At 40.7% G+C, this 71,174-nt stretch overlaps 3 protein-coding genes and 1 long non-coding RNA gene across 5 annotated transcripts; 3 read left to right on the top strand and 1 right to left on the bottom strand.

Moving 5' to 3' along the window:
* Window positions 1–13,078: 13,078 nt before the first annotated feature.
* Window positions 13,079–17,543, top strand: MMP7 (matrix metallopeptidase 7). Its single transcript, XM_038139942.1, has 6 exons — window positions 13,079–13,316; window positions 13,850–14,073; window positions 14,180–14,328; window positions 15,977–16,102; window positions 16,635–16,796; window positions 17,336–17,543. Exons 1-6 carry the CDS (start codon window positions 13,200–13,202, stop codon window positions 17,356–17,358), a joined length of 801 nt encoding a protein of 266 aa, XP_037995870.1. The 5' UTR covers window positions 13,079–13,199; the 3' UTR covers window positions 17,359–17,543.
* Window positions 17,544–31,858: 14,315 nt separating this feature from the next.
* Window positions 31,859–48,377, top strand: TMEM123 (transmembrane protein 123). The gene is made up of 6 exons (XM_038134266.1): window positions 31,859–32,011; window positions 36,840–36,908; window positions 38,969–39,031; window positions 43,553–43,744; window positions 45,150–45,303; window positions 46,343–48,377. The coding sequence occupies exons 1-6, from the start codon at window positions 31,948–31,950 to the stop codon at window positions 46,365–46,367; spliced, it is 567 nt and encodes a 188-aa protein (XP_037990194.1). The 5' UTR covers window positions 31,859–31,947; the 3' UTR covers window positions 46,368–48,377.
* A 3,074-nt stretch (window positions 48,378–51,451) lies between these two features.
* On the bottom strand, window positions 51,452–61,693 carry LOC119700022 (inhibitor of apoptosis protein-like). Of its 2 annotated transcripts, XM_038134251.1 has the most exons (10): window positions 61,488–61,693; window positions 59,119–60,129; window positions 58,056–59,013; window positions 57,844–57,943; window positions 56,556–56,634; window positions 55,951–55,999; window positions 54,754–54,996; window positions 53,368–53,622; window positions 53,170–53,211; window positions 51,452–52,347 (listed from the first exon to the last, which is right to left on the bottom strand). In XM_038134251.1, exons 3-10 carry the CDS (start codon window positions 58,927–58,929, stop codon window positions 52,154–52,156), a joined length of 1,836 nt encoding a protein of 611 aa, XP_037990179.1. In that variant the 5' UTR covers window positions 58,930–59,013; window positions 59,119–60,129; window positions 61,488–61,693; the 3' UTR covers window positions 51,452–52,153. The 2 variants fall into 2 exon arrangements, with proteins under 2 accessions (XP_037990179.1, XP_037990171.1); XM_038134243.1 differs by lacking the exon at window positions 61,488–61,693 and adding an exon at window positions 60,932–61,360 and having other exon boundaries at window positions 58,056–60,129.
* Window positions 61,694–61,824: 131 nt separating this feature from the next.
* On the top strand, window positions 61,825–65,775 carry LOC119700036. Its single transcript, XR_005256638.1, has 3 exons — window positions 61,825–62,518; window positions 63,731–64,109; window positions 64,841–65,775. It is a non-coding gene; the product is annotated as an uncharacterized LOC119700036 (long non-coding RNA).
* Window positions 65,776–71,174: the final 5,399 nt, after the last annotated feature.

The following is a 71,174-nucleotide window of genomic DNA, read 5'->3' as shown; positions in this document are numbered from 1 at the left end:
CACTACTTTCAGACTAATAAATGCATATTAAAATAAATGTAAATAACACATTTTGTGTCATTCTCTTTAAACAATGTCTAAAGGTACATTACAGTAACTCTTCAGGATGTGATGAGCACCTGTGACTTCTTTATATCAGCTAACAATTTTCCCCACACAAAGGGAAATTGCAGTGACAACAGCTTTGGATGTACTTAGTGCTATTTTTATGAGGCTTTAAGCAAAGCAGAACTTTCTAGACTGGATAATAAAATATTTGTATATCAATATAGATATTTTTTAACTTTCCTTATATACAATGATACAGATGCATCAGGAAGAGGTGACAAAGAGTCAAAAGGAACTCTAAGGAATTCAAGGGATGTGACACCTCTAAACTCCTTATAACTGCAAAGGTAGGACACCAGTATCAAAACACTTTCTGAAGGTATTTGATTTCTCTGTGTTGGTGGTTTGTTTTTGTTGTTTGGTCCTTAGGTTTTGGTTTTGTTTTGTTGGGGTTTTTCTTTTGTGTATCAGCTTTCAAAGAGAATATTTTCTTCTTAGAGAAGTGATGAGAATCTTCCACAATGTTGATGCCTTAAGTTTTAGTTTTCATATTTCCCAGATTCTGTTCTGCATTAGTAGATAACTCTGAACTTCAAATAGAGTGCTAGCAAGTTCTCCTCACAGTTCAGTTAGACAAAACAATCCTTTTCCAGCCTGAGAACCAAGGATACCATTTCAGCTTCAAGCCCAAGAAAGTACTAACATTGAATTGAGGAGAGCAATCTGGGAGCAATCTGGGACTGCATAACCTGAAGCTCTAATTGGACAGTTAACCTCACTATGTAAATGGACCAAAACTTATAAAAGTGGGAAAATTTGTGACTCGGCATCCAACTTGAGTGTCGCCTCAGCCGGGCTCTTGTACTGCCCCAGGTGTATCCTTTGAAAGCCTTTTTAATAAATACATACTTTATTCCTTTAACTCTGTCTAGCCTCTGTTCTAGGTAGCCTCTCAAGGCATCAGTGTCACCTTCTCATGCAAGCACTGCTTGAGGAAGGACAACTTATTTTGGTTCTTAGCACGTACAGGGGATTTGAAAGTAAGTAAAGTTAACAGGGAAGAAAAATACAGGGATTATTATCCTCTAGGTTCAAATTACACTTGTTTCTGGTTAAACTGAGTACAAGAACTGCCAGTAAAATCCAATATGCATTTTGCTACAGCAGCAAGAGAACTTTTTCTTTCCATTTGATGGATGTCCTGTTGTGCTAGCTCATGCATAAGGATCTGAAGGAGAGGAAACAGGAGACCATACTCACTGAGATGAAGACAAACTTTGGAGAACAGACTATGTCCTACAAATTCTGTCATCTACCTCCTACCAGTAAAACCTTTCTGATGATTTCCATGAGCTCTGGATCCTGTCCAGAACAATGAAGTGGCAAACCAGGAAGTGTGAAAATTCTAAGCCACTTGTGTTCAGCAGCTAACAAACCTGTCACTCAGGAGGTAGGTCCACATTGACCTTCAGTCAAAACTGAGGGTTCGTCCCTCAGAAGACCACAGGTCTTCTACTGCAATATGTGCCAAAGGGTTGAAGAGCAATCAGTTCAAAAGAATCAGTGGGTTAAAATAACATATGAATTTGACCATTTCCTTGGTCATGTCCAAAATATTGAAATTTTTCAGCACAGAGGAAATTCTACACTTTCTGTTGTGCCCTTGGGCCAGAATACATGTCTCATATGGCAAGTGTAGGGCTAAACTTATCTTCCCCTTGAACACATAATGGTATATTAGCATTTATTCTAATCTACATATGGATGAATAATTTGCCAAGGCCTGGAGGTAATATAATAATTATAGGTAAATGGAATATGTGAATGTCCTCATTTAAGACCTCATTTAAGAAAAAAAAGTAGTAAGAGTCACTTGCCTAGTGAGAACTTACATATCCTCTGGAAAATTAGCTCAAGAGTACCTTTCACTGCATAACATTCTGGAACAAATCTAAATATTTTGGTACATATGTAACGGATTGAACAAAAATCCAGAATGCAGAATAATTAACAATTTATATACAGTTATTTTTGCTCCAGCAAGAAAAAAAAAATCCTGCTGTTACGACTACTTGCAAAGTGACCTTACTGAAAACCCTTGGATTAAGTTCACATTCCTCTTCACAGTACTATTTTCTTCTGTTTCTCCTACCTCCCCTTTAGGTGAGAATATTTACTATACATTGTTGGGACGGGATAATTCAATAAACTGTTGACAAGCAATGTGTCACCTCTTCAAGCTGGATCCAAAATAATAAATCCCTATTCTGCATTTGGTAAAATTGTCTTAGGCTTACAAAGAGATGTGTGAGCTCTGGCCTATTATTTTTTATTTTAAAGGCATATCAGTGTTTTTTCAGTGTGTTTTCATCATTGTTTCAAAGTTTTTCACACCTCTGGGCCCTCACTCTTCAGGTCATCTGCAAACCAATACTCTCAGCAAGCTCCCAGCAGTTCTTGACTCTCTAACACTGCAGGAACACTTCCAGTAATATGTGAATGAAGGATACAAATGATCTGAAGATCCCTTGGATGATTTGCTAGTGAGAAATACCATGGGAATAGTTACAGACTGCTTATTTGAATCAGCTTTTTCCATCAGGTTTGGATCCAGTTCTCTCAAGCAAAACTACATATAGACATTTTTATTGTTCTGAAATTCACAAAATACTCCAAAGGAATATAGTAAGTTTTCTCTGGGATTAGCAGAAAATTCAGGCTTTGAAAGAGGAGATGGTTGGCAAATGTAATGTTGGGAGAAAAGAAAAGGTGTAAGTGTAGTAGTTTTTTCACGTGTACACTTCACTTTGCAGAATAAACCAACTGGCTCCATCAATCAGCTGTCAGTAACCCCTGTAAATTACTTCCATTGTGCTTGGAACAAAACCATGGCTGTTCTATGATGGCTCTAGAGTCTTAAAACCACAAGCTGAGGCCACTAACATGCTGCAGTCATTGCTACAGAACACAGGGAAGGAAAAGCAGATGTTCCACAGTTATTTGCATTGACATCATGATGATCTGTGGTCCAGAAAATCAATGCTGGCCATGGTCCAGCACACTTTATTTCCTTAACCTCAACAATGTTCATAGTCTAACATAATTCATAGGAACTATGAGCAAGTAAAAATCAATTAAGGTTTGGTCAGGGATTTTTCTAGATTTCTTTTTTTTTTTCCTGATTCTCATGAACATACATACAATTACAAACAGGTAAAAGTCCTACCTGGATGTTAGTGTCCAGAGGCATCAAATGGACATCAAATGCATCAAATGCAGATGTTGACATGAATACAGAGCAGTCCTTCACATGCATGCAACTTCGAGCGCTTGTATAGTTTGCACAGGTTCTTTCAGGATACCATCGCCCCTTGTACTGCAAGGAAATTAAGCATTCAGGGTACATTTGGTCAAGAAAGGTAGTATCTGAAAAAATCACTCATTTTCTTTTGTACTACAGATCTAAAATTCAGACAATGTAGTTCTGGTTATCTTGCTTCTGTTGGCCTTAAACCCAGTTGTCCCTTAGGAATGAAGCTCCAGTTCTCCAGAGAGAGTGCTAGACAAATGTCTGGTGTCTTTTAACCCACATTTCTTAAAAGTAGCCTCATCAAGCAATCTGCTGCAACCTCAATTATCTTGGTGTTAGAGCATTTGTCCTACCTACTAAACTGCATCTATTCACAGCAGACACTTCCTTCCCCTTTGCCAGTATCATCCATGTAGCTGTGGGGTGATTATCACATCTTTCTTCAACCCTTTCTTCTCTAGATCTAGCAAACCCATTGTCTTCATCATTTCCATGGAAGTTATGTTTAAAATAACATTCCTGTGACTCAGCTCTCTGCCCTCTTCAGCTGGTTCCCACCTTTCTAGATACATGGTGCACATAACTGTATGTGAAACTCTCCTCAAAGATGTACCAGCACCTCTTGGGGCAGAACAATGATTTCATTTGTTTCACTTCCGGAATAATGTTTGCTTTTTTCAAAAGAGCAAAAACACTCTTTTCACTCCCATTCAACTTGTGATCAACTATTAACCAGTTACTCATTATGCCTGGTGATGTGCAATATTTAACCACAATCACAGCACATGATTCTAATTCCTTTTAAAACTGCACTGTTTGGCTGGAGCTTGGAGGTCAAAGGATAGGTTTTCAACTAAAATGTGTATCACTGATTTAAAATGCAACAGCAGATTCTTCAAGTCTCCACTGTTTCTAACTATGATGTTCATACTTCACAAGAAATTATTCATTTAAAAATTCATTATTCTTTTAAAAATTCTCTACTTAATTTTGATTCAGAACTTGACAACTTATGATTGTCTTATTTTCTGTTACAATGACTTCATACCAGCTATCTACTACTGTAGGATTCTCTTCCTTCAGTCCCACAGGGATAAATATATTCTATAATCATTAAAAGCTAATGAAGCTGTTGGGAAGATGCTGGAATCTGTGAAGCAGCTGATTAAAGTCTTAGTTCACACCAGACCACTTCTAAGTACATCAGTGCAGCTCTTGCCTATCTAGTCCAGCTGAATTGCATGTCCATCCTCACCCACTCTGCAGCATAGTAAGCATGCTATAACCCTGCTCTGTTTGTAAGGTAAACATAATTTGAGAATAAACTGCTAAGAATCCTAGAAAAACACACCCGTTTTGCTCCTGACTTACCACCAGGCTGCAGCTGTGCTCCCTGTCAAAGTAGAGCAGATACATGGTTTGAGGTCTCTCAAATTCTGCTTCTAGAAATCCACAGACTTTTTCTAATTACCAAGTCATCTCATTCATACATTTGAGATCACCTTTAACTGCCTGAAACATGCATCTGATATCTAGTCACCAGCCTTAGTCTAGAAGCTCTCCCATTCATGACAGTGAAACGAAAGCTGCATTTTATTCTCTTTGGTAATTCAAAAGATGTTCAAAAGATGTCAGTGGCAGAGGTGTACACTTGCCTAGTGCAGATGAAGTAAGTAAACCACTCCTCCCCCCCAACAAAGAAATTGCACTACAATGTCATTGTCTGATTGTGGCTAGAAAACTGCTGGAGAGGATACACACTCATGTTCAAGTGGGCTGCCTTCCTAGTTCACTGAGGAAGTGTGGATAGCTTCCTGATCTCTGCAAGGGTGCTTTACATCCCAGGATAGCTCAACAAGTGAAGCATTCACACAGTTCAGTTGGTAAGTCAGTGAAGTTGCATGAGGTTGCAACCCTATAGTGGAAGCTGGCAGAAACTGTTTCAAGCAGATTCATCATTACAGAAATTTTCTTTTTCACAACTCACAAATTTTTTCTCATTAGGTAGAGGCACATTCAGGTCTTTTCTCTCCACAATTTCTCCTCCTGTGTATCTCCAACCATAAAACCTCACTGTTCAAGTAGGGTAATATCCCCTTAGCTGCTCAGTTTGTTCATTTGCTTCTTGTTCACCATATGAAAAGTGTAATGCCATCCTGAGGTGTATTCATGTCACACTTTCTTCCATTCATAACATTAAAATCTACCCATTTCCTTTGCCTAATGTATAGAGTCCTTAATGACTGAACCTCTTTCTGTATTCTTCTATTACACTTGGCTTGCAAGTTAGGGTTGTGCCACTATAGAATTACATGGCATGAGCAGCCTGCTACCATATATGCACTCCATAAAAAATAAGTAAAGAACCATATCTTCTAATTTCACATGTTTCTCCTCAGTTCAAGCTCCTATTACAAGACAAAGTTGTGAAGAAATAAGGCACATATAAATTCATAAAAATGTTATGTAGAAACAAAAGACTCATGGGAAATGTCTGACTGCAACAGAGCCAAATTTTAGAGGTAAAGAAGACACTGTAAGCCATAGAACAGGCCAACTATACATCAGGTCCAACAGAAAAACTGTCAATAACCATAAAAACAGTTGCTGAAACATTAAACCAAATTTGCATCCTAAAGACCTCTGATACAAGCATGTGAACTTGGTTTTCATGCAACAATGCTCACAGTTTTGGCTTGTTAGCCATCTCTAGAGCTGTTTTATGATCAGCTGCAGGTTTTCATTGGGCACATATGGTTTAGGCGCTTTTTGAAGCCTGGGGGCAGGTGTGGCAAACCGTGGCAGAACTCTCCCACTTCTGCTCTTGCAATTAATGTAACTGCCCTCAGTGTTTTAGGTCAGATGTCCTGAGTGAAATCAGAACAGTAAAAATGTTTATTTCTTCACAAGGAACAATGGTAATAAGGCAAGAAACTAAGTCTATAAATTCTACAAATACTGGTACCACCAAGCACATGATGTGATTGCTCTTTAAAGATCTGTCACTTTTGTCTATATTAAGTGGGGCAAAAGTCACCCTTGCTGGCCAAAAACATTCACATTTTTGAAATTATTACATATTTCTTCTCAGGATTTGGGAAGCTGTCAGAATCCATAGCACAACAGCTACAACAGCCTATACAGTCTAGTGTCCTGCTCTGACCTGGACAGAGAGCACATCCCTAGGGCAACAGTGCTGGTTTCGCTGTACACAAGAGATGAATTTCAACTAACGCTAAACTACAGAAAAACAGCTGTATTGTAACTGTGCAAAGCATACTGGGTTTGCTTTTTCCCCCCTCCTTGTCATGGTACAGCCATGGATCTGTTATTAGTGTGATGGAGTCCAACTCCTTCCACCTTCTGCGGAACAGTAACTGACAACAACCTCCAGAGCAAGGCAGCAGACTGGGGCAAATTAATTCTGCCTGCAAAGGTGCTGTTCATTTCTAGGAAGAAAAAAAGAAAATAAAACAAAAACAAATAAACAAACACACACCCAAAACCATAGGCAAGTAGGGTAGTTTCCTCCTTTCATAAAAATTTAAACTTGCATTATGTAAAAATGCAAACTTGATTACAGTAAACTCCTGAGACATAGAATGAGGACTGGAGTCCTCTTGCAATGTGCAATCTGCTGTTGTTACAGATTAATGTAATGGATAATTAAGGATTAACATCTACAAAAGCCTATTGTTCCTGACCTGTGATCAGCCATAGTCACCTGGCAGTGAAAATTGCCTCTGGAGAAAATGTAATGATGTCAGTTAGATTTTAAAGGGCCAGGGTGCTGGGTGTGCCTCCAGGAGTGTTCCACACTGGACTAGGTGTGTGTTTCCAGCCTCGTAACCACCTGCACTTGTTGCACTTGGGTTCACACCAGGATCAGCTGGGCATGAGCCAACTGTGTCCTTTTTGGATGGTGCTGAGCAATCCACTGAGGATGGACCTGCTGGACCAAACCTGAGCTGGTCTGGGACATTCCCCTCCCACACAGGCACCCAGGCCTCAGCACTCGCTGTTTCACCCTCTATAGCCACTTAACGCCTTGAAACAGACAGAGACTTTGGTTTACTCGAATGGGTTTGGTTAAGCAACCACTCAGGCTAGTGAGCAGCTGCACGAAAAAGTATTCTAAAGTCAGCAAGGCTTCTTTGTGACTCATTCCTCACCATCCCAGTGCTAACAGTCCTTATTTGGTTGTGCACTTTTTAATGGTTGGATTGCTTTTTTAATGGCGCCAAAGTCAAAATCCACCATTTTGGAAAACTCAGCGTAACATGATTTGTGGGACACAGAGGCTGTGAGTCTTTTCAAGGAAGGAAATTTTTGGTTGAAGAGAACCTCAGTGATATAATCAGTTTTACCAACAAAGTGATGTTATTGTCTTTTTACTCAGTTACAGGAAACTAGGCAGGGCAACAGAAAAGGACCCATCCCACACCTTGAGTGGTTAGCAGCAAGCCACTTCCAGACATTAATCAGTGCCGGGAATCAGGAATCATTTGAATAGTGACAATAGCATGATGAAACCAAACAACTTCCAGAGAAATGGTGTACAAATTTTTTCACTTGTGTTCACATACATCTGGTTGTGGTCTTTTGCAATCCTCACGGCTGAATCTCAGTTCTAATACACATGAGATAAATCAAGCTTCTGCACTGATCTTATATTGACTACATTCAAATTCAATCTCACGCCTTCTATGCTAGAGTATGTGGTTTTCTCAGGGCAGCCAGGACTTGGGTGAAGAGAAGGAGAAATCTTGACTCTCTATTTCAGAAGGCTGGTTTATTATATTATGATATATATTATATTAAGAAAACCACACTAAAACTATATTACAAGAACAGAGAGAAAAGATGCATTTGAAAGCAAGATAGGAATAGAAAGGAATGTATGACAAAGGCTTGTGACTCCCAGAGTGTTTGAACCAGCTGCCTTCTGGTTTGAACCTTGATTGGTCACTAAGTAGAAACATCTAACATGGACCAATCAAGAAAGCACCTGTTTCATTCCACAGCTGCAGATAGTAATTTGTTTACATTTGTTCCTGAGGCCCTCTCAGCTTCTCAGTAGAAGCAAATTGTGACAAAAGGATTTTCATAAAAATGTCGTGGTGACAAGAGTATAACACAATGGAGGTAAGCCTGTAATTCCTCTGGAATTGCTTTACTGCAATGAAATCTTGTATCAACTCTTTAGTATTTCAGGGCCATAGAATTTTTGTATAGAAGTAGGATTTTCCAAATCAGGTTAAAAGCAAAATTTTGGTTGATGTCATCTATACTCCCAGCACATTTTCCAAAGACTTATGAGGCTGAGCACATGTCAAGTTCTGCAGTGTCTATCCTGTCTTTCAAACCCTGTTCTCCACAATCATCAAAGCCCAAACTCACCATGCTGTCCCAGCATGTACAGAGCCTTGCTGGTCATCAGGATGAGTCAGGAGGAGCTGCAGACATCAACTGCTCCTCAGTTTGGGTTACAGTCAGTGTGAACAGGCTGAGCCCAGCATGCCTCCCATGTCACAGCTTCTCTGCCTGTCCTTGCAGCACTGCTACAAGCTCAGTCTGTTTAAGGTGGGACTCTGCAGCTCATTCACAGGGTTCTGCTGCAGGATTACAGGCAGTCTGAGGTTGCCTTAGTGCAAATGCTAAGTTAGGGAGCTCCTACACAAAGTAATATGGTTTTGTCAAGCCAAGATGTGTGCAGTGTTCTAGTTTACATCTTGTTTCAGTCATTTAAAGTATTGAGACAGACATACAGATGGATGGGGATAGCCAACTACAAGAAGTGAATTCACGAATGAAAGATGACTATGGGAGGTTATGTAACTTTTCCTGCCCAGGAAGGTTTCAAATCACGCTTCAGTGAAATGCAGCTGACTGACCTCCAGCCCTCTTCCGTTCCCCATGTCTTGTGCATTGCTTCTGGAAGACAGAATGACTGCATATAGCTAAAGGTTATGACTTCTATTTAAATTGAGTAAGTTCAATTATTACGTGGACATTTTTGAAAGTTCCACATCTCTGTTAGCTGGAGGAAAGAGACTTCTTATCATTGACCAAAGGACAAGACAAATCAAAGAACTGAGGGTGTCTGAAGGTCACACAGGTAGGTCACACTTACAGGAAAGCCATTTCCCTTGTGGTTTGTTGCTCAAGATTATTATTGTATAAACTTATCTCTACACTTGCATCTTTTCCCACCAGATGTCCCAATTAAACTGTTGTAAATATAAAGTAATTAGAGAAACAAAGCAAAGCAGTTCTAGACACTGTGAGAAGATGGTAAATCCACAAGTTGAGATGTGTTAAGTTTGATTGCTTAACTATTAGTGACATAGATGTGCTAGTTGTCATCACATTGTTTGTGCTGAATCTGAACATCTAATCCCTTCCTCGGGCCTTTCCTTCCCTAAAGCAGTGGGATCTTGCTGAGAAATATCTCAATGCAGTTTGATCCAGCCAAATAGGAGAGAAGAACTGGCTTGTCTTTCTCCTGAGATGAGCTGACGCAATGCCAAGGGGCCCTGGCACGACCCTGGTGCTCGGGCAGGAATGACTGAAGGGTTTTACCATCACACAGCCTGTAAAAATGATACACAGCCCTGTATCACAGGTGCCAAGGTACTCCTTTGCAGAGAATCCCCTTGGGTAAAATCTATGGAAATGGACTGCAGAAGCCAGGAAGATTCTGAATCAGCCTCGCAGGACTTAGCTTCAGAAATTGCAATGCAAAAAACAAAATATTTTGCTCTGCGAAGATATTTGCTGTGTTTGAATTTTATTTTTAGTTAGTCAAATTGAATAAGTAACAGAACAAAACCAATCATGTGTCCTGCAGATCCTAAGAAAACAGGTCTATCCTGTTTGGTAGAACTTTAAATACAATATTGCATAATTCACAAGTGACCCAAACAAAACATTTCTCAGGAATTTTTGGCAATACTTTTTTGCTTGACATTCAACATAGTGGGTAGAAAACAACCAACATCTAATCACCCATACAGCCACTTGCTCACTCCTCATGCACAGTGGGAGAGATTAGGAAGTACAGACAGTTTAATAAATGAAAGGATGGGATGGAGGTGGAGGGAAGTGTTGCACAGGCTCATCGCCTGCTACAAACAGATTGATGTCCAACCAGCCTCCAGGCAATAATCACCTTGGAAGACAACCTTCACTCCACCTCCTTCTTCTGCTAGCCCAGTTTTATTGATGAATATGACATTATATCATATGGAATATTCCTTTGGAGAACTCAGGTGACTTGTCCTCAATGTGTTCCTTCCCAGCCACTTTTCCACCCAGCCTCTTCCATACAGTGTGAGAGCTAAGTGTGAGCAGAGAGTCTTCACATTGTGGGAACACTCTTCACCAATACCCAGAACATGAGGGTAGAGCACCACACATGCTGCTATGAATAAATTTAATCTATCCCAGATATATCCATAACACTCACAAAGATACTTGAGCAGTTCTTGACTTGTATGAACTCTTGTCTGCATTCAGATTGGGCAGAATTCAGCTGAGCCTTCTTCCCAAATCAAATGACCAAGACAGGGATCACTCACTACTGAATCATTCATTTCTACTTCACTTTTTCATCCTAGTCTTGCTCAAAGGAGACGCTGGTATTACTTTATACTGAAGGATTTTTCCCTTTCAAAAGGTCTAGTGTCTACAATGAGTTCCACACAGGACATAGTTTAATGCAGCATTCTTGATCACAGCAGGGTTACTCTCCTCAAAAATGTGACAGTATAAACTTTTCCATGGCAATGCTGTAAGTCTTCTTAACGGAATTTACAGCATCTTCTATTATTAAATATCTCTACAATGCTACTTTGGATCTTCTTGACCTTTGTTTACACAGGTCATACTCTCCAACACAGACAAAGGTTCTCAGCTGAATACGAGTCACATGACTACGATGTTTTTGTAGGAAATTATTTTTCCTCAACCATAATATTTTTTATTATTCAAGACCAAGACAAAGCAATAAAGTCTGCAAAATTCACACAGCTAAATCTAAAGAAACAGAACCTGTTCCTTTTTGATATTGACCTTATCGGAATTTGATGTATTCATGCTGATTTCGAGCCCAAAGTAATGAAAATTCTTTTCACTGAATTTTTAAAATGTCCATTCAAGCCTACAGTTCTTCAAAATATTCTCACTTTTTTGAAAAATAAATCAGAGATGGCAAGCTTCCAGCAGAAAATGAAATACAGCATAAAGCTTGTCCTTTTTCATCAGGCTCTTGGGTTTATACTCTCCTTTTTAGTTTTGCTCATAGCCCAGTCAAAGAAATATGTAAGTTGCTCAACAGTCCATCAGCTCTGAAGCCTTTAGATTCCTCTTGTGTCTATGAGGAAATAACCAGTCCCACACACTGGAGTCACGGAGTTCAAAGTGTTTTAAACACATCCTCATCTCCTGCAACCCAGAACCTGGTCCAGATCCAACTTTATTACCACAGTCAGACATAAAGGCAGCTGTTGAGGAAGGAGGTGAATCTACTCCTAGCAATAAAATGTTTAGATTTTTTTAAATCAGGCCTTAACATTTGGACATGGATTGATTTTCTGTAAGGTACAAAAACATACTGAAATGATCACATGTCAGTAACTAGGCTGTTTTCAATAGTAGGTGACAGTGTCATTCCTTTAGCAGCTGTTACAGACATTGCTGTGTACTGCAGTCCTCTCCTGCATAATTCAGCTGTGTGAGGTATAGATCATCTTTCTCTGAAATGAAATTCTTTCTGATCACATCAGTCAGAAGTACATTGGATACAAGCTAATAACCCACAAACACTTCCATACATGTTCAGCTATAGCCATAAAGAGCTCTCCTAGTGTGAGAAATATCAACCTTCTTTTCCTATTTATGCACATTTCCTTTCAGATTAGAGGTAATATGGTCCCAAAACTGCACCCTGAGATAAAAATCGTAAACAGGCCGTGGACTGGTGTTTCCAGGCCTCAAAAACTATCCAGTGGAATTTAGCAGAGTGAAGCTGGGACCAGTGCTGGCATCGGGGGGCCAGGGAGGTTACAGCTGCCCTGCTCTATCAGTGCTTCTTGCAGCTTTCTCAGGTTGCACTGGTACAGCAGGACATCTAAGATAGCTCCATATTTGTTAGGGAAAGCTCTTCTCTTTCCCCTGAGAGCTTTCACCTACTCTTGTAAGCTATATTCTATAACAAGTTCTCAAATGTGAAGAGATTCTTCTGATAGGTCATCCCAATTGGAAGTAAAGGGACAAAGGCATCTGATGTCCTCCTAGTTCTATAGGGTGCTTTTAAACAGCTGTCTCCTGAACTGCTGGAACCTCTGAAAGTCTACTGAAGTGAGGAGAGCTGTAATGGCAGTGGTTTCAGTGAGACACTGCTCACACCCATCTCCTGTCTGCCTCTACTTCGACTGATACAGGCAGGCAGCCAAAGGGCTCTTACAAAATGCCTTTGTGTATAAGGAACATGGGAAAAGCACAGTGTGAAGTGATTACACAGTAACTGCACTGATAAAGTTACAGAAAGTGAATTTCCCTATGACCCTGTGGTTTCACTACTGGAATAATATGAAAAGAGAGAGACAAAGCTGGCTGCTAGCTGTGACGTGACATCAACAGGGAAGTTACAGGAAAGATTTGTTTAACGTGATTTCATTTACTTCTTAAAGCATTGATGACATTACACTAACAAAACCAAAAAGTGAGTCACATGGGTAATTGCTGCTTGGAGCTATAAGGATCTATATAAGGGTTTTAGCTCTGGTCTTGGGAGACAGAAAGTCAAACTCTTTCTGCTGCAGCAAGGCTCCTCATCAACATGGGCACCATGCACTACCTCCTGCTTTGTGCTCTCGTCTTCCTGCCTGAGACTCCTGCTTTTCCAGTACAACCAAGACCAGGGTCATGGAGCAGCATAGACCTTGAGAAAGTAAAGGTATGTTACATGGGGAGAAACAAAACTACATTATGAATAATCTGATTTTTGGGTCAGTTTCTACATTCCTTTCCTACCTGTTCATATTATCCTTGTCTCACATTACAACAACAGTTTCTGCAGATGTGATATAAAACAGTATAAACTTGCTGATGAGCTTCAACCTCTTAAGGTTAACTTTAGAAAGAGACCAAGTTCCAACTAGTAAATAAAGGGGAGCGTGCAATTTTAGAAAGAAGTCAAAAATTTTATGTGTATTGTTTTAGAAGGCTGTAGATTGCAATGCTCAGTAAATTGTGGTAACTTGAAAGGATTTCTTACTTACAGTGTTTCACTGCTGTTACAATTCCTTTTATATATGCTGATCTCTACTACTGAGGGAGCAGAATTTGGTAAATTGAAATGGAAAGATACAACTAAAACAAGACATGGATGATGCAGGATGATGAAACAATTCAAACCAATATAAAATGCAATTACCAAAATATCACAGACATACGCAGTAATCTTTATTTTTCGCTCCACTCTTCCAGAAATATCTTGATACATTCTTTCCAATTTTGTCAAAAACACAAAACCTAAGCATAGAAGAAAGGATTAAAGAAATGCAGAAGTTTTTCCACCTGACTGTAACTGGAAAATTAGACACAGAAACAGAAGGAATCATGAAAATGCCCAGATGTGGTATGCCTGATGTAGCAGAATACCAAACATTTCCTGGAACTCCAAGATGGGAAAAGACACATTTAACATACAAGTAAGTGCTGTTTTAGGCTATCTGGGGAAGAGAATTCCTCCGTATTTAACCAGGTGGGTTTCCTTCACAGCCTAAATGAAATTAACCTGTTTTTCTTTATTAACAGGATTCTCAGTTATACATCTGATCTACCCAGAAGGAAAGTGGATGATGCAATCAGAAGGGCCTTGATGGTATGGAGTGATGTGACTCCACTGCGCTTCCGAAGAGTTGACACGGGCCGGGCAGACATTGAGATTAGATTTGCACGTCGTGGTGAGAATACCTGTTCTTTTCACATACAATGGTCCATATGTTACTGAAAGCATGCATTTTTATAGCCATAGCTGTAAGAAAGAACAAAGATTTAGGAATTAAATCAAAGTCTGCATAAATTTCTTCTTCTTTAACTCATGCCACCAACTTTCTATGGCATTACTTGCTTTACTCATATGAAAGAGTAAGAAAAGTCTTTTCAGAGTCACAGCTGTGAAATGAAGGGAGAATTCAGCTCCAAAATGAAACACTTAAACTCAGATATTCAAGATACTCAGATACTCAGATATTCACTTTATGCCTTGAGAAAATGTGCAAACTTCTGGGAAGAGCTCTGCACAGCAAATCTGCAGGTCCTGAAGGTCATGCCACCACAGGCTGCATTCAAGGAGCTTCAATCAGGTTTACTTAGGCCTAGACCTAGCCTGGTTCCCAGAATAAGCACCCTTTGGCAGGTGGGGTGCATTACGTTTGGCCACAGAAGGCGTCTTCTGGTTGATTTGTTTCTAGAAGGAATCCTATGTTGCACCCCAAGAGTGCAGCAAGGTGCAGAAGATGAAGCCGTGGAAAGTGGGGTGAGCAGAAGTCACTTCCATCTGTGATCTGGAGTAGTCTATGGACGTAGGCCTACCTTGAATGTGTGCCTGGCATGTAGACAGACAGCTTAGAGTAACTAAATGCCTACTTTAGGGTTGTCTGGCTTGTTCTCTAGATCCACTGACAATAATCACTGGAGCTCCATTGACTGGTAGTGCAGATCAGACACCTGGCCTGCAAGCAGATGAGCACCAAAGTGTCCAAAGCCTGTGTGTCACTGGTGGGAAGAACATTAGGGTGCCATAAAGAGCCCTGACCTCATGGCCCAGTCAAAGGCAGAAATGATCCTGCAAGCTGGAATGGGTTTTAATCCTCTGTCACACACCAGGATTAGGTCTCTTCTGCCTGTGTTAGTTGTGCCCTAAGGGCCATCCACATGGTCTGGGAGAAAGGACACAGGATGGCACCTCATTTCCCAACTACTCCTCAGTAAAGTCAGAGACTCACTATGAGGGAGAGGGAAATTTTCCCAGTTGGTTCAACTCTGATCCAGCTCTTGCACTCGAGGTAGGAAACAGCAATATTCCACCTATTGCACTATGACAGAAGTAGATAAGAGACCCAACCACAAAGCTGGGAATAAATGAATTTATCTCTACAGAAACAAGGTGATTTATCCAAAATCACCATCCACACTGCAATCAGTGCAAGTGAGAATGTCTACAACTAATATTGCCCAGCACTTTTCCACATGGAACACATTCAGACATTAACAACAGTGTTGTCAAGCATTACGTATTCATTCTGAAATCATCCCTGACTGCTGCCTCAAAACCACACTTCTGACAAAAGCGCAGGGAAAGAATATTCAGCTCTTCATGAAATATGCAGCAGACCAAACCATCAAAGACAAGATTTGAACTTAAGTCATGAATTTGGAGAGTATTTCCCTAAGCCTCACTTCTCATTTTCACAACCGTCTTGCCATTGTAAGATTTTTTTAAGGATTGGCAACCAGCAAAACTAGCAAAACTAGCAGCATGCTTCTACTTGCAGAAGCTAAATATGACAACTGATCTCATCTCATGGCATTGATTTATTTCAAATGCAGAGCATGGTGATGGATCTCCTTTCGATGGAAGAGGTGGCACACTGGCTCATGCGTTTGCACCTGGAGACGGGATTGGTGGAGATGCTCATTTTGATGATGATGAAAAATGGTCAGATGTCGATCAAGGTAAAACTCACATGTGCAGATGAAAGGGAAAGGCAAGTTTTGTACATGTTGGAAAAGTGCAACCACAGGAACTGCTTTCAATTCCTCTTCATCCTTCAGTGTTACTTCTGTACTAACATTTCTATCCTTTTCAACTGCCTTTTTAACTACTAGGGCTTCATTACCATGAACACCTACATAATGCCTGTTCTGTCAATCATTTAAAGCACTTTTTGCAGGCTAAACAAGGACTGTGAGCCCTTGATTCCTACATAAATTATGAACAGGTAAATTGACTGGCTTCTAGGAATGATGTTGACCAAAAGCAGAGTCCAAAAGAGACTCAGGGTCTCCAGATGCATATACAGGGAATCAGTAGATTTTTTATAAAATATTACAGTAATATAAGAAAGCTTAACTATAATGGATCAAAAGTCTGGGATTTCATACCAAGATGGATTGAAATGTACAAATTCTCCTGCACTTTCAATTAATTGCATTTCAAAAATAAATGCCATACCTTTAACATCCATTTATGTGCTTTATGTTGCAGATGTCAATTTGTTCCTCGTTGCTGCCCATGAATTTGGCCATTCTTTGGGACTTGCTCATTCCAATGTCCGTGGAGCTCTGATGTACCCTCTCTACTCATATCAGAACCCAAAAACCTTCAGACTTCCAGCAGATGACAGGAGAGGAATTCAGAAGTTATATGGTAAACTCATGATTAAATTTGATTTCCAAGGCAAAACCTGCTGGGGTACAGCTTTCACTCTCCCTGACTGCAAGGGCCTCATCATGTTACCAAAAAGAAAGAAAGTGAACAAACTTGGGAAAAACCAACTCCTGCTTACTCTGTCCACTCACTATGTTGCCTCTGTAGTCTGTTCCCACTGCAACCAAGAGAGGACAGAGTAGCAGTGCATGGCCTGCTGCTCTCTGCTCCCACACACCTGCATTCTGCCCAGCATTCCTGTGGCCCTTGCGCTGCAAATGAGCTCTTCCAGTGAGTGGTGCTCCTGGCAGGAAAGGAGAGGTACTGTGCCACTCACCAAGTTCAGTAAAGGCAGAAACTCCTCAGAAACAGGGGAACATTAACTAGAATTGACCCCACAGGACAGAATATGTCGGGTTTGCTTTTCTTCAGGCAGCGCCCGACTCAGGGCATGCTAGAGGAACACTAGGAAGAAAAGACAGTTGTCTGCGTTGTCAGTTTTCAGTAGGGTCTCTATGTTTTGTGCTTCTTTTCCACAGGGAAAAAGCCATCAAACTCTTGAAGAAAGTGCTTCACAAAGATCAAAGAATCCACATCTCATGGTTTTGGTCTTCCAAAACAATTTTAATCCTCCGGCTAATTAAGATGGTAAACTCCTGGGCTGCACTTTCTCTCCCTGAAATTTTATGTTGATTTATTTGCACTTTACATTATTTCACCTAACAAAAGTGACAATAAAAAATGTATGCTCTGTTTTCTAAGGTTTTCTTTTTTCTTCTGGCATTTCACTGAGGCATTAAGTTACTCCTGCACGCATGATAGACAGTCAGACAAGTATCTTTGTGAATAGGTTTATAGGCACCTAAAGAGCCTGTGTGCATCGACTGAGGTAAGAACAGAACAGGGTTTGCTCTCACAGCAGTGGCTTGCTTTCAGTTCCCATGCATGTCCTGCCACTTCACAGTATTGACTCCTCAGAATCAGTGTGCTTCCCATATGGCTCACACATAGAGCCGGTCTCCACAGTGCTTCCTTCCTTCAGTATGGGCTGGGATGTTTTCCCAAAGGGAGAAGCTTTTCATCATCATGTCCTCCCTGGCTTTCCAGAGAAGCAGGTTTGAGAAGCACTGGACTGGAATTCTCATTGTCCTCTGTGATACTCAAGCTCCCTTCGGTATTTTATTATTTTTTTTTTAATGAAAAAAATGAAAGAAACAAGGAAAAAAGCCACAGGGATTCTCCCAAGGACATTCAAAATCTTCAAATTTTGCAAGGTAGAAGGTGTATTTATTAATAGTTTCCAACAGATGGCTCCCAGTGCACAGAGATGAGGAGCACAAACACCAGCTCAGTGTCACCACCAGCATCTTCACTGTCTCCTAAACCAGTGTTACCCAGTACAAGGAAGGACCTTAAGCCAGCCCCCAGGGGTGACACAGCATGGCAGGGAACGTGGTGCTTACACAACGTGCAACTCGGACAACACACAACAACTCTAGGGGCAAATATATTAACACTCTGACCAGTGACTATTTAACTAATACTGTGGACACTTGTAACAAATTTGATTTAACATGCTCTGGTCAGACCTGTTTTTATCTCAGTCCTTCCTTCCTCGTGTTGCCTGGTCCAAAAAGGACTGACACTGTTCAACCCGACAGGTAACCAAGCACCACACTCACTATGCACCCTTCAGTGGGATGGGGAGAGAAATGCAGAAAAAATGGTAAAATACATGGGTGGTGACAAAGACAATTCAATAAGAGAGAAAAGGAAGGGAAATAACAATAGGCAGTGAACACAAAAAGAAAAAAGCAAAAGAAAGTAGAAGAAAAGATAAGGAAGAAGAGGAAGAGGAAGATGAAGATGAAGATGAAGATGAAGATGAAGATGAAGATGAAGATGAAGGGGAGGAAGAAGAAGAAGAAGACCAAGAAGAAGACCAAGAAGATGAAGATGAAGAAGATGAAGACAAAGATGAAGATGAAGACAGGGACAAAGATGAATAGGAAGAAGAAGGGGAAGAAGAAGAAGCAGAAGGAGAAACATGGGAAGAGAAATAGGAATAGGAATATACAAAGCAAATGATGCACAATGGAGTTGTTCACCACCCGCAGACCAACACCCAGGCAGTGCCCAAGCAGAAACCTCTGGCCAGCTTTCTCTCTAGTTTATACACTGAATATGACATCCTGTGGTATGGAATATCCGTCTGGCCAATTTGGGTTCCAGCTGTGTCCCCTTCCAGCTTCTTATACCCCCCCAGCCTGCTCATGGCTGGGCTGCTGTGAGAAGCTGAAGAGTCCTCACTTAATGTAAAGGCTGCTGAGCAACAACCAAAGCATCAGTGCGATATCAACGTTAGTTGGAAAACACTCCCATCAGTTACCAGCCATTTCTTCCACACAAAGTTCAAAGATGAAGTAGCTGGTTCTAAGTGTGGATATTATTCTGAGGGCACAGCTGTCTTCGGGTATGAGAAAAAACTTGAAGCCCCAGAATGGAGGGCCAGATCCAATCTGTATTAAAGGCTATGAAGAAAGACTCTCTGGGATATGTGGATGCTCAATCCAAATGGGTTGATCTGAGGGGGTCCTGGAAAGATTCAGTGTTGACAGAAAATACCGTCTGTTCCCTTGTTCAAAGTCCCCACAGGGAACAAGGCACAAAACAGAGACACACCATGCTCTTTATCAAGCTCAAGTCACTTGCTAAAGCTTCATAAAGAGAAAATAGCAATAGAAGACAGGCTTTATCAAAGACTGAGCAGAAAAAAAAATACTCCTAAGGCCACACAGAACAATTCATGTACAGTGCTAGAAGAGGCACTCTATCAAATCAAGCCAGGAGAACAAACACTTGACTGAAAGTAGCAGGTTTGTTTTCTACTGTACAATTAACATCCTTATGAACTGAGACAAATGTGATAGAACCCAGAAGTGTATTCCTAGGAATATGATTCTGAAAATGGGACACATCTGGGAGACAGCTTCCTGTGACCACATGAGGTCACTGAAGTGGCACTGAGGTGCCACACTGAGGTGGCAGTGAGGCACCCTTGTGTCTTGAAGGATCCATCTCAAGAGAGGCAGCAGCACCAAGTTAGCACCACCACAGCAAGTGAAATAAAATAAGGCAAGAAGCCAGGAATTTTGTCCTCAGAGACAGCCACTGATGAGGCTGCCAGCAGAATTTTACTTCCTCTAGAGCTCCTACTCCCTTTCCATCCCCATAAAGGACCTCTCCTTTGGGGAAAAGCGCTGCCATCGGCACACCTATCCCTGCTGAGCAGGTGGGAACTGTGCAGTATTTGCCTCCGCCTAGTGGCACAGCTCGGTACTGCACAGGCTTTGCACCCTGTCGCAAAGTGCGCCTTGTCTGCAAGCACCCAGCTAGGCAGGTACTACCACACATTCCGTCGTTGGGGGAAATCAGAGACAACAGCAAATTTGGCAAACTTGCTGCTACCTCTTCCTTCTTCCCTTTATCCCACTGCATTCTGTGTCAGTTTTTACATACTCTCTCTAATACACATCTAGGCACCTTATGTTACTCAAATAGCAACTTGACCTCCTTTTCCATGCCAAAGAAGAAATGACTAACCACAACATATTTTGGTTTGTTGAGGATTTGTATTTTTACTTGCTTTTACTACTGTTCATTTAAATAAAATTATCTTTAAATGCGTCCTTGCTGTTCCAGATACTACAACAAGCAGCAAATGAATTCTCAAATCTGTTAACATTTCTCATGGGTCCTTTGACCATGCACATTCAAAGAAAAAGCTCTACACCTGCACTATCTAGAAAAGCTATTATGGGGACTTATCCAGTCACTTAGGTACCCTGAGCCCACTCCATCAACACAAATGGATATTCTGAGAGAGCAAAATCAATACCTGCTATACCTGGTATTAACAAAGGAATGGGATCTCAGAAAAATAAATTGATGATAGCAGCAGCCTTAACAATGCATATTAAAACTATTACATATAAATGTTCACAGATATGTGATGGGAATGACCTGAGGAGCTACAAAAAGCATAAGTGATGCCCTAACCCAGTGATGTCCTCTTGAATTTCTCCTCACAGTGTAAACTGCAAATTTAATCCCAAATCTTCAGTCTTCAAATTAAAAGCATTTGAAGATGGCTTTTCAGTTTTTGGATTTTTTTTTAATTATATCTTCAACAAAACCTGCCTCAAACAGGATGCTCTTAATGGCATCATTATGCAGTTTTCAGTTTCAGTGCCTCCATGAAGTAGCTCCATTGACATCAATGGAATTATTTGGGATTCATCTATGAGAGTAAAAACGCTAGCTAAGGACTAGAGAAAATATTATCTGTTTTGGCTATTTTTACAGCAGGAACCACTACAAGCCAGGGAGCTACAGGTAATCACTGTTAGTTGGAACAGGCTGAGGAAAATTATTAGGGAGTGAAAATTGTTACTGTTTTCTGTCAGCCCTAAAAGTAAACTTAACAGACCATAAAACAAAAATCATAGCGAGAAGCAGCAGGCTGCTCAGGTATATAGTAAAATATGGAAGTCCATCCATCCACATGAGGGAAACAGAAAACATTAGAAGTCTTCTACTTGGCCACATGACATGATCTGACAGAGCTGCTGTACTGTGGGCTGTGAGAGAGTCACCATTTCTTGCATCTCAAAAAGCAAGACACTCCCAATTAAACATTGCGGAAGATTTTCAAAGAAGAAGGATGCACATTTTTACATAGCAAGCAATGCAGTTATGGAATTCATTAACACAGAGTATTCAATGAGAGTGATGACCCAAATTCATAAATGGAATTCGGAATGTTTAGATATATTTTTTATCATAACAGCTACTGAGCATGAGGTTGTGGTGGGAAGGAGTGTCTCACTGTTTTGCTGACTAACAAAGGAAGGATCCATCTAAATTGACCCAGTTATGCTATCATTGCAAGACTTTCTATAGGGAAAAGGAAGCACCTTGTCTACAAAGGCTGGTTAAGGAGTGCCTCTAACATTTCAGTGACTGCCTCGCATTAGAAGATCACATGGATCTACTTATCTACCAAGATTTCAAGTTCTTTTCTTGGAAATCACTTGGGACAGAACCACTGTCACAACATTGAGGCACATCACCCTATTCTAAAGGCCACAAGGAGGCTGAAAGGGATCTGTGGTACTACTGTGGGCTTTCTCTAGATGAATTCTTGCCTCAAAGCAGAGATATCTAGGAGCAAAGTAAGGTGGTGCCAAAAAAGCAGTTTGTATTCAACACCAATGGACATAGCTCAGGCATGAGTTACAGAATACAGGATGAGCAAGCATACTCATCAGGAATGCCAAGAGCATGGGAATGCCTTTCCATTAACTGCTGTTTGTGCAAAAATCCTGAAGGTAAAGCTGAATCTCTAATGTTAAATATCTTTTATTTTCAATTACAGGCCAGCATGGTAGTGCTCCTGAATGCATAGTACTTTAGACAATTAATTCACTCCAAGTTCAACCAGTACTCTGAAATGGATCGTTCCCCAATTAAAAATCAATTTGTGCATTACAAAAATGAGATTTGTAAAAGATCAAGAACAATGTTCTTGTCATTTGTGACTGGACATAGGATCAGGAACAGCCTGAATCAGTACTGTCTCATCTTTCCTTAAAGGGTATCACTCTCATTATAATCATAGTATTTATGCCTAACAGAGCCTTTTTTTTCTCAGGATGGTTACAACAACTCACAGCAGTTAAGGATGAAAGGGAAAAGTATTGCAAAATACACTAAAAAGATTTCCTAGTGTTACTTTAATGCTCCAAATGCTGCTCTAATTTTGAATATTTGGGGGAATATACAGTATGAACTGACATTGCTTTGCAGTAGAAAAATATATAATGATAGTGGTGCTGTTGGTAATTTGGCTTAGCAGAGACATTTTTGCCTCAAAATTCTTGTAATATTTTCTAGGGGTTCCAAATATGGATGGAAAGAGTTGTAGAAGAGGCAGGAAAGAATCATAATGCACTGAATTTAACTTTTTCTCTCTGGTTATGTTATTCTCTTCATTCCTACCTTCATTGACAGAAATAGGAATGAGGATTGATTCTTTGCATAAAAATATTAAGGCTTTTACCTCCTGGGAGCAAAAAGTTAGGTAATAATTTGAGAAGAAGTCAAAATGCTGGCACTACTCTAATATTGCCACAATATTCTTTTAAGTGTGCTTTAACTTTGCAAATAAAACAAAACCACTAAGAATTCTCCTTGAGATAATTTTCCAAACCATTAGGTGATCATCCAGTCCTGATTCAAAAATATACAATTTTAATTTAGCAGTGAGTAGAATACTTTATGATAATAACAAATATGATCAAGGAAAAAAATCACTTTTCTTTTTCATGTTTCCTATGGCTATGAAGCAGAATGTTTGTATCGAATCACTATCAGGCTACTTCCATAGTTTCAACAGCTCAGAGTTCATACACATTGCAAATCACCATCAAAAGAGGATGGATAATTAATGGTCAGTATTTTCTACTGAGGTATTTGCTCCCACAATATGATGTCTACAGTGAAGAAATGTCAATGTGGGATGCTTTGTACACACTCCCTGTATGTAAAATGAAGAATAAGACCACCTATTTGGAAGTTTCTGCCAGCTGTGCAGATCTAAGCTGCTTGCTAGGTCAGCTCAATAATTTCTCCATGTCATCTCATACAACATCTTTTAGAAAAACCCATGCAAATTCCACCCCTCATTACACTGCCCATCTTCATATTCTGATTTAACACTGGGTTTCAACTAAAAGGTGCCTAGGAATCCAGCATACCTATCACTTAATGCACTAATCCTAACCTTTACACACTGACATCCTGAAATTTTTATTACCCTGCTATCTCTTAGCTCCAATTTCTGTTGTAAAGCTTTCAGTTGTTATCTGTGCTTTCGTCATGTTTATATGGTACCTAAAATGATTTGCCCTCTCTTTTCTGTTTGTTTGGCCTCCTTATTATTACAGAAGAGGAAGCAGTAAAAAAAAATATTCATCCCTTTCCCACAAATTAATTACATGCTAGAAGTAGTACCTTGGCACTAGTTTATTTAACAATCTAAAAAATCACCTAGCAAGAACTTCAGTGTGAATACCCTGGAAGTGCCTGATCAGACCAAACATATAGATTTTAAAAGGATCCCGTGTCCAGAGTATTTTTGTCAACCTGATTTAGATTTTTCCAAGCACCTGTAGCTTCTGCACTTCACATGTAAAATGCTGGCACTATATCTATTTGAATAAAATATATTGCAGTGCAACCTACTCATCCATTCAGAGAACACCACAATTTTTTCACATCTTCAATCCCATTTATTACTCATGAGATCAAAGTTCTATTTTACCAAGCACACGATGCACTGTACCTACATGAAAGTAACCAGAAGTTTTATAAATCAAGCTTAAGTGCCTTAATGCAATTTTTATATCAAGCGGTAATTTAAAGAGTTGAAAAAGAAACATCACCTGGTAATTTGTGCTATCAGAGAAGTACAAACTGTGAAAGTTACATTATTCCCTGTTGGCACTTAATTTCTAGGTTATAAAACACAGGAAAAAGTACCATCTTTGTAATTACTTCAAATTTAATTTCAGGTATCAGATTATATAAACTGCATTCACAAGCTGATGTGCACCATCCACAGCCGCAGATGCTTTGAAGTGTACCTGCTTCAGCATTGGCTGCAATCCCTTCCATAATCACTGCCATAGATGCTTCGAGATATGTTCTGCTGGGGACTTGGCCATGGTCACAGGTGTGTCCTGCTCTTGAATGAATTCATCCACAAGTCACAGTCCCTTCAATTCGAGTTCCCACTGGAGTTCCAGCCTGTCCAGCACAGCCATACAGACAGCAGCGATGCCCGGGCCATCTGCCAGCCCAGACGTGTTTCCATTGCTATTACCAAACCGTTTCCAGGCACAGCAGAGCCAGATGAAAGCAAGAAAAACACTACAGCAAGCAGGAAAAGTAAAAAGCAGCCATTAATGAGCACTGGGCTCTAATATACAGTCAGGCAAGCAAGCACAGGGGTCTGTCAATCAATAGCTAAATAGCAAGAAGAGCTATTAATTCAATCTTGCATGTTCCAATGAAATCAGTCATTATCTCAAACCCTTTGAGCCCCCCATTAGGTGTCAAAAAGGACTGTTGTCATTTAACCTCCGAGGATTCCCAGGAATTTATGTCAGCAGAAGACTTAAATGAAAAAAGTGAGATTAAGAGAAGATGGATGTACAGGCAACCACAGTGAGAAGTTCAGATATTTGGAAAAGCTGTCTCAAAGTACCAAGAGTTACTGACGGAAAGCAGTTTCTTGTGATACTGGTTTTGCCTTCTTGAGTCCTGCAGCACATTTCTTCAGTTCAGGACCAAAGTCTAATATTTCACCCTGCCTAGTTGAGGAGAATGTGCTTTCCATTGGCCCATGTGTGCCAGTATCATGATGCTCACAATGAGCATCAAACCCCAAATGAGTTTGCAGCTCACAAACTGTTAATTCCCCTAAAGGTGACACCATCTGCCAAAAAAAAAGATGACTGACCAAACTGATTCCAGTACAAATATTTCGTCTTACTATTATGGTAGATTTGAGCAGAAACATAAGTAAATCCTCTGGAATCTAAAACATTTACAAAATGAAGACTCACATTGCAACATATTGCAGCAGTGACCTAGTTCACTTGCATTTTCATAGCAACAACAGACATATCTGCAGTCTGCTTAAAAGACATCAGTCATAATTACTATCTGGAAAAAAGGATCAGTTAAAATGGATGAAAGCATTTAAAGACCATCAATACTGAAAGCAATGAATTTGCTTTTAAAAAGGATCCCATAGCTAGAGTATTTTTGTCAACCTGATTGACATTCCTCCAGGCACCTGCAGCTTCTGCACTTCACATGTAAAATGCTGGCACTATATCTATTTGAATAAAATATAATGCAGTGCAATCTACTCATCCATTCTGAGAACACCATAGTTGCCACTATGAAAGCAAGGAACTCTATGACAGGTATAATTTACAGATTTTTTTTCAGCTGCTAAATCATAAACGGTATTTCTTGCTTTCAGAAAGAGTTTGGTCTGTGTTTTATACACCAGGACTGATTCATTTTCTCGACTGTTTTTCCTCAACAGAAATAAGAACAAACAAGAACATATATGAAACCGACTAGAAATTTCATCTTATTTCAGGATACTCAATAACATTAAAATTAAAAAATTAGGAAAAAAAGGAAAAGGAAAAAAAGGAAAAACTTGGCAGCCCTGTAGTTGAAGTAGACTGCTCAATGCTGCTTTCCTTGCAATGCACTGTCACAGAGTGCTAGGCTCTGAATTAATACAGTCTAAAGTTGAGAATTCTTTGTAGCTGATCTCGAAAGCTTGGCTATTTAAAAATAAAAACAATTACATATTTTACTAATCAGCAGACACCTTTAAAGGAAGCAAGAGGACTGCAAAGCTAGCTTATTATATAAGACTGTGAACAATGTATTAGCCGTACAAAAAGTATATAATGATTTTTTTCAAATAGAAAAAGAGAAATCTGAATGTTAGAGACTGGGATGGTAGTGAAGATCAGATAGAAAAAGTCAGGCTTGGCAGAGAAAACCTCATATTGGGAATTTTTGAGTGCTTTAACTGTGGAGTTTTAATGTAGCTGTTTTTTAAAAGAAATTTTGAAGTTCTCTGGGCCTTCCATCAGCCCTGGCTTCCCCAGTGCTGAGGTGGCTGGGTCACAGTGGGCAGAATGTTGGTAGTGGCTGTAGCAAGGGCCATGAGCTATGTCTTTGGGTCAGTGGGATGAGGCAGGAGGCAGAGCTCAACCTGTGGCTCATGGGTTTCATGCAAACCTCAGTACAGGGTCATTTCATTTCAAGTCTACAGCTGGGATGTTTTCTTCGCTGTCACTGTAGTTTTTCACCTAAGGCTGTTAAAGGAAAACATTTCACAGTTATACTTTTTTTCTCCTAGAAAATATCCACTGGGCATGGAATTCCCTACAGATTCATCTGAAGATGCATATGGCTGCTATTCTGGATTTATTAATTGCAATATTACCATATAGTACGTGAAATCCAGGGCAGACTTTAGTAAACAGTTAAATCATTATATTGATTTTAACCCTCTTTGAATTCTCAGAAACTCATAAATCTAAGTCAATGTCAACAAGACATTGGTATTTTAAAAAAATATATTGGTAACTTCCCAAAGTCATGGTACAATATAAGTTTTGACATGGCATGTAAGACAATTTTTTATGATTCAGGTGTTTCTGCAGTAGATTATGTCATGAGAGCTAGCACAGCACTCTTCTAATTCCTGCTTAGTTGAATCTTATTTACCATCTTTCTATGATTATTTTAATTTTTATTTGAATAAAAAGAATAACAGAAATATTTGAATAAAAGAGACTGCTAATCAGATAACACAATGCACCTAAAGCAAAGAAAGAGAATATTGTCTAAAGGAGACTCACTTACAATCTGTTGTTTTCTTTCCTTGCCCTCTAAGCTATGATTTTTCAAGGCACACCTCTCCCAGGAATGTCACTGCATAGGAAAAAAGTGCATAAAAATCATGTTCTTCAAAGCCAAGTGTGACATCCTCATGTCACTCTAAGTGTTGAGAAAAGAGATAAAACATAGAAGGACTGTTGCAAACATATCTGCCAGATAAATATTAGTCATGTTTCCAAACCACACTCTGAAATTGCTTTTTACCTTTTTAGTTGCAAGGGCATGCCAACCTGTGAGATGACACATACTACAGCTCCTAGTAAGCTTAACAATTGCACCAGACCTAATCAGACTGGGTTCAGGATTTTTGTTATCAGGATCAATGCAAACAGAGGCCAGAAGCAGTAGCAGCAAGACTTCATCATATTGCACTAAGAGCATCCATCCCAAAACAAAGAGTTTACCTGGCCACCCTGTCAGTGCAGTGTACCCACTTACATTATCCAGCTCCTCTGGACTCTGACAAGATCAGCAAAAGCTGCTTGCCCCACTTCTTTTTAAATAATATAATTGTAATTTAATATTACTTTGTTATTAGTTCTTATAATAATAACTGTTACGTTTTCTCATTATATCTACTGTTTCCTCAACCTGTGTGTTTGCTCAAGAAATGAAAAGTAGGAATCCTCCCCAATATCAACACAATACTCAGCTGGGGGAAAAAGGACAAGTATTATTTTCCAGAATATACCAGAAACAGAAATATAAAGGAAGCACAATTTTTATTGAATTGTCTTCTGCAGACTCTTCTAGTCCCTATTTGAAATCACTTTCTGTCTACTATTTTTTTTTTTCTCAGTAAATGGCCTTGATGTCACTAATTTTTTAGTAGGTTTGCAATGAGGTCAGATCAGTGTGTGGAACATTTTTTTTCACAAAAATTAATGCAGCAATATGTTCATAACAGGCAGGAATGAATGAGTAATGGAGAAACAAGGAGAGTGCTAAGATCCTCCTCCTTCTCAAACACAAGAGAAGAAGAAACCAAAAATTAAAAAAAGTCAGCGAACACAAGCACCAGCCTCAGCTCCAGTACAAATACAAGAGAGCTAAATACTCCTTGCAACAGCAGCAGTCATGCATGATCTGCAAACGCCAGAATTAGGGCTCAGGCTCTTTTGAGCTGATGAAATTGTAATAATGCAAAGGCAAACAAACAGATTGGAAGGAAAATCAGGATAGTTTTAGCAATGAACACTGAAAGGTGCTGATGCTTCATGTGGCCACTGCTTCTTAAAACAATATGGCTAATCGTGGTTGTGTCAACATAATTTAGAACTTAATTCCTTACTTAAAAAAAAAAAAAAGAAAGCATGAAGAAACCTAGATTTGCTAATGGTCTTGATTAAGGAGATTGACACTTTGATCAATCTGTGTTCTTATCTCTCCTTCTACAAAGCTCAAGTGTTAACTTTGCGTTGCAAAGAAGCAAGGATTAAAGCTGCCCTTGCTAGTATTTCAGCACAACATATTGCATGTTCCTTCTTTTTCCTGATTGAAATACTTTGCTGTAAGCTAGCTGTGTTGCTCTAACTCCAACATCTGAGAATATAAAAATTACATGGGATGTGAAGCAAAGTGTCATCTATTAAGTTTGGAATAAGGCATGTAGGGGTGGAGAATAAAAACTAATTTAAAAGTGAGATCTGTACAGAGCAGACACCAAGCCAAGTACAGCTTGGGAGTGACTGCTCTGGTTGTAAGTTAAATTAACATTCCTTAAGAGAGCAAGACAGTTCATCAAGTATGTCAGTTAGGAGAGATGACAGATTATAGAAGTGAACTTCCATGGCACAACAATGGCACAACTAGCTGATGGGATGTACAGAAAACTACAGTGCTCATAAAACTTTTACTGATCAAATACTGAGTCCACAGTTTTGAATACTGACTGGAACCGGTATTTTGGGTTCCCAGGTTTGCCTTTGTAGGTCTTTCCTGAGGACTAGGTTTCACCATGTGAATAAAAATAGTTTTCCTTCTTCAAGCTGGGTGTCTGGTTTTTCACTGATCATCCTTAAGGGTGAGTTAACCCTATGCTGGGCCTGTTTTGTTTTACCTTTGCCATCTCCCCAAAACCATTTTAACATCTCATGACTAAAATAGATCTGAGATGTTTATGTTCAGGGTGTTTAGGTTTTTGATAATTCTGTTGTGAGGCTTTAATTTATAACCCTTGTGTGAATGTCCTAAGAGTTACACATCTACCTCAACAACACAAGAACAACTCTCAGCAATCAAGGACATTCCTCTAAGAGGTCAGATTGTACCTCCGAAAAAACTGCCTTCAGGCAGTTCCTGTCAGGGCTCTGAGTGCTCTGGCAAGCCTAAACTGGTAATAACAAGCCCTGATCAACCTCACCTGTGACCTCCATGCACATGTCTATGCTCATTCTCACAGCAGCTCTATTTCAGCTCTTGCCTGAGCCTTCAGTCCCTGCCTGAGCTGCAGTACAGCTGTGCCTGTCCCCAGCTGTCCTGATTTAGAGACTGGTTTTGCTAAAGGGACTCCAGACTGACAAAAGCGGTAGCTTTATATCATGTCCCTTGGAATGACATTACATTTATGACATAAGCTTGTTTCTAAGCCCTCTCCGGCTGTTCCTTCCCAACTGGACTCCCAGGATCAGGCTCATCACCTTGACTGGGTCTGCTATTGGACCCTGTCACTATCACCATCCTGCCCTGCTCAGCTCCTGTGGAAGTGCAGCAGGTGAGCTCCTGTGGTTACCTTCAGCACTCATTCTCACTGCTCCCTGCCACTGGATATCTACAAAACTGGGGGGAGAAAGAGTCCTCTCACCAATCATATCTTCACATGGGAATCTATATGGGAAATCATTATTTACACTATGTACTACAAGTTTATGATTACTCCTACTAAGTCTTCCCGGAATGTTTCCTTCACAGTGTAGGAACAACTTCCAGCTACCCCAACACTTTGAAATTCACCTCCCACAGAACAACAAGCACCAAAATGAAACAAGACTATACAAAGCAATCAACACAAGAACTTCCAGCACCTCTGCCTTTACACAGCAAAGATCCTGTGCAATTGTGCAACTGTGCCTCAGTGCCTGCTAACTCATCACTTCTAGGTTAGCTACACTCCTATCTCCCACAATCCCATGACTGCTCTTTGTTCCATCTATCTTAACTACTCTTTTACTGCAGATACACAAGTTAAGCCATGTTAATTAGGATGTTCCCAAATAAATTGTTTCCAGTCTGGTTAAGCCTAATGTTCAGCGGAGTTGTGCAAGAGCTGAAAGACCTAGATATGTTAAAGATACAGATAAATCTTATATGGAGAGATATATCCTCTAAATGTATGTTAGTTTGATAAATTACTATTGTTTTTCTCACTATAAGTTTTGCCCCTGTAACCAGAGGCCCTTATACTTAGTAACATATGGATTACTAGTATTTCTAAGCTTTTCTGGAATTAAGCTAGCTGGAGATACTAGTCCTACAGCCGTCATAAAGAAAAGCTTTGGAGGATCATCTCAGAAAATCCACAGTAAAAAGGTGCATATTAATCCTTAGGTACCTTAGTCATGAAAACCACACAGGAAGCCCTGCAGAACAAAGGCGTAAGAGAATGCTGGAGGTATAATGCATGCAGCTATTTTCTCTGAATGCAGACTGAGGGACCTAATTAGGCTAGAATTAAAAAGTAATAAAATATCTATTCACCACTTTCTTGCTGAGACTTACAGGGTAAATATATGTCTGCCTGCAGGGAAGTGAGCCAGGTTTCACACAGTACCCCAGTACAGCTTCACCACCTGCCTTCACCCTCTCTGGCTCAGATATGCGGCTTAACATGGGAACACCGTTGTGCTGCAGTGAAAATAAATGTAGTAGTACATGCTAAAGATTCTACTGTGGCTTTGCTGCTGATCCTTAATTATCCACATTAAAAACAGTTCTTTCCTCTGATAAATATTTTTCAAGATGTTTTCACTCTTAAGAACAGTGACAAATTCCCTTTGAAAAATAAATTCCCAATGCCACGTTTATGTTAGAAGTTCTCAGGAAAAATGTGAAAGAACTGAACACGATTGCTCCCCTTCACTTTTCCCTATCGCCTTTGTAGTCGGTTTCACAATTTTCCAAGTATATCGGGAAATTTCAGGCACCTCGGGAAGGCGTGCGCAGTGAATCCAGGTTGGTTAGGTGGATATGATTATGGATATGATAAATCCACGGATTTGAGGCTCTGCTAGCAGATGTTGTATTTGGAACACAGCCCGACATCACCAGCCATGAGCGCTGTTCGCAGCCGGCGCTCCGGGAGCTCGGCCCTGTTTCCACAGGTGCTCACAGACCGCCTCTCGAGTGTCACCTCTGTAGCACCTGCTGAAGCACACACATCTCTCCGCTTCCTAGTCTCCTCTTACGGCTACCGCACCGTTTTGCCGCCCAGCCTACCGGAAAATGCTGGGATAAGAGAGAGAGAGCGAAGAGCCCACCTCGCCGCGCCCATCCCCGGCCCGGCCCCCGCCCCGCGGCCCCGCCCCGGCCCGCCCCTCGCCCGGCACGGCGCAGACCGCGCCCGGCGAGCTCCGGCGGCCCCTCCGCGGCCATGCGGCTCCTCGGCGGCGTGTCCTGCGCTCTGTGGGCGCTGCTGCTGCTCGCCCGCGGCTCCCGTGAGTAGCGCCCGTGGGGGGACGGGCCGGGCCGGGCCGGGCCGGGCCGCTGGCCCTGCGCCCCTCGCAGCCGCTCTGCCTGGCGGGTGCCGCCACAACTCCGCCGGGCCGCCCCAGGCCGCGTCCCGCCGCTGGTGGTCGGAGCGGGGCCGGGGCTGCGCCCTGGCTGCCCCCGAGCGCCCCGGGACGCGGCAGCGGGACGGGACGGGACGGGACGGCGGTCACTGGCGCTCTGCTCCCCAGCGGGAGCCGAGGTGGCCCGGCCGGCGTGTCCGGGAGACGGGGAGGAGGGGGAAACGTTTGGCATGTTTGTTAAGTAGAAACAGCGACAGCAGAGCCCCCCGAGGCGCGCTGGGGTTGGGGGTGCGCAGGGATGCGCGGGCGCGGCTCCGCCCCCGGGAGCCGGAGTGGCCCGGGAGTGTCTGGCCGGGGAGCCCCTGCCGGGCTGGGCTGGATAGGGCCGCTCCCTGCCCCTTCCCGGGCTGTGCTTGGTTCCAGGGGCTTCGGGCTCATGGTGGCCGTGCGGATGGCACAGCCGCCGCGCTTTGTCGAGCTTCTGGCAGGCGGTCGCGGCAGTGCCCCTTTGTAGTGGCCAGTTCTAGCAAATGCACAGCCTTGTGCCCGGGCTCAGAACACCACAGTCAGGGGATCAGCCTTGACAGGCGTGAAATAAACCGAGGTCTGAGCTACCGGAGTTGCCTTTTCGGAAGGCTGAAGTGTCCCATACGGTGCCACACATTTACTTTACTCTCCAAAATAAAGAAGCCAAAAGGTGATGGGTACTGGAATTAACCTGCTGTAAATACTGCCGAGGCGTCTCAGTCCAGCAGTGTTAATATGCTGTTGTTTAATCTGGTGAAGTTGTAATACAAACTGATTTTTTAAAAATAGAATGCACAATGTAAACAGCTTTCTAATTACCCTTCCAAAAAGAAGGGCAAGTTCTTTTTAAAAGGAGTTAACAGGTAACCTGTTCATTGCTTTCCTAAGATCTTATGGCCTCCATTTAACAACAATAGCCTGTCGTTTCTTGTGGTATAAGATTGCTCTGATCTGTCTTCTATCATGCTGCTTCCTGAGTGCATGTGGTGATTTAACTCAAAATACAGTCACTGCTGTCTCCTGGGGCAGGGGTGCTCTTGTGTAACTCCTCAAACTCAGTTGTAGTCCTTCCTCTGTATGTGAGCTTCCTCCGGAGCTCAGTTATGATACGTTGAAAGAAGTTGTGCCCTTTTAAGGCTCAGTTTAATGTATCTGTTGAAATACTTTTTTTTTTTTTTCCCTTTGTCCACTTAGAAACTTCCAGAAAGTACTATTGAGATTTGTGTTGATTTCAGCAGACATTTGTGATTATCTAATCAACACTACAGGAGGAAGTGTGAACCCCATCAAATACTCCAATATGCACAAAGTGAAAGTGGCAGATGTGTCTCACTCCGGTTAATATTTTTGTGCAGACTGGTTATTTCAATATAATGCTGCTCTTTTACTCTTCTGGACAGTTTTATTTCTATGTGTCAGTCAAGTAAGTGGAAGAAGCATTATTTAACCAAAATAATATGGTTTAGAAAAAATCCTTCCCGCTATTATGTAAAATCCATCTGGCTTTCTGGTGCCTGAGTAAGGAGAATCCCCTCTCCCTGTCAGAAATTGGCCCCCCACCCCCTTCCTGTCGTGTTGAGAAAAGATAGCTAGTGACAACTTCCAAGAGCTTACTTGTATACAAAACTACTCACAGTAAAAAAATCAGCAGCAACAGCCTCCAGGCCTGAAAACAGGCATGATATTTTGGTTTTAGTGTATCATCTTTTAGAAGAGGTTATATTCATAGTGTTCTAAGATCTCTGCTTTAACCATTCCAGCACCTCGGCTCTTCCTCATCTGGATTTCTTAGAGATTACTGAGAAAGTGGGTGATCTTTCTGATGGACTGCACATTGTCAGTGCTTCTGTACTTTTGAGGTTTTAAACCAACAGCAGCAGAATCACTTGGGCTTAAAACTCCTCTCTGTGCCTGCTATGCATTAAGCTTGAAAAGAGAAAATGCCCAGAGAGAGTTTTATATAAGACTTTTGCCATGTCCCCAAAATGAATACGTAAAGCTGTGCTTAGTAAAAATGAGTATTCATACACCAACATTTTCTGCAGCATAAAGTTTAGCTACACTAGACATAAAGTGTGTGAGTCCCTAGAAATGAGTTTAAGAAATGAGTTTATCTTTTATGTGACGGTTGGAGTGAACAAATTGACCTTTGTCAGATGCAGGTAGTTGACTGACTAGTTGGCATTTATTTGTGTAGGTTCCTTCTGCCAGGGTTCAGCCATGGAGAATAGTAATTTGGAATGTGTCTAAACTGGGGACTATAGATTCCAAATGGCTGTTAACCACTGTGTTGATTTTTGCAGGACCTGGCAAAATTAAGTCCATTTAACATCCTGTCCTTTTCATTTTTAGCAGGTATCAGAGCTATCCCTGCACTCACCCTGTATGTATTTGTTTAACACGCAAGCACAAATCTTCAGTATCTGCCACTTCAGAAATCCCAATTCCAGCTATGAAACTGGAATAACTGGACTGATTTTACCCTTTCGAAAGTTTGCATATCCAAATTGTCTCCAGTTTGTGACTTCTGACACGCTAGAGCAACAAAACCACAAGAGGCCCTGAAAGCACTCGAAATGCCAGACTCTGACAGGGGCTTTCACAGGAAGCACACTTGCCTTCAGATACACTCCAGCCAGTCACAGTTCTGTGGTTTTTTAGCTCTATTTATACCTGACCTTAAACAGAGCAGAACAGGTTTTTTGGACAAGAATCATGTTGATCCCGCATCTCTGTGCTTTTCTGGTATGTGGTGCTCTGATGCAGTTTTAACTTGGGTATATCCTTGTGTTGGTTCTTTTTTAATCGTGAAAAATGAAAACAAGAGATCCTTTCTTTCTGTCTCCTCTCTTCTGGGTCACAGGAAGCATAGATCTCAGCACAGTTTCTCTGCTTAAGATTTATGGACCCGATGTTGCAGCTGATGCTGCGGCCCCAAGAGCTCTGCTTCTGCTCGAGCACGGGATGCTGCAGCTGGCTGCTGGCTCTCTCCCCTTCCTTCCTGTCCTAGCCCATGTGTGTCTGCACCTGGGTCAGTGTGGATTTCTAGCCCTTGCACTTCTGTTTCCTGGAGAAGGCAAGAACCCCTCCCTGTTTTGCTTTGGGACAGTTGAGCTGTGAAGCCTGTGGTCTGGGATGAGAGGTTCTACTTGTCAGAGTCAACAGTGTATAAAAGCTGTGGTGCTTTTTGCTTTGCTTAACCCAGGAGTCCTTTCTGCCTCCATTTGAAGTCTCCTGCTTGCCACTGCAGTGAGGCATGCAGCTTCAAATTCAACAGCACAGTCAGGATAGAGAACACTTTGTGAATAGTATCATTCTAAGATGTTCTTTTATCTCCCTTGTCCCATTCACTGCCATGTGTTCCAATGTGGAATATGCTTATGCAAAACCCCATTTAAGGAGTATTTGTATTCTGGAGCCAATGCATGTTATTCAAACTAAGAAACTTACCAGTGTTTGGGTTTGTTTAAGAAGGAAAAAAAATAAGCATCTTTTAAACTGGATAAGGTCCTCCATGTCTTTCAAGGTGTACAGTCCAGGCTGATCTGAACTAAACTAACACAGTCCTGCCTTTATTTCCACCTCTATTTCCTGCCCCTCTCTTTCAGCCAATAATATACTGAGCCCTTTCTGCTGGTTAGAAAATTTCTCTGCAGAAAAAATTATTGTGTGCTGTTGAAGAAGGATGTAATGTCAGTTTTGTGGCAGCTTAGATTTCCCAATCAGATCATTGTTTAATGTGGGGAAACTTGCTGTGATGTAGAACAGTTTTTGCAGGATGGGGTCCTCTCTGGGGAAGCTTAGTTTAGCAGTGTGCCATCCTTTGTTTGTTTGTTTTCCCTAATCTCCCTAATTAAACAGTGTACCATATTTTGCAGTGCTGCCCTTGGTCTTGATATTGTAGGGATGAGATACAATGAGTTATTTTGCCATTTGCAAACTTCACCATTTTGAGACCTCGACTAAGGTTTTGTAAGCATGAAGAAAATGCCCTATTTCTGTGATACTCAGTTCAGTTTATTTGCTTGTCTTTTACATGATTCTAGGTGATCAGAACTAAACTGCTTGTCAAAGGCAGAATCCACAACTGATCCTCTTGTATGTGTGTGAATGTCAGTCTGTTCACTCTCTGTGGTATATCTTTAAATTGTATCACTTCTTTGGAGGTGTGATGCTTCTCAGTCCTATTCCCCACCTGCCAAATGCCCAGTGGATGCATTAACGTGCCCTTAGTTCCAAAGTGAATAATGTAACTTCTTAGTGGAGCTTATTGTGTTATCATGTTGTCCATTTAGGGCCAGAGAAGCAGCTATCTGCCTGAAAAGGCCTGGCAAACTCCACAGGAAGAGATATAAGTGAGAAGTTCTTTCTCTTCTGCTGTAGGTGACATAGGTCAGATATTAGTACTGAAGGAAAGTGCCTGATTTTTTGCCTCTTTTGGTCTCATTTCATCTCATGGAAGATGAAAACCTAGGATGGGGATGATGGAAAAGATAAAGGATGGGAGGAGTTTCAGTTCATTTGGTGGTTGGGTGGTATAAATGATGTCACTTTTAATGCGCTCAGAGCAGGCTATTGTGCTAACATGCTTTTATATCATCATTATGACTGACTCCTGTCCATGGTAAATTAGTCATTTATATGCCCAAAGCAAGTGGCAGATGCTATACCTTTTTTTCTTCTTCCACCTAAAACGATCTTATTATTCCTGTGTTTTTTAATGTAGGTAATGAAGAGACGAACAGCACTAAGGACGCGAACAGCTCTATTCCGATTCCAGGCAGTAGGTTGCCAGGTAATACTTTGGACATTTCTGTTGCTGTTCCTCAGTAGATCAAGAAAAGCAATATGTATTATTGTGTGCCTTTAACTGTCTCATAATTTTCCCTTTATTTTATTTTATTTTACTGAATTGTGAGCAGCTGTAGGGCAGAAGGGAGGCACTGTGATTGCCACATCTGTTCTGGGACAACTAAAGATATTTAAGGGGCACGGTAAAACCCAATTCAATTCTCATGTCCTTGGGTTCCCCAGAACAACAGAGAGAGAAGTAAAATGGGAAAATATTGTGTATAGAACTAGAAACACCTGGCAACACCAGTTTACTGTTAAAAGGAGAACTAAGAAATGTGCTAAATTAGAATTCAGTGATCTTCAGATTAAGGCAAGGCATTTTTTCATTTGAGTCATTTTTGCCCTGTACTACTTCAGTCATCTCATTTGCTGTTGGCCAACAATACTCTGCTCATTTACTCACTCTGTCTTGTGTTAATTGCAATACTGACTCACACCCAAATTCCAGGCTGTGGATGTGGCTTCTTTTTACCTGTATGAACATGCAATCCACATCCAGAGCTGTCCCAGGGTTGCCAAAGTAAGCACTTAAAACCTGGGGAAAACTGAAAGATGTGTTCTGGTTACAGTGTTGGGCCTGTGTGGAAAAGATTTAACCCAGGCATATCCATGGCTTATGCTGGGATAAAAGTCAACATAAGCAAGAAAGAATGTGTTTGTAATTGTACAATCATAGACCCTTTCTCAATGGCAATTAAATCTGCAACTTGATGTCCAAGTTATGTCAGTATAAGAGTTGATTGTTCAGTACACAGTGTGGGGGGGCTACTTGGCTGTGATTATACCAAACAAAAAGCAAAGTAATGCCCTCTGTAATTTCCCCCCCCCACCATTTTTTTTTGTATGAAGATGTAAATTTGGTGCATTTGTTCTTAACCTGACCTTGCTCATAATGTAGAGTTTTAGACTAGACTTTCCCAGTGGTAAGAACAGCAGATCCATTCAGAGGAAATAGGTGCAGGTCTGCTTCTTGATTGCAATAGCTCTGTTGCTCTCCTCTTAATATCTCAGGTTATATGCTTTGTTCTTCAGCCATGCTGAAAAGCAGCAGAGCTGCTGCAAGGCACCTGCCAGTGTGGGAGGGTGCCAGTGTGGGAGGGTGCTGTAAAAGATGATTTACTTCAGAGAAAAGAATGATCACAGAATGAGCATTCACAACAGTGCAGAATGAAGGGAGGAAGGTATGGGCAGTGGCACTCCCAGGAACATCCCAGTAGATCTTTGCCAGGAGGAAGGGACACTTAATCCATGAGAAATACCAAAGAGGGATGCAGCAATGTGTAGAGAAGTGAGTGGGAGAGTGCCTGAAGCCTGGAAGTAGGATGGAGGATCTTAAGGAGGAAGGAGGTTCAAGAAAAAGAGAACTGGAAAAGGAGAAGTGAAACAAAGGAGAGAAAGGCAAAACCACTAAGACTGGGTTGGACTTTGTCTAGAAACGGGTCCATTCTTGGGACTTTTCTTGTGTAGAGAACTTAAGTTTGCAGTAAGATGTTTCTCAGAGTATCTGCCTGTCCCTACTTGACTGTAGTACTTTCCCAGTATCATCCCAGTTTGCAACAGAGATACAACAAAATGAAAGAAAAGATCAAGGGACAGAAAATGGAGCTGGAACAGAGGAATAAAAATACAAAGCTGCCTTCCCACATATTGCTAAGTAGGTTAAGAAAGTTAGTGATAGTATGGCCATTTTACAGCAAACGGAATAAAACATGACTTAGAAGTGGAAGACAGCAAACATAGGATGTGTAAAGAATCAGATGCCAGCCATTTGGGCACTCACAGTGTTAACTGTGTTCTTGCTGCACTGAGATCTGGAAGCATTTTGCAGAGGGATGAAAACAATCTGCTTTGGGATGGGCTACTCTCTGCTGTATTCCCAACTGTAGTCTCCAGGCACAGATACCCTGAGGATAGTATTGTGTTGTGGGTACCTTAATTATAGTATGTTAAAATTAAAATGAATAATACTCATTTTCTTGTTGCCTTTTTTTTTCCTTGAAGACAATAGCAGTTCACCCAATGCCACTGCATCACCCACACAATCTACAGCAACATCTTCAGAAGGTATGTGTCTGTTCATCTGTTCATTACTGTGAACCTAGAAATTAGTTCCAAACCTAACCCTGATCATATCTAATTCTAAAGAACAGTGGGTATTTGAGACAGGTGTTACCATTTTAAGGTTGGGAAGCAACATGTAAAACAACTCTGAAAAGAAGCTATATTGTTTCTCAAATTTAGGTACCATAATTCATCAGTAATTACATTTGTGTTGCCATTTAAACAGAGGAATCAAAGTTTAACTTTGAGGAAGAATTGCAAGAAGTTGGGCTTTTTTAATATTTATTATTCATCCTTAAGCAAGCTTCTTACATTTTCATGAAGTAAAGATGAATAGGTTGTTATGCAGACAGTGTATATCTGTTTAATGTTATGTCACCGTAAACAGATTTAGGGTATAATGAAATCCTGGGAGCATGAGTTTCAAGAGTAGGACTCCATTTCCTTTTACATAAGACTCACAGAATCACAGGATCATCAAGGTAGGAGGAGAGCTTCAAGATCATCTGTCCAGCCATCAGTGTAGCACTGCCATAATCACCCCTAAACCATATCCCCATGTGCCGCATCCAGTCTTCTCTTGGACACTTCCAGAGATGGTGACTCCACCAGCTCCCTGGTGATGCCTAACCACTCTTTCAGTGAAAAATTTTTTCTAATATCCCCTGGCACAACTTGAAGCCATTTCCTCTTGTCCTTTCATTTGACACATGGTTGAAGAGACTGACACTCACCTCATTTCAACCTCATGGCACCTAATACCATAGAAAATAATCCTTAGAGAGCTCAGTCAAGTAGAGCAGTTTGTCATGAGTGTGTTTTCATTGTTCTAGCACTACTGTATTTTCTTCACAACCTGCCAAAACAACTGTAAGTTAAAAAGGGAGTTAAAACATTCATCTTCTGGAAGAGCTTGCACAGACAGATTTCACTGCATTAGTAAGGACTGGATAAGAGTTAATGTCATGCAGTTGTTCAGACTGTGATGCACAGATAGAATATTGCATCTGAGAGAAGCTAGAAACTGGGGCTCCTTTGTGCTAAGAGCTATGTGAAAGCAGGGCAGAAATGTTGTGTCTACTTAAGATGCTTTGTGTATTTGTGGAGTTTTATGCTGATCATAAAATCCCATCAATGTCATTTCATTTCTAGTACAACTCTTATGTTTTGTCTCTGTAATTTCCAGATGAGCTCTGAGCTAACACACTCAGAAGTTGCTTGTTTTTTCCATTTAAGTATAAAATACTCACTAGAAGAAAAGAAAAAGAAAAAAAAACACCTTTGCAAAGACCTTCCTTTTGATAGTAAGCAAGTGGTGCAGTGTCTCATTCCATTGCCTGCAGTGTGGCAGTTCAAGCATGTCTGACTTGCAAAGTCCAGAGATTTCTGTAATCTCCTTGTTGCCTTATGGCCATCCCCTAAGTGTGTGAAGCCACAGTGTTTCATCCCCCTGTGCTCCTTCTGACTCCTGCTCCAGCCCTTACAGGTTTCTTGGGGAGGTCTGAGTTTTACTAGTTTTGGATAATAACACTAAAAAGAGGCCTGAGCCCTTTGCTGCTAGGCATAGGATAAACCTAACAGATAGCAGTGCCTTGCTTTGCCGGTTTGGCCATTCCCATTCTTTTGTCTTTTTTTTCTCATTAGAAGTGTAATAGATTTTAGTACAATGTTCATGTATTTTGGTTATCTGTCTCAGCCTCTTCAGAATAAAGACTAGTGGGAATATCTACTTAATTAATTTTGCTTAAAGTCTCTGCTGTTGTTTTTTCAGCGGGGAGGGGAGGAAGGAAGCTCTTCGTAAAGGAAGCAAAAGCCTGTTTCATTCAGTCATTTTCCATGCAAGAGAAAGTATTTATTTTAGGAAGGGCATTCCATAATAATCTTGCACGTTAGCACAGTGCTTACACAATTTGAGTTTTGTGCTCATTCTTGTGGAGTTAGCAGCACATGCTACTACTCCTTTAGTGCTCTAAGGATTCTTATCTACATGCTATGTATATTTTTTTTAATTTATGATTATAGCATAGCTATATAATACTTAAACACAGGCAGCAAACTATGTAAAATACTTGCCTCTTAATAACAAAGCCTCATATACCTGAAATATATTACTGGCATGCATCCTTTTTAAATAATAAAAAATAACTCTGGCAGTTAGGGTTTGTTTAGTGCAGTGTTCAGTGAAGCCAAGCTGGTCTTTTGGGGGAAAAGTAATCAGAGAAATAAAAGATGAAAGGACAGATGTTGCTAGCAGATATTCTTTCATCTTCACTCTGTTTGTAAAATAGTACAGGTAAGATTTTTCAAAGATGGAGAAGAACAGATTTGTGCCTGATTCATGTCAGCTTTCCAGATTCTCCAGCTGCCTCAGATAGCTTCCCAGTGATGTTTTGAAATGACTGATGCTAAATGCATCGTGTAAGATAGGTGTAGAGATTAGACAGATTTTACTGTTAAAGTTACATCACCAAGGGCTGTAATCTTGATTAAGTAAAAAAAAAAAAAAGGATTGCAAATGTGCTGAAATTCCTCATAGATGTTTGGATTTTTTTCATCATGACTCAGGTGTTCTGTAGGGTAATTTAATACCCATGGAATGAGTACCAACTTTGTGTAACATCATTTTGTAATGTTACACATCTAACAGTTATCCATTGTATTGCTCAGAAACAGAAGGCTCTTTGACACTCAGAAATCTCAGCTCAAAAACAACCAACAGAAGACTGCTTGACACTTGCATCCAGATTGGTTATTCTTTGGTATCACTTATGTTAGGAATGTACTTAGCTGGTGTGGTTTCGTGTCATGTAACTGTAGATGGTTTCCATGTAGACATTTCCTTGCGTACTTCCTACAATGAGGAACCATTTGATATTTATGGATCATTGTACCTTTGGGGAGTTTTACCTGTCAGTATTAAAACGTGCCCTGAATTTTATCTGATGTATTTTACGCATGCTTCATAGAGGAACTGAATTTTCATAGTTGTAACAAGGTAAGCAAATGAATATAGTGTTCCAATTGTTCCACCTCAATGAATGCTCATTTCAGAGGGTTTTCTGCGTTTGTGGCACAATACAGTTATAACATTAAAGAACAGGAAAACAAATGACATTTACAAAAGCGTCTCTATTTTGGTATTTCAGTAGTTTTAATGCTAAATGTCTCAGAAGTGTTGTGTAGGCTAGTTCATTTCTGCATGTTTATATTGTTATATGGATGAGTTTTTTTAAGTTTTTATGCTCATATCAGCACTGGAAGCTGTGATACTTAAATCTTAGCAGAGACACAGTTTTGTATCTAGTTATTCATGTTTTGCACAACAAAAATTTTATTCTACGAAAGCATTTTAAATGCTGTATAAAAAAAGGCAGAAATTGAGTATCATGGTTACTCTAGAATTGAGATGAAGCTATCCTCCAATTTTTCTAATTTTAGACAATTTCAAGAAAACATGGATATAATTAGATATTTGAAATTCCATGTTGAAAAGCTTTTGAGGTGTGTAAAATGAGCCCAGCTTGTGTGAAGCTATAGAAACAATAGAGAAGTACACAGCTGCCAAGGAGCTGTTTCTCTCTAGAATTCTTTCATACATAAAAGCTATTTGCATACTACTGTCTGCTTAGAGAAATGTTTAGTTGCATAACAGACTCATGTTTCTTGTTAGTTCCTTCTTAGAAAAATAAGTCATTGTTTTACAATCATTCTATCTGGCTGCCTTCCATGCAAGTTCTAAGGATTTTGCTATAAATAGCAATTTCTATTATTCTTGAGTTTGTATAATGGTATTTTTATTCTGAACAGTTCATTAGTGTTTTCTGAGGAGGGAAGGGGAAGTGTTAGGTAAAAGTAAAGTAAAAGACACTATGTCAATGAAACTTCAGAAAAAGCATTCCAGCCTTTGTTTTAACCTTGGCAAGACTAAGTAAGTTACTTAAGCAGTACATTTACTTTAGTTGAAATTGTATCATGTTTTATCCTTACCACATAAATTCAGAATTCTCTGTGGTATATTTTAATATATATGGAACCCTCGTAATGCTAGTGTTTTGTTCAAAAGCAAATGAAAGATCAAATTATTACTAAAATTGAAGGGTGATGTTTTCATGCAAACCCTTCTTACAAGAAAAGCTTTGTTGTCTGATAATGTAGGCACTTCAAATGAAAAGTAACTCTTGATCCAGAATTTTATTGCATTTTAACATCTTGTAAGTTAGGCATGATTCTATGGAACTGGGTTGTTACAAAAAAAAAAAAAAGCTGACTCACCTAAAAGTCATTGTATATTATCCAGGTTTTCTTTATAGCCTTTCCTTTAAAGAATTCTTAACCTTTAGGCTCAGAAATCAGAAGTTAGATCTTACCAAAGGAAAGTCTATATGCAAGCCTGGGTACCATGCAGTGGCATTTTCATTGTAACTGTGTCGTTCTACTTGGGCATGATAAATGTGGTCTTCCTCAATGAGTGTACTGTTGTTTATTTTGATGAATTTTTCTGAGTGGTATCGCAAAAATTTCCAGGCGTGTCCAACAGTACTACTAATGTGACCAGTACCAGTCAGCCCAACACCACCACCACATCTGTGATCCTGACAACTCAGCCCAACAAAACCAGCCAGACAGTAACACCCACCACAGCCTCACCAGTCACATCGCCACAAGCCAACATTACACTGGTGACCACTTCTAAGACTTCCTCCACTTCTGTAACAGGTGAGTTCGCAGTTCAGCAAGGTCATAAAGGCTTGGCAACGTGTTCACATGGGTTGTAGAACAGTTCGTTTTACAGCAGTTTAAAAAAAAAATAAGAACGAAGGTATTTGCATGCTGAAAAACAAGACTAAAGTCTTGTTTTCATTCATTACTAAGCTGGATACAGTAATGTTGCTCTGAGCACTCCGCTTACTGACAGACCTGACAGATTAGGGAAAAGGAAAAAAGTGCAAGTGGTCTTATACAGCAGCCACCATCAAGAAGATCAGCAGTGTAAAGGAGAAAGCCTCGATTTTGAATAAAACTTCTGTGTTTGTTCAGCTCTCCTTTCTGCAGTTTATTTGAACTTGTCTCTAATACTTCCTTTTTCACAGCTGCCCTGTATCTCAAAATATGTGTACTGGCTTGGTAAAAAGACTGATTTCTCTTAGCAATGTATGGTACCCTAACAGAGAATAGAGCATGACTGTGCATGAGTCACCCCTTATGTAAAAGTTGTCAAATACAGTTTAACTGCACCTGGTAGTACAAAAACAGTGAGTGCAGAATTCAGTATTTTCTTGCACTTAGCTGTGTTCCCATCCCTTCATGCTTGCACTTCTGAACATATCAGGAGTGCTCACATATCCGTGAAGCATCATTGGGTAGTTGAAGATGTCACCAGAAGAACTTGATCATGTAACACTCTGTATGTAGCAAGTACAAATAGAACTGGGCACAGACTGGTCTTTAGGTAGGAGTTTGTAGCAGATATAACCAGTTCTAGCAGTGAAATAGCTATGGCTTATCTGAGGCCATGTTGTCCATGTCAATATTTGTGTCAGGCTGCAGAGCTGATCTCACTTGAGACTGTGAGGGTACAGTTCCATGAGAGAAGGTAAAGCAATCACAACAGCTCATTGCCACCAAGTGTTCTGCTCCCACTATATAACTACAGTGACGAACTTGGAGGCTGTTGGATCCCCTCTTGCAGGATGACTCGGTATGCTCATCTGAACAAAAGCAGCTTCCTTTTATGCTTGGATTCGTTTCATGCCACCTTAGTGAGTTAAATTGGCTCATGGAGGATATGAAAAACACTAGAACTGGCCTAAGAAGGGCAGGAGCTCCGTGTGTAAAAGGAGGGGAGAGCAGGGGAGAGAAAAGGGAGGTGGAGAGAAGGAGCTGTTAGTCTTGCAGAGAGAGCAAGCAGTTGGATCAGCTGTGCCCATGTCACCAGAATGTGGCACTTAAAATCAGAGCCCTACATTTGTGTGCTTGGCTTGTGTCTTGTCAGTTGTTCTTGGTTAGATTTGTCTATGTGGGTCTTCAGGTGATAAATCAATGGTGAGGGCAGGATATAGAGTAGTCCCTCACACAATTTTGTAAGCACCTTAAAATGTGCCTTTTGTTTTCTTCTTTTCAGCCACATCAAAATCAGAGGCTGTCGTAGTCAAAACCTCCAGATTTGATGTGGGCAGTTTTGTAGGTGGCATTGTGCTGACTCTTGGAGTCCTAGTCGTTCTCTACATTGGATGCAAAACTTACCACTCTAGAAGAGGCATTCAGTACAGAACCATGTAAGTTCCCAAGGGGTTGTCCCTTGGCTATTTATTACTTTCTTGAGGAGGAAAAGGAAAACCAAATGGGTAGAATGAACTGTTACATTTGTTTGATGTATATTATATTAATGTCATTAAGAGATTTAACTCTGTCTTTCAATGGTGAAAGACATTCTGCCATTCCTCATATGCCTCTCTTCTGTGTGTTTTTTCTTTCTCTTATCTATTTTATAAAATAATTCTTTTTAAAAGGATCCTTGTCTTTTAGCTAGTCTATGAATAGTTAACATTTCATTGAAACTTTCTGCAGTTTACAAGTATTCTCCTTTCTCCTAGACTTTGTCTCTTCATTCTTTGGTGTTTTCCTCCCCCTTGCCATTAATATATAGTGAATTGTAATCAAAATTTTACCATCTCACTTGCTGTTTATGCTCAGCTCTACTCCAGGCTTCAGGACTTAGCCACATTTAGTTTAAGAACTAGGTTGCTTTACTTTTCCTCTTCAATGTCATCCATCTCAGTCAAGAAGCTTGTTTTAAGTGAGGTGGTGTCATTACAGTGTTGAGATACTGGTGTTCAGGCCTTTTTTCCTCTCCATCTTGACTCCTCCTTACTGGTCATGGAATGAAGCCAGTCCCTGCTGCACCGTTACCCAAAGTGGTGTTTGTGAACGGGTATTGTAAAATTCACATCAACAGCATCTTCAAAACAAAGGGAGCCTGCTGCTGAGCTTGTGCAGTGCCTTTGATTAACTTTACTACTGGTTATAGGTAAGACAGATAGGATAAACAGGCCTGAGCAACAGCTGACATAAGAATACATGAATGACATGTGAAAGACAAGGTGTTAATGAGGCCAGTGAAGCTGGAGGAGCGTTGACAAAACAAATGTGTTCAGCTAACATCAGGCTTGGCTCCCAGATCAATGTGTCCTTACTCCTTCCTAGCAAGGTGTCCTCTGCTCACAAAATAACCTTCTTAGCTGCATCTGGGTGGCTCTTTCTCATGTGGACTGTTGCTTGTAGTGCAGAACATTAATTACTGTGTTTCTGTTACAGTGATGAACACGATGCCATCATTTAAAGGAGACTTCAGAGAAGACAGTTTTGGAAACCCACCCTGTCACAGCTGTCCTAACTTCTGAAAGAGTTTCTTTCATAAAGATTATCACAGTCTCTAAACCTGTCTTGGGTGTTATCCTGCAAAATGTTGAGAAGCTTTTAAACATCCTGATTTTTTACATTGGCTCTTGTTAGAGGAACTCAGCACTATGTAGAGACAGTATTTTCTTTTTCCACTACTTGTAACCAGATTTAGAGAAAATCACATATTGACTATTTCAAGGTACACACATAACTCTCTGAAATAGCTAAATACTAGCACGGGCAATTGCATCCATGCAATTCTAAGTAAGTTCAGGGTTTCTTTCTAAAATGTTTTATTAAATTGTATTTATTTTGAAGTTTGATGTGAACTTTAGTTTAGAAATTTCAGGTTTTAAACAACTCAGTTAATTTTTAATAGGCTTCAAAGGAGGTGTGGTTAGATAACTGTATAGAAGGTGATAATGAGTACTCTAAATGTCAGTCATTACTCGCCAGTGAGCTGCAGACACTTTCCTTAATAGGCTGTGTAAGTATAGTAGCAGCAGGAAACATGGGCAGAATGGAAGTATCCATCCATAACCCTTTTCTCTTAAAGCTTCTTTTTTTTCTAGCATGTTGTAATGAAGCTCGTGCAATTAAAGATTTAATGCAAATGGAGAAAAGTAATTTTGCCATTATAAATATAAAAAAATTCTAAAATTTGCTTTTAAGTTGAAGGTAGCAATCACTTGGCTCTTGGTTTTTATTATTACAAGGCTGTCTGCAGTGTTTTAGCAGCATTTGATAATCATTCAAAGTTATATAGAGAAGGGAAAACCTGTAAGACAGCATTTTAGCAGACTATAAACTGCATTTTTACAGCTGTTTTCAGAACTTGGTCCTGCTGCACAGATGTACAGAGGTCTGGTCAAAAGCCCAGCTGAAGGCACTGGAGCATTTCTGAGCACACCTTTAGCTGAAGGCTCAGATGCTCCAGAGGTCCTGTGCAGGATGGCTGGTGCTGTTCCCATGTCACTTCTGCAGGTCCACTCAGGTAAATCTGCTGACTTCAGCAGATGGGCTCCTGACTTACACTGCTGTAAGGAAAACTAGAACAAGGATCAGGAAACACAGGCCTGCATCTCTTTAAATCACTGAATGATTGTTCAGTCTTGCTCAGGCTTCACTTGTAGACCCGTCCCCATTGAAGAAGGTTGGTGTGTGGGGTTTGACTGTCCTGGTTACTGCTGGCACCAGCGCCTCATGCTGGGCACAGGGGAGATGGTGACAGGTGAGGAACAGTCACATTGGGAACTGCACACAGGTCTGTTGGGGGCTGGATAACAGTTCATCAGGGAAAATGTAACTAATCTGGAACAGATTATTTTCTTAAGCAATAGTTTATTCTGACATGGAATGTTAAAGTTGCTATATGGAGGTTTCTGCTTTTTCACATGGAATAAGTAAAACTGTTTCCAAGGCACAGGCAACTCTAGCAAACCATGACTAATGAGTCATCTTAGTAGCTACTCACCTGAAAAGGGGGTAACAGGGCTGTTTCATTTTTTTACTGCATTTGAGGGTCAGGGGAGAAAGAGTGATGTGAAGTAACTTTCGCATTTTTTCTTAATTGTATTGTTTGCTGGAATATTACTGGATTTGACTTGAAGAGTTATGGAAACAATTCTTTCATAGAACTGTAATTCCTTGCTCTGTAGAAATAAAGATAGTTAAGTGCGACTCGGTTACTGGGATTGTCTCACCTCTGCTGTACAGACAAATAAAATTAAATCTTTGGAGTTACTACATTAAGTTAAATTTTTAGTTTATTAGCTGGTTTTGTAATTTTCTCAGTCCTTTCCAGAGTCATAACCATTTAATAAGAAGCATCCACTGTATATACTTTTAAATGCTAGAATACCAGACCTAGTTCATTTTTGCCTAGTTCAATAATTTCTAATTTATTCTGTAATCCAATTTCTTCAATAAAGCAAAAGTATGTGCTTAATACTTCAGAAATGTCAGTGCAAACATAAAACCAGATCTCCTTTCAGGTGTTTGGAATCTAGACAAAGGGCAGTGCAATTGATGAATTTTACCTTATCTTTGCTTTCCAACAGGAAGTGAAACCCCAGCTGTGTTACTGATTTATAGAGGGAGCTGCTGCTATGGTCATTCAGCCCTTCCTTAACTGAGTTTGCTAATACTTGTAAAGATTATTCAGTTTCTAGTCCATCCACTGTGTGTGTGTTTTCTTTCAGTGCCGGTGGCCGAGCCATGAGTTCCTAATTCCGACTGCCTTAGGAGCCCCTCTGCTGACACATCAAGGAATTGCGTTTGCAGGGTCACGTTTTAAGCCCAGCACCAGTATTCGATTAATTATTGCAGCTCTTTCACACAACTCCCATGCAAACATTTTACCCTTCATATTCATGGGTTTGTGCTTCAAGTTAAAGTGTTTTTATTTAATACTACAGGCTGGGGGAGTCACTGACTAGAGAACATGGCCAGTTTAGGTTAGCTTTCAGAAATGTTACTTTTGCCCTTCAAATACATCAAGATCAAGCTTACAATCACCTCTCAGGGCTGCAGCATTCTGCCTTCATCCCACAGGTCTTTCTTTTTCATGCAGCTCTCCTTTAGCCTGTATTCCAGTACCAAATCACAGCACTTCCACCTTAATTGGTTTGATGGGGCTCTGCATCAAAGGCTTCAAGGCAGTCTGGAAATGCAGTGCTATAGTTGTGTTTTTATTTAAAAAAAAAGAAAAGCCCATACTGTTAAAGCAAGATCATGTTGCTTGATAATATTCAGTAACTTGAACATTATCCTTTAGTAAATATTTCATACTTTCTTTGTTCAGAGCTCTTATGTACTCATGCCACTCCATTTTTGCCCTGAAAAGTTATATAGCATTCTTAACATGCTTTGTTCAAAAAGATGTAAGCAACAGTGTGATAATCTTGCCAAAAGCGAAGTGGAAGGGCATCAGAGACTGAAAATTGCCTAGAGAACTCAAGAGGTTAAGAATTTAGCTGTGATACAGAGGCAGAGGGAATGAGAATGAACCTGTAAATAAATGCATTTTCTAGACAGCGCTGAAAGAGTCCCAATTGGTGGTCCTCACAGCTGCTGTATTATTTCCAAAAATGTTGTTCTCCAGCTGGGAATACTGCTGTGCTCCAGCCACAGGATGTGTGCTATACCCCTTCTATCTGTATCCCACAGTAAGACTGACCACCAAACTCTCAACGATCCTGAAGTTAACATCCTCCACACCCTCTAAGCCTTGCAAACAGACGCTGTCACCTCATGACAAGCCATGGGGCTGAAACACTGATGCCCAAGAACTCGAGCTGCTCAGTCAGCAGAGCTGCACAGGATGCTGGGTGGGGGTGGGGGCTTATTTATTGTTTAACCTGGTCAGAGCTCTGGAAAAAGCTTTCAAAGAAGGAAGTTGATGCAAAATGAAGTGTGAGCATGGTCAGCTGGTTCACAAGTGACAGAAGTCACTTGACCCTCTCCCAGTGAAACACTTGACTGTTACCCGTGGTTTAACCTTTTGCCAGGGTTGTTTGCAATGTGCTACAGATGAGCTGGACTAGAGCTGTCTTGGACTAGTCCTAAGGAGAGCATAAATGCTCACATGTACAGCATTATCAGTCAGGGCACCCAGTCATTATAGTGGGGTGTAGCAGAGAGTCATGACCTACATCAGCCTTCCTGCCAAAACTAGGTCACAGAGTTTTACCCACTAGTTTCTAGATCAAGTTCTTCCACTTCTCAAAGCAATTCAGGTGCCTAGTGCAGAGAGCTGGTGCTGTTTGAAGCTGCTATTTGAAGGGATATTCAAAACATTCAGTGATGGGGTGACTGGTGTGTTGCAGGACCTGAGGGAGATACACACAGGCATCACAAATGACACTGAGCACTTTTTAAAGCCCTGAATATCCTCTCATATGGTTTATATGTAGTTAATTGCTGTGTGTGAAAAACTCTCACCCCACACAGTTCTAAAGAAAAATGCACTGCTTAAAAAGTCTGCCTGCTAGTACATTTATTCCTGTACTCTTCCCTGCTCAGAAACAAGGTGTCCCTGCTAGCAACTCCACATTCTTCAGGTAAGCCTGACCTCCCCTTGCAGGTTCATCTTAATCTGTAGAAAGTACACTTGGTTCTAATATTACTAATTTCTCACCTGGAACAAATTAATGAAATTTCAAGTCCTGAGCTTTCTTACTTAAAACGTTGTCAAAGGTTGTGAAAACTTCTTAAGTTGTTACACAAGACAAAAGAGCTTTTGGAGGCATTTCAAAACCAGGAAAGGAAAAGCATATGAATCAAAGCTGTTTAAAACTACATGCTAGGTTTGAAACATTTACATTTTTAGTAATAAAAATAAACGGAAGATATGTACATGTAATAAGGTTGAACAAAAGTCTGCATTTGAAAAAGCTACATCAAGCCAACCTACAGGTAGAGTCCAGGGCTGGACTGAAGGCTGTGTTATCCCCAGACTCTGTTATCCACACTCAGTGTGGGCAACTATGGATTGAAGATGACCGACTTTAAATGAGAGCCAGACAAACTGACTCCACCACTGCAGGACCTGTTGCCATTAACCTGGCAGTATTCTTCCAGTGACTGACAGGAAATCCTTGCAAACAACCTATGAACACCTCTTTGGAAGTATCCACCATGCAAGTCTAGGGATGCAAAGCTGAAAAAGGTAATGAGTCAACCAGTAAGGCAATAGGAGCTCCCAAAATACCAGCTTACAAAACAAAATCCAAGACTTCAGAGGTGCCTAGGAGATCCTATTATTTACTGCACAATCCCTAAAAAGTTCCAAACACAGAAAAGTAGCTTATACATTTAATCCCTAGTACAGACTGTATAGCTGCCCTCTGTCTCATCTTTAAGGTCACGAGGACTAGGATTTCTGTCATTTGAAAAATCAATTCAGAAGGAAGTAGCAGATGCTGTTGGGGTTTTGAGAGGCTACTGTTTGTTTTTAAATAAAGAGGAAATCACCAAACAGCAGAGAAGTTCACTTCCCTGTTCAAAAATGAAAGAAAGACAAATGGAATGAAGTTTTATTGTACTTTCGCAAGCAAACAACCCCAAACTTTTGTCAGGAAAAGTCAGCTTTCTAATCACTGCAGTCTACAGAGAAAAGTCAACAATGGCAACAGAATAAACAACCCCAAGTTTGAGAAGTAGAAATATTTTAATTCAGTCTTCATAAAAACTATTAGTAATATACATTACACAAGTATCAAGACATGAAAAAACCTTAGAAGTCCTGCTGTTCCTGCAACAGTTAGCCTCTTTTCTCCTTAAGTTGAGAAGAAAGCTAATCCAGAAGTAGCTGAAGTTAATTAACATTAACTATTAATAACAGCAATTTTAGTATATTTCCTCACATCCACATGGAGGAAACTCATAAGAAGAGTTATGCCAAGCTCCATTTTAGGAACTTAACCAAAACCTTCTTTGAATAAAGTGACACTAGTGAAACTACTTTCCCTACTCAGAAAGGAATGCCACAAAAACATCACCCTAGTATTGAGTTAGTTTATGAACAGAGAATCTTTGGCACTGGAGGCCTTCAGTACATAATCATACGCACATCATAATGAGGATACACTTTACTATCACAAAACTTTGTTAGGTAGTTAATTGATCCTCTTCTGTATCACAATTTTCCATTCTCAAGATACTGCTGTGTTAAGCTTCAGCAGCTGGAGGACGGCAGTACAGACATTTTGCAAAGTTCCCTCTTTATGAAAGAAATGTCCGGACTGTACCTTTTATTGTCCCCCTACAAATAGGGCATTTCCTAAGGGATGGTGCACATTCTTTGCACACCACTAAGTGACCACATGGAATAAAAACAATAGAAACTTCTTTGTCCATGCAAACTTTACATGTTCTTTCCTCCTGCAATCTTCTTAATTGTTCTTCCATAGGTAAACCTGGAAAAAATAGTTAAATTTTTGTCAGCCTGAATATATGTTAATAGATCAAAATGTATTTATTTAGCATAGCCATGCCCCTTTTCACCTTTTATTTCCCTACCTGTATTGACTAAATATAGATGGCAGTGAGCATTTTTCAGAGCTCAGAAAGTGGCATGCAAGGAACTAGTCTGTACTTTGCAGTTCTGTGAGATGATAGCCCAGGGGTTGGAGGCCAACCAGTGTTTGCATTTTAGCAAATGTTGTACTTTTCTTGGTTGGATATCAGAAATACATACACAGCCTGACTGGTGGAAGTGGGCTATATTCAGGCTTGTATACTTTTCTGCAGTTTATTAACAAATTAAACTGCAGGAACAGAGCAAACTCAATCTCATGTCTGACAAGTTTTTATCCACACACCTGTTGGTCAAGCTAGATCTCAGGATACCTATACCCACTCTGGGAAAGCAGAGATGATACCTGTTCTGAAATGCTAACCAACTATTCATTCTCCAGTCTTTACCAAATGCCTGAATGCTTGTATCAGGATCAAGTCCAGCATGTGCTTCTTGAATTGTTGAGCTCCAGAAAGCTCTACATCCTGTGATGTTCAAAAGCATGACTAGGGCACAGGATACAGCTTAGAGCTGATGGACTTACTTGCAAGTATGCACATGCACTTAACTTTTGGTTAACTTTTTCAGTCCATATTTCTAAAGCAGAATTAGAGAAAAGATAAAGCACCAAACCTATTTCTTAACCAAAGTAATTTTCTTTTTTATGTTAGCTGTTTGTTGTAGAACAGTCTTTAAGATAAGAAGATAGAATTTAAGGTACCTGAAACATCTTCTGTGGGAACATACTTGATGGTCTTCTCCACTAGAATAAAAGAAAAAAATCCTTATCATTTAACTAATCTATGTTCAAACAGAATCTGCTTATTTCTTTTTTTTTTTTTAGACTGTTGTGAGAGCACTGTTAAGACTTCTATAAAAGGATATCCTTTAAAAACAAAAGGAAACCAGAGAGACATACCAAATAAATCCTTGTAGAGCACAGGATCACAATCTCGTAGACAGTTCCTGAAGATGCTGGCTGCTTCATTTCCTTTCACTAAAACTGTATCTATCAGTTCCCTTGCCTGCAATGGTATCTGAGTCTTCTGCTTAATAACATCATGCTCAAGTTCTGTTATCACTTTAGCCGACAATAAACTCCCGAGGATTGGGAGTACACATGTTAAACGTTGGAATAAAGCCATTCGATTCTTCTGGATCAAGTACAAATCATCTGGAACATAAGGGGGAATTGGGTAAAAGAATTAGGAATACACTACTCCAAGTTGCACTTCTGTTTAACAGTAATTGATACATTCTTTAAACTCTACTTGCAATGTTCGCTTATTACACATCATTAATAAAACACTCAGCAAGTTTTAGCGGTATCCACGTAACAAACAGACTTAAGGAAACCACATACAAGCAGCTTCCGAGCCACAGCCTGTTCAGCAAGGAAACTTCCAGCTCCCATCTCTAGATTAAATGATCAGAGAGGATCTTGTGTAACTCCATATTAGTGAGATTTACACTCTCTGGACAACTGCAAAGGAAAAACTAACACCACAACTCATTGACATGCCAGAAGTTAACTTTTGTCAGTGCTAGGCTCTAAATAAAAGAAAGCTCTTCTATGAAGTGTCCAACACAATTATGTACAAGAAAATCAGAAGTACAGCACAACCAGACTCTGGAGACTATTTTAATACTCTACTACAAACAAGAACAAGAAAATTTCCAGTAGAATTATAATGCTGAATCCATCTATGTTTTTTTGAGATAAATACAACTAGGAAAGAAGCATCCTTAATTTCATTTATAATTGAGAAGTTTCATTATGCTTCACAGACTCAAAATCAGAACGATTTCTTCAGGCTTCAAAACTCACATGGCATTGAAGCAACAGGAAATGTTAGAGACACATCAAATAAACAAATTGCTGACACACATGGGCTGAGTCAGACAGAAAAGCAGATCTTTGGCCATCTTACAGAATCTGAATTTGGAGAAGTTTATGGCCTTCTCTAAGAGGTGGATATGGTGGTTTACTGATTCAAGCAGCTTAAACAGCAGGCAAATTTGGCTAAAAAAATAGTAGTGTACCAAATGTTTAATTAACAGCAATATAAAGGCACACAAATGAAAAAACAGGGCTTTGGAAAGAAAAGGTGATTCTGAACCCTTGGCCTCTGCTATGAAACAATTCTCAGACTGCTGGTTCCATACAGGTATCTTGACAACGCTTTTAGAGAACCTGATCCCAGCAGCAATTAAACTAAATCACTTAGCACATAAAAACAAATACAAAAACTATACATATTACTAACTGCTTCAGATTTCACTTTTATTTATGCCTGATGCCTACCTGATGCCACTTCTTCCAACTGCTTTTCCTTCTCTTCTTCAATCTTCTCATCTTCAGCCGTGAGCAGATCAGACACAAGATCATTAACAGTCTTGTAGTTTTCTCCAGTGGCCAAGATTTTACTTTGCACTGTTTGCTTTATTAGCCTTCTACTGAATCCCATCTCCAAGGCAGCTTTAACCACAGGCGTGTTCATCATGATTGCATCTTCTGAATGGCTCTCTCCAGGTTCAAAACGAATAACTAATCAAAAAGGAAAATCCTCATGTATAATATAAAGAATAAAATATCCATACAACCCCAGAAGTCAGACACATCAACATTACCTACACACATGAACACCGAGCAGTAAAAAGTTTCAAGTGTTTAAGAAGAATTTTTTAAGTGGTTTTAAAAATGGAAGTTAGTGACTCAGTCATGGATTGAATCCAAGATAAACATCAATCCATATCAGGCCTTTGTTAAAACCTATGTTAATCCAGAGAAACCACTGAGAATTCCATTGTGTCCTAGCAGCTTTTTTTACACTCAGTTATTTCTAACTTCAGCCTTGAAAAACGGCCTGGGGGTGTGCCAGGGGTGGGGGAGGGAAGTCAAGAGTTTATAGTACAAACAATTGCTCTATTCCAAGTCTTGATCAGTAATTTGCATTCAGTTTAGTAAACACCAGACACATGGGATTCTGAGTCATTGTCCTCAGTCAGCAGGGACTAGGACAGCTTAAACCCCCAGAGGGTGAGTGAATTTTTCCACCATAAAAAGAGTCTACCAAGAAAGACTTACACTGCATCAGCTTGTCCTACCTTCTTCCTTAACTGATCCTGCTCAGCTCAGAACATTTACCTAGTTACATGCCTAGAGGTAGAATTGCATAATTGCATACCCATGACACCCTCTGCAACTGTCCCACCTAGCTCAACACTCGCTTTGCTTAACCCAACCCTGAAACAAAAAAAAAAAACCAGCAACCAAGTGTGCAACCCCAAAAATTTCAATATGAGCTGCTAGTATGAAAATAAGGAAAATGAAAAACAAGATCTCTTAGAGGCGTTTCCTTGGAGTTTGTCAACACAACATCAAAATTATTAAACTTTTAGGAAACATATCTAAGAATTGGCTATCCAAAGCTGACTCACTTAGCAATCATTAAATTTGCAAAATGCTGAGGGATTTTAAAACATGCTTTAATATACATACTTGGAGGATCAAGGTTTTCATCTACAGGTGGATCAGAGGTTGACAAGAGCTGTAGAACACAAGAGAACTATGTTAGTATTGAAGTATTGCTCTTCCCTCTACGTACCTTTCTAACATATTGTTCATCACCAACCCTGCTAAGCTTCCTATCCATTAAATATTTCACCTGCAGTTACACAAGTCTGCAAATCTGTGCAACTGTACAATCAACACAAAGCTAGTGCTGACCACTTCCATGAAGAAGAATCTGGTTACTCTTGCCATAAGAATTATGAATAGAAACAATTCATGTTGTCCATGCCTGATTTCTGAAATAATAATTACTGATCTGCACTATTCAGTGCATAATCAGAATCTCCCTCCGCTAACACAAAGGAGCTCACTGCCTCATAGGACTCTCCATATGTAATTTGTAGAGGTTAAACTCTACTAGTCCAAGACTGGCATGGATCAGCACTAGCTTCTTTTATGTGCTCATGAAGAGGATTTATGATGTTAGAAACCCAGGAGAAACATACACAGAAATAAGGCAGAAGAATGAACTCAAAGAAAGAACATAGCACTGTTCAAAGGAAAACCAAAGTTACAGGACAGTAAAAGTTTACCTGTTCAAGGAGATGGGGGAATCTGGCCTGAATTTGATCTACAAACTCTCTTCCTTTTACACGAAGCAGATACTCACACCTGAAACATTGACAAAAGTGTATAAAATCATACTTTCTACCTGCCAAAGGAAAAAAAAACCATAGAAGTATGAGCAAGTTTAAACCCAGTGTAAGTTAAATACATTTCTCTTCCTTCAGAAGAGAAAGAATACTCTTAATTGGAAGCTTGGTGCAGCCTAGTGTCCAGTGACACTTAGACAAAGTTTTTCCATGACATCCAGCTGTCAGTAGGCTTACGTATATAAATGCAGCAGCTTTACATTCTGCTGTCACTTGTGATCAAAATGGAATGTCATGAGAAGCAATACTGTGTCAGAATCACTACCAAGTGCAGTGATAAACTGTTTCTATCTTGCATCTCACCATTCTTATCTCCTACTCAAATAATTAAAAAAAAATTAACAAAATATAACACCATTATCAAAGCCAGATCTACTTCACTAACACAGATTTATCTCTTATGTACATTTACTGACAGGCTTAACACAGTAAGAAACAACCGTGACATTTAGCCCTAAATACATTATATAGTCCAGCAGTAGCTGATAAATTGCCCATGAAAGTCTAGCTGGAGATCTACAATGAGAAGAACTATAATTAGCTTTCCTGAAACTAAGTGCAGCTATTTCTGTAATGGAGGTGGTGATTTCCATGGGCATAGATAGCAATTAGGTATGGAATTGCCATTTAATTATAGGTGACATTAAAAAGTTATTTCTGTCATTTTTCCAGTAGAGACATACTAAAGAGCCACTGAAACCTTCTTCACAAGCCCTCTCACATGTAGGAAATGAAAGCATGCAAGCAGAAAAACTGGTTCAAGAGCTTTCATTATGGGCACAAAACTAGAACCAATGAATTAAACATTCCTTCTACTTCATTTCTCAGCAGCCTTTGCTCCCCTCAATCAGCTTACTGACTGCTCCTCTTACACAGAAAAGTATGCTCATTAACAATGCAGTCTCACTTGCTGTTAGTGATCTTGGGATGCAGACAGCTTTCAATAATGAAGGGGAAAGCATTATATGCCATGGTTAATGAAGAAATGGTTTAATTACACCCACCTACACTCTTCAGAGCTTTTAGACATATATACAATACGTCCAAATGAAAGAGTGAATCTGTACATCAAATAAAGTTAAACAAAACTATTAAGTGCAGTATGTATCTGCCAAAATTAAAACATTTAGGAATATGAACAAATTATAATAAAGATTTTTCAAGTTACCTTGGAAACCACTTAGCATGCTCAATCCACGGATCATCTCCAGATTCCCAGCACCTTAACCCACCATCACAGCAAAAACACTTCACATCATCATTGCGACCTTAAAAAAAAAAAAAAAAGACAAAATATCTAGCAAACCTTGACACAACCGACTTGAAAGTAAATACTGACATAACAGTATGAATAAAACTGGAGAAGTCTGGGATTCTTACCTACATAGTAAAAGCCAGCATCTGCAAGCTGTTCAGGCTGAACTGGAATTCTGGTTGGCCAATTTACAAATGTTTTAACACGTGCTTCATGGGTTTGCATGCTTACATTTGAAACATTGAAACTCTGCTGGTCTCTGATAAGGTTTTCCACAAAAGGGCAGTTGGGATAGTGTCTCCGATGCTCTGACACAGCATTATCTTTTGGTTCCCAATTACACAGCTGACCACCACAGGTAAAACAAGCAACTTTGTCTGCTGTCCCCAGGTAATAAAGTCCAGCCTTTGCCAGATCAGTGGGTGAGAGAAACGTCAGTGGCCATGACTGAAAGGTACGTAGCCTAGCATCTTCTGTCCTCATAGAATAATTGTGAAGCTTAGGGCTCAAAAATGGAAGGTCTTCAGCTGCCCTAGTAGTTACTGGGTCTTGAGGAAAACTAGAAAATGAGCCACTGAAATATCCAACCTGTTCTAAACTTGGAGAAAGTGCTATGGAATGTAGAGTCGGTGGGAGACTGTTTGCAACTGAGTGTGGAAAGGCAGAACGAGACGACAGTCCAACGTTGTTAAGTGAAAGCATTCTTTGAACAAAACTGCAGCTAGGATACAGCTGCTTATGCTTTTCCATAGCATTGTCTCCTGGCTGCCAGTTATCCAATGTTAAGCCACAACTGAAGCACTTAACTTTATCTTGCACACCCGTGTAGTAAAACCCAGCCCGGGCAAGGCTGCGCTCTGACACCGGCGTGTTCATGGGGAAGGTAGAGAACGTTGACATTCTGTAGAGTTCACAGGACAGGTCATACTTCAGTTCATCACACAGAGCACTCTGTCTCATGATGCTAGCCAAGAAAGGGCTATCTTCCATTACGTTCATAATGGACTGTTTTGGGGAAAATGGGACAAGTCTTCCTCTGGGAGGTAGTTGTGTGCATTAAAGGCAATTTGGAACAACCCCCACCTGTACAAAAGCAATAAATACTTTAAAGTGTAACTTCAAATGTGCATATGAATAGAACTGACCTCATGATTTAACAGCTTATAAACATTTGGCAAGTTCTTGTACCTTAGTTTAGCAACTGCTTTCAGTGCAAAAGCTTCCCCATTCCATTTTAACAATTGAAGAAAACATGTTGAAATGCAATTTCCATTGAATCATATAATCATCACATGCTTTACTTGTTCTGTATATCTGGGAGACCAGTAACAATTTGTCAGGCTCGCGGAGGTTGTATCAAAAAAGGAAAAACCACAAATGAGTTTATCAAAATCCTTTGTCAATAAAGAAACTAAATTAGGGGGCAACTAAAATAACATTGTTCTTATCCAGAACATATGTTAGGTGATTTAAGGACAAGATTTCACCCTAGACAGCTGATAAATATGTAGCTTATACACACACAAAGGTTTTAGTTTGTAAAACCTCGCTAGGAGGCTGAAAAGAAAGTTTTATCAAGTTCAAAGGGCACACAAAAAATAGAGACCCTAAACGGATGGTACTAAACTATCTCAGTATATTTGCTACTACTGAACTCCAAAAAACCCACCTCTCAAGTTCTGCATATTGTTGTAACAAGTTGTTAAGACTAAAGAAATTAGTTTATACTCAACTTCACACATATAGAATATTCAGCTATTAGAGAAACAAATCCTGTACGCTGTCTCAGACAAGGATGAACTCTATTTATTAACAAACCTGGGATAGGTTTGTCTACAAGTCAGCACCAAATTAACAGAGCACTTCAGTTTTAACCTGGTGCCTTAGTTACAAGTACAGAGTAATCAAATTTAACATTAATTAATTGCCTTGTGTTGAGACATTCTGATGCTTTATACTGTTGAATTAAGTTTCTGTATGCCATGTTTATGGCATACAGAAGCAAACAGAACTCTCAGATTTTTAAAAAAAGTATTTGATGCCTTAGTTTCTTTATTTCTGCACAGAACTACCTCCCAGAGGTAAGACTGAAGTCCCTTCTAAGGTGCCTACGCCTCCATATTGGTACTGACTGTCCTCAAGAAGAAACTGTGAATATCTGTAGTTTCAATCATTCAAATTTTTGTGCCAGAACAAAACCTGTAAGGAAGAAAAAGAGTGTTTTAAAATACACAATGATGAGGTGCATGCAATGTCTATGCAAACAGCAATTACACAAACTAAAACAGCACAAGCTTTTTGCAATTATAGAATTTAAGGGTTGGGAGAGACCTTAAAGATCATCTAGTCCCAACCCCCTTGCCATCGGCAGGGACATCTTCTAGCAGACCAGGCTGCTCAGAGCCACATCCAACCTGGCCGTGAACACTGCCACTATTGGGGTGTCCACAACCCCTCTCTGGGCAACCTCTTCCAGTGTCTCATCACTCTCGCAGTAAAGAATTCCTTCCTAATATCTAACGTCAATTTCCTCTTTTTCAGTTTGTACCCATTACTGCTTATCCCGTCACTACAGTTCCTGACGAAGAGTCCCTCTCTGGCTTCCCGGCAGACCTCCCTCAGACACTGGCAGGTCGCTATGAGGTCTCCATGCAACCTGCTCTTCTCCAGGCTCAGCAGCCCCGAGTTCTAATATGAACTTCTTAGCCTGTCTAATATCAGCTAGAAAGTTTCAGGGAGTCAACTTCACACACTGCGATACGGAGTGATTTCACACACTTCATTTCCCTGTTATTGACGCATATGCAAAACTGTTTAACCCACGAGCAGAACTTTTTGACGGATGGATTAATCAGGTTACTTAATCACAAGCTATATAGCTAAAGGTAAGATCCTGCACTAAAGAAGTTGCACCCATTTAAATTGGTTCAAGTTTGCAGATTCCCAAACAATGAAGACATAGTTTTATAACACTGACGTAAAGAGCGCTGGAGTTTCTTACTTAGGTAAATCCAATTATATTTGAAGCAAAGACATCGGCAAAACTGAACTTCCCCAAAAATTCAAGGAAAGATAATCACAAAGTTCAAAGGGTTTTTATATATGTAGCTACGAAAAAATACAAAATTAAATATTTAGTAGTCTGAGCGATCAGTTTTCAAACAGTTTTTCCAGGAAAGACTCAGTCATGATGACACAGCACTGCAGAAACAGCCCCCGACGCTGAGGCACCAGATCCTGAGCACTAGACCCCGCATGGCGGCCCCAAGCCCGGCCCACGTTCCACGTCCCCCCGCGGTTCCCGGGCCTCGCCCTCTGATCCCTCTCCTCCCGCGGGCCCCAGCCCCGCTCCCCGAGCGGGTTCCAGCGGGGAAGCCGCGCTCCCATCCAGCGCCGATGCCACTGTCCCGGGGCCCCACAGCTCCTTCAGCCCCCCCCCCCGGCGACGCCAGACCGGGCACAGGCCCAGAGCAGAGGCGCCCCCCCCGCCCCGAGAGCCGCGCCCTCCCGGCAGGGCCCCGGCCCGGTCCTACCCGCCGCACCCCCCCCGTACTCACAGCCTCCGAGCAAACCCCCACAACGGGCCCCAGCAAGGCCCAGCCTATATGCGGTGCCTGGCAGGGCGCGGGCGGAGAGGAGCCAGCCCCGCCGGCACCGCCCCTCCCGGGAAATGCCGGCTCGGCTCGCCCGAGAGCTCGGGGCGAGTGCCGGGCACAGGGAACGCCTGCTGGGGCGGGCACAGCGCCGCCACCGCCCCTCCCCCCCCGCGAGCGCCCTCGAGCGGCGGCCAGGCACCGTGGGCCGGGCACCGGGGCTGCGGCGGGCGGCGCTTCGCCTCTGCGGCGCTGCGGGGGAGGGCCGCCCTGCCGTCAGCGGGGAGCTTGGGTACTTTCCTCGACCCTTTTCCTCGGGTGGGGGAAACCCCAGTGTGCTTCCCGGGCGGGGATTTCCAGGCCGCGGCGCGGGGCTGGCGAGCAGACGGGAAGGGAGCGGCCGGAGGGGCAGCGCCGGCAGCGGCGGCCCGGGCCCGCGGAGCCCGATGTAGCCCGGGCTGGGACAGGCGGGCCCGGCGGTGCCGGCAGCGCGCTCCCACGGCACGGCCGCACTCGCAGCGCCGCTCCCCTCCCCTCCCGGGGCGGGCGGGCCGGGCTCGGCGCAAGCTCCGCGCTTTCACCCTTGCTCCCTGACACCGGCGTACATCACAGCTGGCTCGGCCGCATTTCCTAATATAGGCAGCTCTGCTGCCTGTAAGAGGGGAAACAACATGACCGGTGAAAGACTTTGGTCACTTGAAAGCACTGGGGAAGAACAAGAGGAAGACAAAATAAGACCATAAATTTCCACTGGAAGGGTTTAAGACCGTATCTCTGCATATCGAAATCTGAAAAGTTTCCGCAGCACCTATCAGAACGCTGACCAAAAGCTCAAAATGTCCCAGCACAGTCATGGTCTGGCATTTCCTATGAACAAGCAGCAGATAAGAGATTTTAAAAAGCCCCGTTTTGTGATGACAGATTGGAAGTGGGATGTTTACACAACTGAGAACTGAAAAGTTAAAACAAGGAAGTGTAACAGCATTATGACACTGGTGGGTAATTCTCTATATCAGAGTTCCAGTAAGATGAGTTTGCAAGAAACTCATTCATATATTTTCGAAAACTCTTTCAAAAGTCCTGCCATATGTGATGACATTTATCATATATAACAATGCTGTGAAATTTGAACGGTGGCAGTGACATCTCGTACAGCACAGCTTCTACTTAACATCGTATAATGATAGACAGAAAAACATTTGCTTTGCAGCAGTTGCAGAAAAAAAAGAAAGTTAATAACTCCCTTTTAAAGATTAAAATGGTTGTCAGATCCCTGATACATTGTTTTAAGGAAGCTGCTGACACGGGGAAGAGAAGGTTCAAAAATGGAGGCAGCTGGTCAAATAGCTTATGTGAAGAGTGCTGAGGTGTGGCTTTGTTTGACATCGGGAACTTCAGTGTCACACAAGGAACTGAGCTCTGTATTTATGTGTGGCTTTAATTGCAAGTGCTTAAAGATTTTCTTTGATTATCCCCAGTTTCAGAACTTCAAGCAGGACTCCCCAGACTAAGTTACACTGATCGATTATAACAGATTCTTGACGTTTTACTGTACATTCTCCCAAAACGAGTTAACCCAGTGTTCCTCCTTAACTCTCTTCCCTCCCTCCCTTATGCCGCTCCCCACCCAGCCACTATCTGCCCTTGCCCCTCTGTACCCTTGGCCTCCTGCTAATCTGGCAATAGAAACTGCTGTTTCCTCCCCTCCCAGGCCTCGAGGCTGCAGTTTCAGGTTCTCCCTTTGTGCTTGGCAGCTTCATGTCGCAATGGAAGAAGGGAGGGGGATAAAATAAAAAGCAGGCTAAAATGCTCATGATAGGAGAAAGAGAGGTGCAGCTGCCCTGAGCTGTCGGGTGCTTTCTGCTTGCTTTGCCTCATTCAGTACGGGAGCAGCCCCCCATTCCCAATAATTCCTTCACTTTTCAGAGAAAGAAGTTAAGGGGGAACTTCCCCCACTTAGCTGCAATGATGGACTGTCCTTTACCAAAGGACGTGAAGTAAGAATGTAACTAAAGGGTTCTTAGGACTGAAATTCCTGGGAACAGTGCATCATCATTAGCGTTCTGTGTCTGGCTTCAGCCTGGGGCCAGGGTCGCTCTCCAGAGGCAGAGTAAGAAGACAGTAGTGGTGCTTAAGCCCTACCCAAGCTAAATTCGGGCTTTGGTTCTCAGGCTGTGGCGTATGACTAGAACTGTTCCTTATTCCAGCCCTTTCACCAACTGCAGCAACCTTCCAAGATCACATTCTTGACCTGAAAACCAGTGAGTGGGCGGGTGAAACAAGACCCTCGGCTCTGAGAACTCCTAGCTCTGGAGAGGGGGGAAGAAGGCATCATTCAGATAAAGCTGTCCTCAACCAAAGGAAACCACAGAGGTCAAAGTGCTAATAAAAAAAAGTGCCGCTGCCACATTACTAGGGTTTATGGAAAATAAACCTTATGGTACTGTTGACTGAAATAGTAAAGGTGAGAAAGCAAATTTCTGGAGGTAGAAGGCAGTGACCTGGCAGCATGAGTGCGTTATCACACCCTTGAAGTACCTGATGCTGCTGCGAGTCCAGAAGTCTTCTCTCAAAGTCCTGCTGAATGTCAGTGTCTCCATGCTGTCATCCTTTTCTGATGCATTCTCCAGTTTACCATCTTCCACAAGATTAAAATGTCTCGCTTTAATGATGCCTCTGTAACACACCTCTAAACATCTCTGAAGAGGAGAGCTGGAGAAAACACACATTGTTATTTGCTTTTCCAGTGCTACTGACTCCTGTATCCACTCTCCTAAAAATCTAAAACCCCCTGTAAAACCTGTATTAAAAAGTAAAGCCAGTTGTCACTGGGTAGTGCCCACATTTTTCAGCTTTCTGCTGCCATGGGACATGACCTGATTATTCTGAACTCCGTAGTGTTGGCTTCACTGCAAGCATCAACCCTCATTCCAGCAGTAGGGAGTAGGTTTCCTCTTATAAACTGACCTAACATAGTGATTAGTGTTCCACAAAAACTTTAGAAGGAATTCTTCAACTCCTTCAGCACATAAGGGGAAGATAATGATGAGAGAAATAAGAAAAAAAATATATATATATATTAAGGAAAACTTTGGAAAGGGTGACTTGAGGCAAAAAATACCAGCTGTAGATAAAGTAGTATTATCTATTCAATTTACAAATAAAGCCAAGTCCCAAGAGCAGAGTAGCTCTAACATCCTGTAAACATGAGATCAGATAAACTATGTTATGATAACCTATGTGGGTGCAGCTGCCCACTTCGTTTTGACTAAACACAGCAGATTTAATTTTTTTTTTCTTTTTTTTTTTTACTTTAGTCACATGTTTGTCCGCCTTTGCCCAGGGGGAGGGAAATTGAAGTTTCTCTTCAAAACCTCTCTTCAGTGGAGAGGCCTGATGAGCTTAACATCCACAGATTGGGAGTAGCCCGAAGATGCACGGGAGATAAGAGAACATTAAGGAACATTACCGCTGGTGTAGCCGGAGATACCTGGTCCAGATCGATAAGAGAACCAAAGAATGAGGACCAGATTAGCATCAAAGGCAAAGGATCAATAACCAGTAGATCGAATACTAGGAGTTGTGTCATTTAAGACCAATGAACATCAACTTCTTTGGGGTTTTTATATATAAATATGTGAAAAGTCTGGTAAAGAACCATGTGAATGATTTTCACTGCACAACCTGGGCATGTGCCAATGTAATAATTTCTGTTGCCTGACCATAATAAAGTAATGCCTGGATTCTCTAACACTGAAAAGATGTTGTGGATTTTCTGTTTTTCCCATAGTTTCAGTGAAAAGGGCACCTACATCTACACCAGCAATAATGATTCCTTTTTCTCTTTTTTTAAATGAAACTTTATAAATTGCATTTGGGCATAATACAAAAAAAAAAAAAAAGTCACAAGGGACAAACATAATATCTAGATATTTAGGGCATCCATGACTCATTGTGATAACCCTAAATGTTCAAGGAAAAAAAAAACATCTTGCTCCTCCCTTTCTGAAGGTCAGTATATTCAAAGTCTGAAAAGTTTCCATTCCCTTTGCACACAGACAAGTTTTCTTTTTCATATCCTCCTACGCAAAGGATCACGAGTACAAAAGTTTAGGTTTACCTAAATCAGTTGTGGGCTTTCTTACGTTTAGTGCTCAGATAAATTCTCCCGAAAGCCATAAGTAGTCTCAAGAACATATCAAATTCACACAGAATAAGTTGAGGCTTTTAAATCAGTCAGAAACTCTCATTAATACTTACTTGGAAGATAAAAAATAATCAGAATGAGTTGCAAGAAGATCTTGGTAAATGTTGTGTTCAATTCTCTTTTTAGATTGGAGAATTTGCTCACTTTTCAAAGTTTTATTGTCTGATTCTAGGAAGACCATTTTGTTCTCCTGGTGGTATAACTAACATACATTCAGCAGGAGATAGGAACGTGAAGAATGCCAAAGCAGAGATGACTTGACTAAAATAAACCACAGTCAGGTGGAACGAGGACTGCTTATATATCAGGGAAATAAAAAGGCTTCTATTCAACTGCTTCAAATTGTGTCAGTTCAGAGCCCCACATTCCTGGGTTTTTTCCAAAGGAGTTGTCTTTCTAAACAGCAGGTTGTCTGCTTTGACTCCAAGTTACTTCCTGCTGTCAGAGTAAGAAACTTTCTCTAGATCTGATTTCCCTCATTTATTCCTCATTATCTCTCTGCAGATTTTAAAAGCTTCCCAAAGGTGTTTAATTTGCTTTAGTTGAACCAGCTGCTGCTATTCATGTTCTTGGGGATTTTTTTTTTATGTCAATATTCCTTCAACTGAAAAGAGAATCAAATGTGGCACTGTTTAATTTCCTGAGGATTATACTGGAGGTTTTCTACCAGGACTGGGGCTAGAAGATTCTTGAAGTATCTACATCACCATTTCAAATGTCGTATAAACACATGGGAACACACTAACTCCCACCAACCCACAGACAAAGAGGAGCTTAAGCCTTCTATTGCAACATGCAAAATAAGGCCCTAATTCTGTAAGCAAAACCAGAAATCTAATCTTTGTGTCTGCCTGCGATCCCAGTGCAGCTCATGGGGAACTGATTTGTGATTTACAGCAAAACCAAAAAACCTCAAGCTCCTGTGTGCAAACTGAACAAGTCATAAATCAGCTCTCCGTGAACAACAGTGGCACAAGCAGTTGTAGCAGACACAGGGTTAAATGACAGGAGTGGGGGCTGCTTAGGTTAATCCTGGTGCCTAATGGTACTAAAAGTGCAGCCTGAGAGAAGCTGAGCTCTCCATTTTTGTATTCTGCTGCACAGTACTATGTTTCTTATTAAGAACAGAAGAGAAATAAGAGGAATCATAGTTGTACTGAAAATGCTTTCACTTTCACTTCTTAGGACTTACAGGAATAAATAAAAAGTAATGTAGCATGCACTACTGAAAAAAGTTTCTCTTAGACATTAAATTGTAATACTTTCATGAGACTATATTAAAGGAAAAAGTGAAAACAGAAAAAGAGTGATGCATCTTTGATAAGGGGTATTTTTATATTGATATATTTTTTATATTTGATTTGATATATTTTGATAAGGGGTACTACCTTTATGAGCTAGTATTTTTGGCTAGTAGCTACAAATTAGTTATTAACTTCCATATTACGTTACATGTAACAGGGAGGGGATTCAGGTGAGGAAAAAGTGCCAATTGAGTGAATATAAACAGCTATTTATGACAAGGTTAGAAGACTGGGTTTCTAGAAGCTGGAATGTCCTGTCAAATTTTGACAGATTTGCTGAAAAGTTTGAAAAGTTTTTGGGGTGGAGTGGACAGACAGGTACTTTCTTTTACAAAAAAAAAAAAAAAAAAAAAAAAAAAAAAAAAAAAAAAAGATTGCATAAAAGAGATGCCAAAATCAGGCTAAAATTACACGAGATATACTCACTTGGTGTTTTTTAGTGGACTAGCTAGAAAATCTGCTCTGTTCCTGGTGTACTTATTCAGAAGGACCACCTCAGACACAGAAAACAAGGAGTATACTGACAGGGCTTAATTCAGCATCAACCAGTGGCTGCAGTGGCCTAAAGTCCATCTATCCCAGTACCAGCCAGTACCAGACATCCCTGGTACAGCTGATCTCTTTCTGTAATGAAAACCGTCTCAGCCTTTAGTAGAATAATCTGGGCCTATTATCTGAAGGTCAATGTTACTAATTGTGATAATCCAAAAGGTCACTCCAGTCCTTACGAACAAAGATTTTTTTGGGGAAAAAGAACTTTGCCTGCAAATTGAAACATTCTTGGGTCAGGAATTCAGAGTGGCAGTGAGCACAGCTGGCTTGAGAAACAGGAGTTAGATGCTGTGTTCCTTATCCCACAGTGCTGCTGAGACAGAGGTACAGCAGCCTTGGAGAAGCAAAGGGTCCTTTGTTTCTCTGCTGAGTTATTTCAGCAGAGAAAGACCTTTTTCCTCTGAAAAAGCACTGCCCTAAAGATCACTGAGATCAAAGAATGTGAAAAGAGCAGAGGTAAGATTCTCCCATCCTTCCATTGTGCAAGACTCAGGAAACAAAGTACCTCATTCCTAAAACACAAGATAGTAAGAACATGTTTTGAACAAAAAGAAAAAGCCTGATAAAATGTGCTTGTACAGCATCTGGAAAATTAGACTCCAGGCTGAGGCTTTAAGTCTCTACTTTAAAAATCATTAATGTCTTAAGTTGACATGAGATAGATTTTATCCTGCTCTGAGAATTAAGTACATATTTCAAACAGACTAGACCATCAATTCTGAGACACAAGGTGCTGTGCTCCCTTTAGCCTCTGGAATAGTGGAGATTAAATTACCATCTAAGGGCTGGCACAGAAGAAGTCTTCAAATGTGTTGAAGCCATAGGCACACAGCATGATTTCTAGCACCACCTGCACATTGAGAAATACAAATGCAAGGGTCTGAATAAAGTACCAGTGTCTTGAGGCTTAATACTGGCCTCTTGCCACTTCCTTATGACTTCCTTAGTTTGATTTTAAAGAAAACTACCTTTTATCCTGTCTCAAAGCTCTTCCTAATAGAGTTTTGACTGTATATCTAACTAGGAACATGGTTTGTGTCTGAACTTTGTCAAACACATACTGTAGGTCTCCAGAACACTGTCTCTTTCACTTGGCCACACAGTTATAAGTGCAAAACAAGCTACTGTGAGAACATTTCCAAAATTAAGCAGGTTATCTTCCTTTGAAATTATATACAAAAGTTTGGCATTGGCCCAGGACTGTAGGAGTTTCTGTTTTTTGTGATTCTGTTTTTCTTACTTGGAAACAATAGTGGTATTCATGCCTAGGCAGTTCATGAGGTTACAGCTTCTGAGGCTGTGTTTCTCAATGCGCAGCAATCACTATAAAAGATGCAGCATGCTTCAGTGTTACCACAGTGATTTCTCTTCTGCTGGCTCCTGTGGAGTAATTTTAAAATGTATGTGTTTTAAAGTGAAACATTGCTTATACATACGAAGCCACTCAATCCTGCATCCAGACATGCAAGCCTGTGGGCCAAGACTTGGTAGACTGGAATACATGTACTTTGTTATTGTGAGCACTGTTCTTTTGTTTGTGTCCTTTCAAATCTCTTTCCCCCTCCAGTCAACTTCTCTCTACCCAATGCTAATCTCCTGCACACAGAAAATGAGTGCATTTACACAATATCCTGTTTGTCAAACGTTGTTTTGTCCCTTTAGTTATTACACACAAGCACTCTTCAGCTGACAAGTTGTCAGCTGCATTGTTATCAGGTTGTCAGGCCTCCCACATTACAGTGTACTAGCCCAGCCTCAGAGAGAAAGACTATGGCTTTTTCATAGACAAAAATAAGCAAAAAAAAATCATTGTAAACCCATTTTTTTCTGTTCAATAAATAGTTGAACAAAAGACAAGTGTCTGCGAAGCGATGTGTGTTTGTCTTCTGTAACACAACACTATGGCAGGCACTGCAGTGAGTTAGAGAAGGCAGGCATGCCACAGCAGCTCCGAAAACAAAAAGAGCTGCTGACCAACAAAACTCTTGTGAAACACCAGAAAAGGGTGCAGAATCTGAATGTCAGGAAAGAGAGGGACAGAGGTTACAATGATGCAATTGCCAAGAGAGAATTATCTAGTAAAATGTGTAAGGGCTATAGAATAGATATTTATATCTGAGCCGGTCTGTCTTTATAGTCGAACAAAAAGAAGAACATGCCTTTAGGATGTGTTTTCAAATGGATTACATGCATCACCCCAAAGTACATTTTTCTTTCTGTTAATTGCTAAGGAGGTGAGAGTGTTAAGGCACTAGGGAGGTTGTTCCAAGGTCTTGCATTTTTGTAACATCATTAGGAGGCAAACATACATAAAATCAGAGGACAAGGGAAAATGATAAACGAGTCAATGGTTGTTCCAGATATAAATGTTTTTAGTGCATAGTTTATGTAGCAAAGGCAGGAACCCAAAAGTTGTTCTCACGAACCAGACCTGTGATCTGCTGCCATTTCCAGGAACCACAGAAAATACAAGAAATTCTATAGCAGGAAATTATGAGTAAACACAGCAGCTCTTCAGATACTTTTTCTTCTTGTTTCTGTCCATTTTTCACTTTTTTGAAAACTTTTTTTCACCTGACAGAATTTGATTAAAAACTGCAGAAAAACAAAACTAAAATTCTTCCTTTTGGGGTATGAGATCAGAACAAGAGTTAGTTTTTTTTTGTTTCAATTTTAATGTACTGTTTTGGAGTGAGTTTTTTTTAGAAGCTGATCAGGAAAGGGTCATTGTTTTACTGGTGCAATTACATATAATGAGCTATGGCAATAACATATTCCTAGGAGGACACTATCTGTAGGTGTCCTTTGGCAGGCCTCAGCTCATACAACACCAGCCCAGGAGGCATGGGCTGGGTAGCCACATGCACTGGTCTCAAAAAGCCTTTTCTGAGCAGCAAGCACTTTCTCTTGGGTTGGCCTGCAGTAAGGGCACTGCCCCACTGCCAGATGTGAACATGAAAATCCAGGTACTCACCAGCCATGGCAGCTGCATTTCACATTGCAGCAGTTCAGCCATCTCAACCTCATTCTGTGTCTTCAGCAGGTAAAAGAAAATGCAGGAGGTGACTGCTGTTGGGGCAGCCAGAGGGAAGAGAGGGCACAGGGACGAGCAGCTCATTGGGAGGGTGGTCCTGCAAAAGAGGACAGCAGTGCATTTCACACTTCAGAATTTTGGAAAGCTGAGCAGTCCACAGGCGGGTTCAGGCACATAGAAACTTTTGACATACTTACAAAGTGTGGCATGGGGCCAAATTTCACAAACAAGCAGTCAAGATAATCAAAATTATCTGGCTGCTCCCACCAAGGGCTGTGCTTTCCAGAGTATGATCTATCATGCAGCATGTCAGTGGTATTTTATTGCCAAAGACACTTCAGTGGAATCCTCAGTGTGGTTTCAGATTGGTTTCTGGGAAATGAACTTCAGAGGGCAGGATATTTGACAGCATTACCTTCAAAATTTGTGGGAATTGTCTTTGAGTCTGAAGGGATATGAGAGTTCATGGATTGAATATGGAATTCTCCAGTCCATGGAGCCAAGGTCTCAGAGGAGCGATGCACATCACTGCTGCAGGGCTGGAGTGTTTCTAT

The sequence above is a fragment of the Motacilla alba genome, chromosome 1 (genome assembly GCF_015832195.1).
Source record: "Motacilla alba alba isolate MOTALB_02 chromosome 1, Motacilla_alba_V1.0_pri, whole genome shotgun sequence".
NCBI classification, from domain to species: domain Eukaryota; kingdom Metazoa; phylum Chordata; class Aves; order Passeriformes; family Motacillidae; genus Motacilla; species Motacilla alba.
Note: the sequence above shows the minus strand (reverse complement) of the source record. Positions and strands in the feature narration are given on the sequence as shown.

Bases quoted from the DNA above. Each gene is read 5' to 3' on its own strand.
- MMP7 (XM_038139942.1), top strand. From the start codon at position 13,200: ATGGGCACCATGCACTACCTCCTGCTTTGTGCTCTCGTCTTCCTGCCT. The intron at 14,074-14,179 runs GTAAGTGCTGTT...CTTTATTAACAG, and splicing joins AAGACACATTTAACATACAA to GATTCTCAGTTATACATCTG. The intron at 16,797-17,335 runs GTAAACTCATGA...TCTTTTCCACAG, and splicing joins AGGAATTCAGAAGTTATATG to GGAAAAAGCCATCAAACTCT.
- LOC119700022 (XM_038134251.1), bottom strand. From the start codon at position 58,929: ATGAACGTAATGGAAGATAGCCCTTTCTTGGCTAGCATCATGAGACAG. The intron at 57,944-58,055 runs GTAAGAATCCCA...TTTTTTTTTAAG, and splicing joins TGCTGGCTTTTACTATGTAG to GTCGCAATGATGATGTGAAG. The intron at 53,623-54,753 runs GTAGGCATCAGG...CTTATGTTCCAG, and splicing joins GTTGGAAGAAGTGGCATCAG to ATGATTTGTACTTGATCCAG.
- TMEM123 (XM_038134266.1), top strand. From the start codon at position 31,948: ATGCGGCTCCTCGGCGGCGTGTCCTGCGCTCTGTGGGCGCTGCTGCTG. The intron at 32,012-36,839 runs GTGAGTAGCGCC...TTTTTAATGTAG, and splicing joins GCTGCTCGCCCGCGGCTCCC to GTAATGAAGAGACGAACAGC. The intron at 39,032-43,552 runs GTATGTGTCTGT...AAAAATTTCCAG, and splicing joins TACAGCAACATCTTCAGAAG to GCGTGTCCAACAGTACTACT.